Below are 72,089 nucleotides of genomic sequence, written 5' to 3'. Positions count from 1 at the left end.
GTCAATCCTCAAGTTTTCTCACTTTTGCTCTTCCATTCTCTCCCCCATCCTAGTGGAGGGTGAGTGAACGAGCTTAGTTGCCAGCTGATATTAAACCATAACAGTTGCACTCCTGTGTACATAAATTTTCTTAACACACTTTCAACCCCATTGTGGATTTTGCTGCTCATCCCTTAGGTTTCACACCCCTTTATTCCTGCAGTTCCAAAAGTGTCTTGTCAATGACAAGGTATTTGCAAGCTTAAACGTCTACAGATTTACTTGCTCCCGCAAAATGTATTTGTGTTTGGCTTTCCTAGGGTTACCTGCAATCCATGAAGTTGATACGGAAGTAATTGTTACCAGTTTCTCTGTATGGGCTAACTCTGTAAGCTACAAAATCACCCCTTTCAGTGCACACATAAAATATATGGACAGATAGGCATATTGCTATCACACCCTGCTCTAAAAACAGCAGCAAAATTCTACAAGCTAGGGCATATTAATAATTGCAGATATGAACAACGGAAGTAGAGATCTACAGGAAGGCTACAAGAGAGATTGTGACTGTTTGTTCATCTGATTAATCAGCAGGTATAACCTGCTAGTGAACATTACGTGAAGAATAAGGTTGCTCTGATACTATTTGGGAACAAACACTGCGTTCTGAATGAGTTGAGGTATAAGCAAGCATACAGTATTTAAAAAACAAGTTGTTCATGTCTTCAGATGCTGATTTTATTTAATGCAGCAGCAACGCCAACAAACAACAGATCATAGAACAATTTTGTACTCTTTATGGTAGTTTTGTGAAGGAAATCGTTTGAACTGCACACAAAGAAACATGGAAAATATGCAAGGAATGGAACATATGATCCATGAATACACATCCTACGTCAGAAGCAGAAGGATTTCATCCAGCATGTAACTCTATAAAGATTTAGTAAGACACTATATAAAAGAATGTGAAACTCCTGCTTACAGTAAACAAGAACAACCTTTAGTTCAGCTTACATTATGTGTCTACAAAAAACAAGCTGAAGAAACACTACATACATAGCAAATTCTGGGGGAAGCAAATAAATAAAAAGTGAAAGTATACATATATTCATTTAGGAACCCAGGTATTTATCTGTGCTGATGTTTCAGATGCTTATGAAAGAGCTCAGCCAGTGCTAAATTTGCTATTAGATGCACAGTTAACTGGCAAATTCAATATGAAAAGAATATAAGCAATTTTGATTTCTGCATAAAGGAAGAACAGTTTGGCTGTATTACCTGCACACCTGAGGCCTGTGTAAAATACGCTGTCTTACAAAGAACTTCTAAACCAACTTTATATTTAGTAAATATACTTATTTCAGTAGTTGACTAACAAGTTATTGCTGATTTTGACAGAACAGTTACATTAAGTCAGACTGACTAATTCAGCCCGGTGTCCCAGGTTTGAAAGTGAGCTATATGGGATACTTAGTGGAAGACATGACCACTATCTCCAAGAAATAGAAAAGAAAGAATAAAAAAGAAAGAAAGTAAGTTTTATTAAAACATCCTTTTCCTTTTAATAAAGCCTAGATAAAGAACTCATTTCACATACAAAGAATGGAAACACACACACCTACTAAAAAATATAAGAGTGTAGAATTCCTCTCAGTTTAACATACGTTGAGAAAGAAACAGTTTCAAGCAACTTTTCCCATGATCACTGACTCTGGAATGGAATTCCATCTTCTGACTCTCACTCCAGAATTTAAGCCACAAATACCCACCTCCCTCACTATGTACTGCAGCAAGTTACAGTTTAAAAACCACCTATGGGGCTGTGAGGTTGTATAAACTGCTTCTGTAGGACCGAGCATCCTGCATGTGTAGGATCAGCTTAATGTTTTCAAAGTTGTATTACCTATATCCCAGAGCAGCAATGATGAAAGACTGTTAAATCTCATTTGTCTGCTGACATTCAGACTAAGGAGAGGCTGGAGGGAAGGGAAATCTGTTCACCCACAAAGACTGGTACATGAAGGGAGAAAAGTAATAAAATTATTCCAGAAAGAGCAGAAGATATGGGGACAACATTAGAAGTCTCATTAGCTAGAGAACTACAGACTCGTACAGATACACAAGAAACTCAAGGGACAGGCTCACAGGAGACAGATGTATATTAAAAAAACCTGTTTTCTCTTAGACATATTCTTTCTCCCACAGAGGCAAGAAATAAAATAAAGAGATGGAAGAGAAACTCCATAATCCAGAGAACTAATTTTTTCCATAGTAACTAGTAACATCTGGTTAGGAATGAAGAAACTGTCTCCAAGAGACTAAAAGAGCATGTCTTTAAAAGAATGATAGACCTTATGCTCAGACATATGCCAGATAAGCTAAGAAAGCAGCTAACTGAAGTTCAGCACCTACCAGACCTGATATGTTTGCCACCCTGTTTATGAACCTTGTAAATATCCAGGTGGGGAAGCCCGTAAATATCCAGGTGGGGAAGCCCTACAAAGCTTCTATTTTCTTACTCCCAGAAAAATCTGATTGTACTAGAACTCATTTGTGTTGAGAACCAATCTAGGCACCAGAAAGTTTAAAAATGACAGCTGTACAGTTACACACAAAATTGATGCATTCAAGTCCCAGAAGTAAGGAAGTTTGTAGTCCTTTGAGAAGGGATTGCAACTGTGTTAGAAACTAGCTATGAAACTGTAAAACCTGGCCTTTCCAACTTCTGAGACTAGATTTCAGAAACTGAAGTATTTTGTACAGTATTTTCAGAGGAGGCTTTTCTTGCTAGGAGGAAAGTGATCAGTATGTAGCTTCTTAAGTTTATACTCAGAAAAAAACACTGTGCATTACATCTGCCACTCTAAAACATCAGTGACGGTTAGGGAGAACTGATAGTTGCTGGCCTACACCAGCAGAGAAAGCACTGAAGCACAGCTAACATTTAAAGATATCACCGACGAGCCCAGGAACTTGGTTGCCTGTTGGCATGGATGGATCACTGAGGCCAAGCACTGGCTCTCAAGGAGTGAGAATGAATAGAGAATGAACCCCTGCCATTACCTCTCTCCCTGTCTTAAGCTGGGAACATCAGGCTTTTCCTTCATTGCTTCCAGTTGGGTAAAGAAAAAATATTCAAAGTATTTGTTGTATGTTGATCTCCTATAAATAGAACCAGGTACAAAAGAGTGGAGAAGATTAAACCAGCATGTTTTCTGCCTAGTGCAGTTCCCAGAGGCGGCATGAGTCAGAATACCCATGCAGAGTGATATTAACAGCAGAGGGAAAAAAAAGGTATTTTCTGAGACCCCCACGAAGTCACTGGGAGAGAGAAGGGAGAAGTGCAAGGCTGTCAGGAAGAAAGTAAAGTTTAAAGTCAAGGGAGAAGAGGAGGGGAATAAAAAACAGCCTGCACTTTACCTTTTTTGGGAGTCCCACAAGTTCAACAGCAGTGACAAATCTGTAAGGGGCTGGACTCTTGCCCCAGTCTTTCTTCTCGCCCCCTCTGGCAGTCTCAGATACTCTCAGTGTAGCAGCAGCTGTCCCTCTGGCAGCAGCAGTGTGAACCCAGCTGACTGAGTTCATATGTGCAGTTATTTTAGCACATTGCCTTTTTCTTTTTTCTCAAAAAAAAAAATCTGGCAATTAAATACTTTGGATAGCTCAGCTAGATCTGGATAATATTTGAGTGAGTAGAGAAAAAAAGCCCCAAACAAAACATTTCTCTCAGTCCTGGTATTCTTTTTCTCAAACAAGTGTTGTGAACAAGGATGTAAGAGATTTAAGAGGAAGAGTCTTCTCTCTGGGGAAATATTAGGCAATCAAGTTGTAAGCAGAGCAGGTCACACTGTTGGTTGCAAAACACCAACTGAAAATAATTGTCTTAAGAGCGTGAAATAGTTTTTAAGAACTACCAGTGTCATCTTTAAACCACAATCAAGCCTGTGACAGGCAAAACAATGCTGGCTCTGCCTTTCAACCTTTCTTCTCTCTTGCTCTGCTCATAAAAAGCAATAGCCTGCAAGCTGAGTTGTGGCTTAAAGCACATTCTGCCCAATTCATCCCTCTTTAAAGCCATCACTGTACATTCCCTGTCTAGACATAGATCATACACAGCCTATTCTGTTCAGAGAACATAGAGTTCAACTCCTAGAGTTGAAAAGTTTGGAGAGAACACTTGAACATCCTGTGTCCTCTTACTCTTATCCCAAAGAAAGGCAAAGTCTTTCTGTCTTCGTAAGTTTCAATAAATTTGTAAATATCCTCACCTTGAGTACTGTGTGTGGTTCTGGGCCCCACAATTTAGGGACATTAAAGGATTCAAATGGATCCAGAGGAGAGCAAGAAGACTGGTGCGAGGGCTGGTAAGAATGTCCTACAAGGAGAAGCTGAGGACTTTGGGCTTGTCTAGTTTAGAGACAAGGAGGCTGAGTGATGACCTCATTGCTGTCTACCCTTCCTGAGGTGAGGAACCTGAGACACAGGCGCTGATCTCTTCTCCCTGGTGCCCATAAATACTGTGGAGTCTCCCTCTTTGGAGATATTCAAAAACATCTGAATACACTCCTAAGTAGCGTGCTCTGGGGGACCCTGCTTGAGAAGGGAGGGTGGACTAGTTGATCTCCAGTGATCCCTTTGAACCTTACCCATTCTGTGATTCTGTAATGTGTGAAAAAGCTTCAAAGTTGAGCCAGGACAGGTTTAGACTGTACATTATCAAGCATTTCATTAGCAAGAGATTGATCATATCCTGCAATAGGCTTATTGGAGAGCTAGTTGATGCCCCCAGACTGTCAGTGTTTAAGAGGCATTTGGATAAAGCTGCAGCTTTTGGTCAACCCTGAAGTGGTCAGACAGTTGGACTGGGTGACTGTTCATAGAATGACTCATCTATACTGCAAAAGAGCTCTGCGATCATCAACTCCCACCAAACACCACCACGTTGTCAAGTAGGCCATGGCATTAAGGGCCACATCCAGTCTTTCCTTAAACATCTCCAGGGACAGTGTCTCCACCACCTATCTGGGCAGCCCATTCCAATGCTTAATCACCCTTTTTGTGAAGAAATTCTTCCTTATGTCCAACCTGAACATCCCCTGGCACAGCTTCAGGGGATGTTCTCTCTTCCTGTCACTTGCTACCTGGGAGAAGAGATTACAACCTGACTACGGCCTCCTTTCAAGCAGGTGATGAGGTCTCATCTGAGCCCCCTTTTCTCCAGGATAAAAAATCCCAGCTCCCTCAGCCACTCCCCAAAGGACTCACTCTCCAGACCCTTCTACAGCTGCATTGCCCTTCTCTAGACTCACTCCAGTGTCTCAATGTCCTTCCTGAATTGAGGGGCCCAGAACTGGATTCAAGGTGTGGCTTGACCAGCGTCAAGTATAGCAGGAAAATTACTTCCCTAATCCTGCTGGCCACACTATTGCTGATCCAGGCCAGGAAGCCATTGGCCTTCTTGGCCACTTGGGCACACACTGGCTCATGTTCAGGCACTGTTAGTGAGGACCTCCAGGTAATTTTCTGCTGGGCAGCTTTCCAGCCACTCTTCTCCCTGCCAGTAGTGCTGCCTGGCATTGTTGTGGCCAAAGTATTGGACTTGTCACTTTGTCTTGTTGAACCACACACTGTACATCTTGCCCTATCTCACTTCTCCAACCCCCTTTTGCAGAGCCTTCCTACTCTTCAGCAGATTGACACTCCCACCCTACTTGGTGCTGTCCATGAAGTTACTAATTTACTCAATCCTTTCACCACCCAGATCATCAATAAAGATATTGAACAGGACTTGGCACAGCGCTAAGCCCTAGGGGGCACCACTGGTTACACTAGAGTTGTAGGTTCTTTCCAACTGAAACAGTCTGGTCTATAATATTCTACAGAAGATAAAGGCTCTGAAATTGCTTTAGACTGAAACCTTACTAATTCCATAGCAGCGGACAGCTATGTGGTAAGAATGGCCACACACATCAAACCTAAGTTCCAAAGAGTGTGGGATCCTCTCTCATATGAGCAAGCGGAAAATGCCAATAAAACAGTGAACATGTGATAAACTACTCTCCAGAATGCATTCGAGTATTTCAGCAAGTGGTGGATCAGCAATACGCCAAGACAAAACATCATGGATTATAGTAACTCCCAATTAAATATTTTCTTCCATTATCTTATTGTCCCATTTTAAATCCACATAAGCCTTCAGCACCTACAGGAACTTGCCAGAAAGAAGTCCACAGCTTAACTAGAGCCTATTAAAACCCACATTTTTAAGTTCCATATGTGATACCTCACCCAAAGGTCAGTTGATGATTCCCAGTTTTTCTATTTGAAGATGAAACGAGTAATTGTTCCTTATTCTCTCTCATTATATGGTAGACATCAATTCTACTCCTCCACCATCTCTTCTCCTGACGACTGCTGGTCTCTTTATTCATTTCTCATGTGGAAGCCCTCCCAATATTCTCTATATGGCTACACTGCCAACTCCTATATTAGCATAACACTATTCTTTTCATAGTAAATTGCTATATATCCTATACTGAACAAAAAAATGTCCTACCCATGAAATAATTCTCTACTTGTACTCTTTGTAGAACTGAAAGATGTTCTCATCCATCCTCATTCTCTTCTCCCTTATATCAGAGTGGGATGGCCAAAACCAGGACATACCTTCTTTTATAGATATAAAATAAGAGAAAACCTCTTGGTGCACTGTATGTCAGAATTTTTTGATTTACACTAAAGGACCAGCAATTTGAACCACAGACAGAAGGACTTTTATTTCTAACTGAAGGTCACTTTCAGAAATTCCATGTATTTCTCTTATTAAGCTTGGAATAAGTAATTTACAAGCTACATCATTGCTGTTACATTTTTGCTGAGTCTGATGTTTTTGGTAGATCTTTTTGGCACTTTTATTATTTTTCCCTGTTAGTGTAAGTTGCTTTGGCAGGCAAGAAGCAGTCTTAATAGTTGTCTTCCTTGTGCTATCAGTTACTCAACCATCCTTGTGATAAACTTCTTTTTTAAAGGTTATTAAATTCATTGAAGTTATTAAGTTCCTGGATTCAGTGTTGTTCATTTTTAGAGACAGTGTACTAGCTAAAGTCTTGAGAAAGTATTATATTCTCTGAGATTGTCACTGTTGGAACTGAAATCTGTTCATCCCACTTGAGAGACAGAATAATGACTAGTTTTGTTTTATTGTAGAATAATGACTAGTTTTGTTTTATTGTCACATACAATAAGAACTTGACCTTTGCACCTGAGCACAGGTTGAGTGGGAAAAATTAGTCTTCAGGGCATCTGTGTAATCAGCCCCTAAATGAAATCTGAAGCTTTAGTAGTAAGGAAGACCATTGGTTAACTCTGGTACCAAACCTTTAACACTGTTTCATGTCCAAAAGCATGACAATGTATTTGGCAGGAGACACTGAAAGTGCGGGCACTAGTCTAACCTTTATAGAGCTGGATGAGTGCAAGTAGAAGTACTAGTTCAGACTGTTATTGGAAGTGCAAAAAAGTTGAGAAATGTGATGAAAACCCTTTCAATTTCACATAAATAACACAAGGCATTAAACTCAATTTAAGGACATAAATTAATACATATTAATTTAAAAATTCTAAGCTATTTTTTAAGAATCAACTGCTACTTAAAATAGTTCTTTGGCCTTTAAGACCGTATATCTGGCTGACCTGTTTATCTCTCCATTGTATGTCTCTCTCCTTGGTAAATATATGTAAATAGTTTATCTTCCTTAAAAAAATTTTGACACATTTGGAATAACAACCATTTCCTTTTGTACATCTTTTAGCTTCATGTGATAAAAGTGCTTAAAAAAAATTCCCATGAAATTGTCACTCATTATGTTCTACCAGATCTCTGAAGCAAAGATCAAACATTGTAGAAGAAAAAGTGTACATTCCAATTTAAAGTTTCCCTGCAGTATGGTTACTTGGAGCTGGAGAATAGGAAGAAATCTCAATTTTCATAAGTTATCACACTACCAGTCATAGTCTGAACTTTTTTTTCATTTTCCATTCTGAGACAATTCCTCTCAACACACTACTCATCTAAAGATTTGAGAACAATGTAAATGATAATTTTTATGTTTGCAAAGTAAAATGAGTTGACTTCCAGGCTGAAAACATATTTCAGGGCCAATATTTAAAACCAGTTCATCAGTGTCCTGCATCTGTCATTCACATACATTTAGTCAGTGAACAGGGAAGAACAATAGATTAAACCCTGTGTAAAGCTGGAAAAAAGCTTTAAGGTGGTATTTTAGGTGATCTAAAATTTCTAGATGTACTGGTTTGCAGGAACAGGTTTTAGTAGTGAAGGGCTACAGGGGTGGCTTCCATAAGAAGATGATGGAAGTGTTCCCTGTGTTCCACAAATCCAATGCCCACCAGCTCCAAGACAGAACCGCCACCAGCCAATGCTGAGTACATGAGCAGTGGTGGCAGTGCCTCTGGGATAACGTAATTAAGAAGGAGGGAAAAAGCCTGCACAACAGTGGCTGGGAGAGAGGAGCAAGATATGAGGGAGGAACAGCCTGCAGACATCAAGTTCAGTGGAGAAGGAGGGGAAGGAGGTGCTCCAGGTGCCAGAGTGAGGATTCCACCACAATCCATGAAGATCCATGGTGAAGCTGAAATCCACCTGCAGCCAATGGAGGGCCCCACATGGCCAGAGGAGGCTGTGACTCCATGGAACACCCATTCTGGAACAGGCTCCTGGTAGGATCTCTGACCCTGTGGAGAGAGGAGCCCACGCTGCAGTAGGTTTGCTGGCAGGACTCGTGATTCTTCAGGGAAACCACATTGGAGCAGGCTGTTAATGATTGACTGCACCTAGTTGGAGGAACACATACTGGAACAGGTCATGAAGAACTGCAGCCACATAGGAGGGATGCACATTGGAGCAGGGGGGGAGAGTGTGAGGATGAAGGAGCAGCAGACCTCCTGACCGTAGCTCTTATTGTCCATTCCTGGTGCATTGCTGTGAAGAACAAGATAGAGAATTCTGGAGTGAAGTCAAACCCAGGAAGAATGGAACAGTGGGGGGAAGGTATTTTAAAGTTTGTTTTTGTTTCTCATTACACTACTTTAGTAATAAATTAAATTCATTTCCTCAAGTCCAGTCTCCTTTGTCTGTGATGGTAATTGCTGAGCTCTCCCTCCCTGATCTTATCTCAGCCCCTGGAACTTTAGTTATATTTCCTCTCCCTTATACAGTTGAGGAGGGGTGTGACAGAGAGGCTTTGATGGGCATCTGGCATCCAACCAGGATCAACCCACTACACTACACTGGAGACCTATATAAAGCAACAGAAAATAACTTATTCTGAAGATTACGCACATAACATGAGCAGCAACCATATAGTCTTCACTGGTTCCTTATCTTTCCTCCTAACAGAGGAAACATTTTACTACATACACACAGACACAGAAATAATATAAGATACTGTAATTTCTAGTCAATATGAGGACAAATTTTCATACTATTCCATGAATGTTAATTATCTTGTACTACAAAACACCAATCTCTGTAATCACTGAAAATTTCAACCATCTTTCTGTGGCCTGTTTTTTATAATAGCAAGGGAAAACAGAAGACTGTTGCTATAGACTCCTTCAAAATAAATTGATACAGTATGCAGAATGCTACTCAATTACCCTTAGGCTGTGCCTTAAGTACCTCAGCTACAATACCCAGGGTCAGGAAGAAGGGTCAGGATATATAAAAAAAAAAAAAAACCAAACACATACAAAACCAGAAATCTATAACAAAAAAGCTATAGAAATCACACAAAAAACCTGTATGACCTTGATATTTAAACAGATTCATGTTACAGTGGGGATTACTGTAACAGGCATATATTAAACCAGGAGTCCCATGGAAAGGAAATATATATGGACAGATTCGTGGTAGATGTTTCAGAGATGTTTATTTCTCCAGCCACATGGCCGGGGCTGTGCTCAAGAACTCTGCAGTCACGGGACCCGAGGGTCCTTGGCCACACCGGGGAACACAAACCAACCCATGGGAAATGAGACTGACCAGGGGCAGGGAAACCCCGTGTCTCCCCCCCAGGGCCCCTCTCCCAGGGCTCCATGGCAGGGGAGGAGACCCCAACATCTCACCCGTTTTATTTTAATAAAAGGAGAATGAAAACAACTGGATAAACATAACAAGAACAGTTTCAAGACAAAACAAGCCACCCTTCTGAGTCTTTAAATGTCCAAACAGATTCTGTGGAACATCTTAGGGCTGACAGAAGGGAGACAGAACTCTCTGAGCATGCTTTATGGGAAAACTGAGGCAGGAGAGGGTCTAATTTCTTCCCTCCCTCTTTTCATCCCCCCCTCGGCATCGGAGAGGAATTGTAGGGAAATGGAATTGTATAGGGAAGCCATAGGGTGAAAAACAGATTAGGAATAAACTGGGGATAGGGTAAACTTAGGAAAGGGTTCATATTGGGTATAGGGTAAAAGGGGAAAGTAGGCTGTGGGTAGGGAAGTTGCTGGGATGGATATTGTTTATAATTCTGTGCATAACGGCTGCCTTTGACGGGAATACCTCCAGGCCCAGTAACATTGGCTGCTTGTAAACCCTTCTTTCCTTGCACTATATCAAATTGTACAACTTCCCCATCTCCTACACTTTGCAGGTAATTTTTAGGGTTATTCCTTTTAATGGTAGTTCTATGGATGAATAGATCTCTCCCTGTATCGTCTCGTGTTATAAATCCATAGTTGTTTTTCACATTGTACCATTTCACAGTTCCTGTGACTTTCGTGGCTACAACTCCTCCTATCACGTGTTTGCGTGTTTGTCGTGGCTGCTGATCCCCCATGGCCGCCGCCTCGCCGACTCCGACGTCTCGGCCGGGCCCCCGCGTTGCGGCTGCTCCGCGCTCTCCGAGCGGCGCTGCTCCGGCGTGTCTGGGCTCTGCGCGGCCCCGCGTTGCCATCGCCGCTGGCTCCGTGCCCTGTGAGTGGTTCCGCTCGGCCAACTCCACGCTGCTTTGGGTGCAGCCCCGTTCCGGCTCGGCGCTGCGCGGCTTCTCGTGTCGCTGTGGAAACTGCCACTTCTCTCCCCACAGGGCTCTGAGCCAGTCTCTCAGAGCGGGCTGCCACGCCGATGCCGGTTCCTGGCTGCTCGTGGCCCACGGCACCCGCGGCGCCTGCGGCGTCGCTCCCTCACTCGCGGTCACGTGGCCGGGGACCCCGAGACAGGGATGGGGTCCGTGATAAGGAGCGCGCTCCCGAGGGGGCCGGGCGCATCCAGCGCAGGCACCTCCGCTGGCACAGCTGCAGTCATGTGCTCCCAGGATGGCGGCCGCGCGGCCTCGGCCACGGGATTAGTATGATCCTCTGCTTTAGGGGTAATGGGACCATACAAATGCTCCTCAAGAGCTTCCCTGATTATAAGGTATGCACGGAAAGCTTCTCTTTGATCCCATACTTTATCCCATATCTCGTCCCAGAAACACCCCTCACAAGATTCAGGAGGTTCGATATCAAAAAGTAAGTCTTGAAAAATACAGGAGAACCTTTTGAAAAGCCAGATGAAAAAATGTTCTAGATCTCCCGGTTGCATTACTTTTTTGTTTTGTTCAAGGATTCCTTTTACTTCTAGATACATTTTTTTCTGTGGCTCAGAGAGCCCCATTTCCCACGATTCTTCCATAGTCCAGAGAGAATATCTAAACAACGATGAGAAGAGAGAGGTCCAGAGTGGTTACTTTACTCACGAATTTTCCTCAGGGATTGGTGTCTTGCCTGCATTCCTCCACCAGTTTGTTGCAGCGGGGATTACTGTAACCCACTGTATACATCAAACCAGGAGTCCCATGGAAAGGAAATATATATGGACAGATTTGTGGTAGATGTTTCAGAGATGTTTATTTCCCCAGCCGCATGGCCGGGGCTCTGCCCAGGAACTGCTCAGTCACGGGACCCGAGGGTCCTTCTGCCCGCGCAGGGAACACAAACCAACCCATGGGAACGAGGCTGAGCAGGGGCAGGGAAACCCCGTGTCTCCCCCCCAGGGCCCCTCTCCCAGGGTTCCATGGCAGGGGAGGAGACCCCAACAGATTCACACAGATTTGTCTGACAAGGCAAGAAGTGACAAGTGGGTAGTCTTAGACAGCCATTGTCCATCCTCTGAGCTACAAGAAAAAAAGTCATATTTTTAAAAACCAAAATAATATGGCGACTTCTGAAATATACAGACATCAAAAAAAGACATTTAATTAACTGTCATATGTTTCTAAGAAAGCTATATTTACTGAGTAAACTCTGATAAATACTGCTGAACCAGATTAAGTTTTATGATAATTTGAGAAAAATATACAAGTTGATAACAATGATGAGTTTCGTATTAGAGTTCAAAGAGGTTGGTGGTTCATTGGCAATCACATTGCCCATAAAGTACATTGTAAGCCACAAGTAAGGGCTTGCAAAGCATCCAAGACCTCTTTGCATATTCACCCAGCAAAAAAAACAAATTTTCTTATTCAAATGGAGAGCAGTATGTTGTTGTGCCAACTGCATTCTATAGGCTCAGCCAGTCATGAGTCAAAACCAGTTTGTGGTCACGTCTGTGTATCCTAAAAAGCTAGCAATGTGACAACATAATGAAACAACTGGCACAAAATGTACAAGCTGCCAAATGTCAGAGAGAACATTAAATTGCTTTTGGGAAAGAACAGAGTAAGAACTGAGAATTCAGTGCCTCTTTATTTTCTCATATCTTCAGTTCTGGCCACTCAGTAATCAAGAAGATACAGCATAAATGGGAAATGGGAAAGGGCTACCATAGAGGTGCTGAGAACCCTATATACAAAAAGCGATTTAGGAAAACCATGATATTAGCTGCCTTTGGATAACAGAAAACATATTTTCCCCAAAAAAAACCCCAGAACTGGTGGACATGCACTAAAATTAAAAGGCAAAAAACTCAAAAAGTTGGTTTGTGATAACATGTTCAAAGTGCTTAGAATCACAGAAGTTGGAAGGGACTCATCCTGATTTGGAAGGGACCCAGAGGATCATTAAGTCCAAATATTGGCACTACACAGGATGTAGTACCATGTACCTGAGAGCGTTGTCCAAACGCTTTTTGAACTCTGTCAGGCTTGGTGCTGTGACCACTGCTCTGGGGAGTGTGTACCAATGTCCAGTCACCCTCTGGGTGAAGAAACTTTTCATGATATTCAACCTAAACCTCCTCTGACACAACTGCAGGCCATTCCCTTGGGTCTTGTCACTGGTAATCAGAGAAGATATCAGTGTCTGTCCTTCCTTTCAACTGTCTCTAATAGTTTCATGTCTTTCTTATACTGTGGCACCCAAAGCTGCCCCAGCACTCGAGGTGAGGCTGCCCCAGTGCAGAGCAGAGCAGGACAATCCCCTCCCTTGCCTGGCTGGCGATGCTGTGCCTGATGCCCCCCAGGATGTGGGTGGCCCTCCTGGCTGCCAGGGCACTGCTGGCTCATGTTCAGCCACCAGGTCCCTTTCCTCAGCTCTTCTTTCCAGCATCTTGTTCCCCAATCCAAACATACTTAAAGATATATAAATGTCAATAAAGTTATTGTATGTCCAATGTAAAAGTTTAAATAACTTTCGATTTCACATATTCAAGAAAATTGCCTTCAAGAAATAGCCCAGGAAGGAAAAGATTTCTTTTACAGATAAAGCACAATGTAATAAATAGCATTGTGAGCACCTTTAGAAATATCTTTCATATCTGGTACAGAATATGAGTTATTTTCACTGGTATTACTTGTTCTTTAAGGAAATGAGGCAAAATTATCAGTGTTGAAATGCGTCTGGGTGTTTATATGCAATTTATACTATAACCTTTTTAGGTGTCACAACGGAAGAGCACTGTATCTTTTCCACTTTTTAAAAAATATTGTTCAAGTAACTTAGCAATAAAAATGTTAGACAGTGTATTCTAGCCAACTGACCTTTAAAGTGTATTTACTTGACTATCGGGCACTTTTCAGTATGTATGGATTTGGCACTAGACACATTCTTGCATAATTCCTCCATAATACAAATGATGAAGTTCAGGAGCTATAAAAGACAAAAAAAACCACCAAACCCTCCCCCCCAAAAAAAAAAACAAACCAAAACCCAAACAAACAAACAAAAAAACCCCACAATGCCAAACCACAACCTTACAAAGCAGCCTTTGTCAATGGCTGAACCAAGCTTTCCATTTACTGAGTTTCCTGCGTCTCACCTTAATGCCAGCAAACATTAGCACAAAGAAGTGCTAACAATGAACTGGAGAAGGTACCACTTTTTTGAATTTACTGTCTTTTTCCTCAAAACAACAGCTGGAACTTGTCTTGCCCTGATAAGCCAGTGTAAGAATGCATTTGCAATAGGGTTTGTTTGATCGATAACATATATGTGAGTAACATTGTAGGGGGTCTGAATAAAGAGATACTTATTCATATTTAATTTTATTTATAAATAAATATTATTCTATGAAAATTACCTACAAACTGTAGGGACAAACTTTTAAATGCTTTTACTGAGTGTATTTGTCAATACCTTAATTGCTGAAGAATTTACCCAATGTGAGAGACATTTGAAATTGAATCTTACTCATAGCCAGGCAATAGGAGAGGGGAAAGACTCATGTTTCATTAAACCAGGGGACCTAGGTAGTCCCATATAGAAGGCAACACCTAACCTAGGTAAAAGAATTCTTGTTTTAATTAAGAATAGTGGCTGACTCAGAATAGGAAAAATATGAGCTTTGGGAAAAAAGACTACAACTTTATAAACTTTTCAAGTACTACTTCATACTGATTTAAATATTCTGACTGACAAGTCCACTACAATGCCTTTGTAAGCATTTTTAACAGTTATCTTTTTCCACTAGTATAAAAAATAATTGGCTCCTAAACTCTAATCCAGATTTGTCTGGGTTGGATTTCTAATTGATTTCATTTTCTACACTTCATCTCTTAGACAAGGAGTTCCTATTACTAAAATTCCTCTCTGCATAATGATGTAGTTGTCTCTTGAAATACTCTGAATGTGATGCAGAGCTTTTGTTAGGAACATCATTACAAGCTATACAATAAATTCAAAGGACACATCCAGAAGGAAATAGTGACATTTAAGCATACTAGATGAATATTCTCAACTTTTATGTAATACAGGAGACAAGCCTTTTTTTCAAAACTTCAATACAAAGAATACACACTTAAATCTTTTGGACAAGCTATGCAGATTGAAGTCAAAGAATTTGTAACTGTGTAAACATGACAGCCCTTACCCAGGAGTGTTTGTTAGGATTCCTAAATCTGCTTGCCAAGAAAGCAGTTAACCAAGGTAACAATTAGGAAACAGTTATAAAGAAATACAGTCACTAAAAACAGAAATGTTCACAAGAAAGAGGAAGAGTGAAATAATTAAAGAGGCTGTAGTCAGAGAAGCAGTCAGTTTAGGTTTTTAAGATGGGGGAGGCAAAGAATCTGTGGGATGGCAGGGGAACAGCAGACTTGTTGCAAGGAGAGAGACGTAGCACACTGGAGTTGATGCTGAACGGCTGTAGCTGATGTAAGTTTGATGCTTGGACAACAGCCTGGAAGAAGTATGAATCTTACTGGTGTGAGGCTCTGGATAAAAGCTTACCCATTAACTGAAAGAAATGCATTTGGATACGGAACTTGGAAATATGTTCTTGTGCTTTTCAAAGGCGTGGCACAAGCTTGGCACATAGTGGAGGGCTGGCAGCCCTGCAAAGGCAATTGCATGGTGCCAGTTCAGTCAGATTCACAGGCAACTGCTCCAAGCAAAGGAAAACCCATGTCTCAGTAAAAACCCAAAGGATGATTAATGCAAAGCATTTCAAGCACTACTAGCAGTGTGTGTGTGTGTAAGATTGAAAAAAAAAAAACATTTTGCTTCTTTACCATCTAGGGCAATGCCTCAGAAGAACTTTCTGCAAAGTCAGGACAGCCTGCAGCAAAATTATTGTTCTCCCAGCACCATAGTGCCATTGCCTGGATGCCAAAGATACAGTGACCGTCTAGAAGAGGCACAGTGTCTTCAAAACTCCACTGGAAAAAGAAGATGAAACAGAACAAAATTGCAAACATAAAGCGTTTCAGCAGCATTGAAAAGACTAGAATTGCACTAAATATCAGAAGCTTTCTAAGGTCCTCCCAAAGTGCAGGCAATTAAATAGGTTAATTGAAAGAAGCATCACTAAGGTCTGAGAGAGAAAGAAAAGGTGGAATGAGGTGCATAAAAAGGAAAAGAAAATCCAAAATACTAACAGATTGCATGAGCTTTAGTAATAATACAGTAGTTTAAAGAACTAAAACATATGAACAAATCCTGTGCAGTTTGTTACTCATATACAGATATCCTAGTGATTCTTCTTTCATAAAAAATGAAACAAAAATTGTTGTTATTGTCATATAGTTTGAACACCCACCTCAATAAAACATCATTTTCATACATTCCCTGCAAAAGAATGGCAATTAGAACCTGGACTGATTTTTGGTTTTTTACAAGAATTGTAACCATCAGTTACAATTACGAGTGTCAACATACTTAGATCTTTTGAACAAAGAAGATAATGCCCTGATCAAGGCTCCAGGAACACGAAACATGCCACGTATTACCTACAAGACAGCATATCTGTTCTCCATAAATTTTTGAGGCAGCTGTAGAGTGACAGCAAAATGTTCCCCACAGACACCAATAGACAACTATGAAAAACAAGAGGTGAAAAAGTTCCTAATTTAACCCACCAGTTTGTATCTCCCAAAAAAGATTTCACAAAAACAAGATAAGAATTAGCACCTGTTATGCTTTTAAGGCAATCTGAAGAAATAACAGTCCTACTACTTTGAAGAGTTCTAAAATGGGATCCAAAATAGAAAGGTATCTCTGCTCATGGAGGCATTGCACATGCAGACTACCCATCTGTCTCTTTCTTGAAACCCACAGCAGTTACACACAATTTAAATTACAGCACAGTATTGCAAAGCAAGCGTCCTTGCAGAAAACATTTTCTGCAATATCTAGAAAGACAAATACTTACAAGACTAAAAAGCACTCTTGGTGGCCAATCATTTCAACTTCCTTCATATTCTTTAGATAGGCAAATGCATGTGATACAGGTAAGGCGGATATATGCCTCTAATCCTAACAGGTAACACAGAATCATTCATAGCTTCAGCTTAGTTCCTGAAAATACTTAGTAGTTTTTCTATTTCTCTCTTCAAGCAAGCTTGCAAGGGTTTTTCTGGTAACAGAACACCACATGGTTCTATTATTATTTATTGTAAATTAACAATCCTTTAAAAAGTTGCATGAAAGATGCCCCCTAAACACATGTTAGCTTTCAGCAGTTCTTCACAAAGAACTGTTGGACACCTTTTCCCTCCCACAGTTTTATATTTCATTTTGGCAAAGACAGAAACATATTCCCAGTAGAAAACAACCCAGCTAACTGCTGGCCTTCAAAGAGATCTATGAAAAGAAGAGACAACGGGCTTTCTTCTTCCCTGATAAATCCCTAGCTACCCACAGGTATACATCTCTGCTTTGCAGGTTTTCTTAGTTTATTAGTTTAATATTCATTAAGAGAATATCAAGCTCAGCTAGTCTCACTACTGAATGTTTTTGATCTTTTTGATGCGTATTATTTTAATTTCTGTTGTTAATAGGTTCATGTATAAAGCTGAATGAAACCATACTAAATACTAACAGTGCCACAGAATTCCCACATAACTATAGCAGACATCTGGACAGCTAGAAAAGGCTCAGCTCCTTCCGTTTAATATAACTCCACTGATTTGTTCTAAACAATATCTACTCTTATGCCTCACCTTTCCACATGCACCTGTTTTTCCCCCATCCCCTCTTTGCATTCCCCTCAACAATTTCATTTATTCTTCCAAACTTGCATAACAACAGAATTATTAATGATGGAAAAGACCTCCAAAATCATTGAGTGCAACCTTTGGCCAAACACCACATTGTCAACTAGAACATAGCACTAAGTGCCATGTCCGGTCATTTCTTGAACACTTTCAGGGATGGTGATTCCATCACCTCCCTGGGCAGCCTATTCCAATTCTTGACAACCCTTCCACAGAAGAAGTTCTTCCTTATGTCCAGTCTAAACATCTCCTGGCACACCTTGAGGCTGTGCTCTCTTGTTCTGGCCCTTGTTGCCTGAGAAATGAGGCTGACCTTTCACCTGGCCACACCCTCCTTTCAGGCAGTTGTAGAGTGATAAGGTCTCCCCTGGGCCTCCTTTTCTCCCAGCTAAACACCCCCAGCTCCCTCAGCTGCTCCTCACAGGACTCACTCTCTAGACCCTTCTCCAGCTCTGTTGACCTACGGTCTTGTGTAGTGTTTCAAGCTAACACTCACAAGGTCTTGCTACTCTTGTAGGCAATCAAATGCAATCACAGAATCATACTTGGAGAACTTGATTCATGAGAAACAAGTTAGAAGCTGGAATTATAGAGGTCATACACACAGAGTCTGGTCCTTATTCTGATAACAGAACGTGCCTAAATATTCGATAGATTAGCATCATTAAAAAATGTGAATGTTATGCAATTAAACTCTGCAACACTATGGTTAGGCAACTTCCAATTCCTTAATCCTTGCAGTGGCAGAAGTTATTTGGCAGAAGTTTGTGGTTACAGTGACTTTGTTCCCCAAGCGAAGACAGTTAGATATATTGAAAAATCTTCCCCACCAAAAGTATACATCTTAGAGGACATATGGTCAAAAAAATCATCCAAAGCTCTTCCTAAAGTTCATAAAAAGGGATGATTCACAGTTTGTATCATTGTCCTCAATCTGGAACACGTGGATACCATTCAGCCTCCTTTGTTCAACGCTAGTCTCAAGAAAGCTTCTGCTCTGTGCAAGCCTTTAGATTGGCATCAGTAGTGCTGGTTAAACCCACTTCTGTCTTGCCGCTAAGACAACCTATCAGTCCTAAGGGGGTGGCCACTGCATCCTGAGGTACCCATGGCATGCTGCAGCACGATTTTCAAGACGAAAGTACACAATGCACACAAGCATTAGGGTAATTCCTTTGTCCAGGCTGAATGGCAGCCGACAATAGCCTTCTTTACTTTCAAAACAAAAATAAAAACAGAGTGGTGAAATTTGTCAACACAACAGAGACAATGCAAAACAGAGACATCCACATGCTCTCTATGTATAGTAACCAATGACATCACAAACCTGTCCCTCCTCTGTGAACACTGGAGGCCCTTCAAGTAGCATCACACTACTTTTGGCTGCTCTTACATGTCAATAAAGTACTCCAAGAAACAAGGCTTCACAGAAAAAATTTAATTGTCTGTATGCTTTGAACCACCATCTATATAGTTTTCATTTTCTAATTGACTCATTTCCACACAGGGCAAAAATATTTAAATTCTTACTATGTCACTGTCCACTCAGGGTAATTACCCTTGTCTCTGCTTTGACCTTCAGTTTGCCAGAAATAATAAGCAAAGTAAAAACAAAATTTTCTGCTGCATGTTAGAAAGCAATCAAAACTTGTGAGGCCAATGTCTCTTCTGCTTCCATGTCTTCTACTTAAAGAGTTTGAATTTTTATATAAATATTTATCCAAAGTTTGTTTGGGTTTTGGTGTTGTTTTTTTTTTTTTTAACTTCCCTTTCAGTTATTTAATGGTTGGGTACCTCTCTTATGATTTCTGTGTCAGGTTGATTTTTCCCTAACTGGAACAAAATCTTTTTCTGCACATATGTCACAGCACTGCTTGAATAGATAAATACTGAGAATGAGAGAGAATTTCAGAATAAAAATTAATTTTCAGGCCTTTCATTTTGCCTAGGTAGATTTCTAAGTTTGCAACTCAACACTCTTTCAGAGATGGAAGAATCTTTATTTATCTCGTAAGTCATGTACAATTACTACTTCCTTTTCTTAAATGTGTGTTTACATGTAATTTTTGCTAAGCTTTTTGCAAGTTAAATATACAAGTAAGTTCATCCTAATTATATTCAAGACAATAATCTGCAAATTTATATTTGAATTACAGTGTGCATCAAAAATTTCTGGTCAGACGCCCTCTGAAATTTCCTGTCTCCTAAACACATATTTCGTGTACTCATGATGAGGAGACAGTCCCACACTTGCATATTGTGATTCCCAACTTCAATAAGAATAATTAGCCTGCCAAGCTTTCTCAAAAATTCCAACTCATATATTTCATTTTAATGGTTTTAGACAATAGTTTTCCCATTAACAGGAATCTGGAAAAAATTAACGAAGTCAGGTAAAAGTACAAAAAAGGATTGCAATACTTGGTAGTGAATTGCCCTGACAGCGCAAGCTTGACTTCCAACTGAATTTAAAGGTAGCAAGGGGAAAAAAATAGTATTTTACACCAATATTACAAAACTGATGTTATATGCAAGAATATTTTATGCCAACATAGAATCAAGTGTCTAAACAAAGATATTTTCTTAATGGAAGCCAGGTAATGATAGTCTTTCAAAAATGTTTTTCAAAACAAAATTGGAATAAATTTGAATTTGGTTAAATAAAGCTTTATAGAAAGAAAACTTCTGATGTTACAAATCAAATCTGGTTTTGTCTTTCCTTACACATTTGACATTGAAATACACTCAAAGACTTTTTTTTCTTTGCTTCAATTCCTGACATGAAAGGAGCTAAAACCTGCCAAAATCTTTATTTATGCTCTTATATACATGTAAAATCAGCATACAGGTAGCCTAGAATAAATCATTAGTTATTTTATATCAGTTAATATTTTGCAAATATTATGAGTATAATCAAACACAATATCAAGCAAGTATGCAGAATTGTTTGGCAAATCAGGCAGTAAAACAGGACACCTGGCTCAAAGCTTGACTCCTTCCTTTTTCTTGCCTAACTGTAAGAAAGTGAGCACTATCATGGTAAGCAGGTGGACATCATCACAAATTAGCTGGCTACAGAAAAAACACCACCCAATATGCACCTGCAGCTCCTGGAAGACACCACTCCACAGCAGGTAGATGCCAAAAGGAGGACGTGAATGGGAAACCTACAATGGAGCAGGCTACTGGCAGGACTTGTGGCCCTATGGAGAGAGGAGCCCACTCTGCAGCAGGTCTGCTGGCAGGACTTGTGGAGGACCCATGCTGGAGCAGTCTGTTCCAGAAGAACTGGACCCTGTGGGAGGGACACACACTAAAGCAGTTTGTGCAGTGCTGTTATCCCCATAGGAGAAACCCACACTGGAGAAGTTCATGGAGGATTGTTTTCCATGCGTGGGACTCTAGGATGGAGCAGGAGAAGAGTGAGAAGAGGAAGGAGTGGCAGAGATAATGTGATGAGCTGAGTGCAACCCCCATTGCCCATCCCCTTGCACCACTGAGAAAGAGGGGTTAGAAAATCTACGAGCAAAGTTAAGCCTGGAAAAACGGAAGGGGTGGGGGCAAGGTGTTGTTTTGCGATTTGGTCTTTATTTTTCTCATTATCCTACTTTGATTGGATTGGTAATAAATTAAATTAATTTTCTTGAGTCAAGACTATTTTGCCCATGGCAGTAATTTATGAGTTATCTGCCCCAACCTAGTCTTGATCCACAAGCCTTTTGTTATTCGTTCTTTGCCATGCCCAGTAGAGAAGACAGAGAGCAGCTTTGGTGGGCACCTGGCAACCAGGCAAGGTAAACCAAGCGCACCCTCTCCTTGTCCCAAAGTGGGAAACGAGAAACTGGATTTTGCCAGAAAAATAGCCATTTTGTTTATCTGCCTTACAATCTACCATGCTCTGTGGCTAAGAACAATAATGGGCTGATGTTTTCACTGTTTAATTCTATGTGTGGAAATTCAGGAAACATACTGGGTAAAAGCATTTAGGTCTTTTGAACATTTAGGACGTGGTTGGTTGACAGCATCCCAAAAGAACCTAAGAATAGGTTCCATTCACACAAATTACTTATTTAAAGTAAGTGTATGGATGAGGTAAGTTTGTGCACCCTTTCTGAATGCAGATTGAAGAGGTTGCTAGCTGAGGCTTACACACCTGGTGTGACACCTTGAGAAGCAGGCCTCTCACTCAAAAACATACCAGGCATTTCTGCATTGTGTTCTGCAAAGGTGTGGAGGGCAGCACTGTGCAAATCTCTCAGTGCTTTTCTGCTTAGAGAGTCTAAGTTCAGTTGTGTTTATTTTAGTTCACCTGGACCCAAGATAAGTCAATTCAGAGCACCTGCTCCTGTACCTACTTTCATGTCTTTTTGCTAAAGGAAGGCTTATTAAATTGGAGAGTTTCGCACAAACATGAGGGTTCTATATGACAACGAAAGTACTGGGCAACAGCCACTGTGCTATGGACAAAACACAACCTATTAAGCCACCAGAGCCATGAGCTAGGAAGCACACAAAATGATAGCTATTCATGCGACACTATTTCACAATATCTTTTCTTTTGCATACGCATTAGGGTAGGGCTTAATTACATAAGCACATACTGCTAAGTGCACAGGCTGCTCAAAGCATTCAACACTATTTTCATTTCAATAGAGTGGACAGGCACAAGAACAACAGCACTGTTGCTGATTGACATTAAATAGGATTCTTTATCTTAATACTTTCGGTTTTCTAATCTCCAGCAAATAACATATTCAAAAAGAATGTGTTCCAGTATTCTGGTCACAGAAGATTCATAAAGTCTTTTATTTGAAAATTCTTGTTTCCTCTCTCTAATTGGAGAAGTATTCTGACTGACAGTTTTAGGGTAGTTTGTAAGCAGCTTTTGCAGAAGATAAACATAGTAGCTGCTCTTGTTCCAAGCTGACCTTGACTCCCTGACGGCAAATTTAAAAAAAAATTGAAAAAAGAGAAGAGGAAAAGAGGTTTTTAAAGAAAAGCAAGCATTAAAAAGCAGAGTGTTTATTCCTGAGACTGATTTTAACATGCAGCCTAGCTGCTGCAACATAGGATATGTTTTTATCAACCACTCCAAAGCCTCACAGTATTGTTCTCATTGCAATGTTTTTAATGTCTGAAAACCAGCTCCAGAGTACACAAAAAATATAGTAACAATAAAGGAGTAAAACATCTTTGAGCAGTTCAGAAAGCAAACTGGCTAAACAAAAGGCAACAACATGTTTTCCCAGTTCCCAATGTCACACTCCAGTCATTTAATCATCTTCTATTGCAGAAGACTCAGCTCCAGCCTTGACAATGGTGTTATTGCACATTTGGTTCTACTGTCTACCTGGGTAAAACTACTTTGGTGTTAGTTCAAGGTACAGAGATTATGCTCAAGCAGAGCAAAGAGCAATTAAATCAGGCAGTCCTGAGATTGTCAGCTGAAACCAAACTTACAAACCAGATTGTAATCCAATTTAAGACAGGACAGACACTGTTCTTGAGGAGGATTATGATCTGAGCCATCAACTTTATATAAAATGAGACCCTTATTAGTATCAAAGAAACCACCACTGATCACTGAGATACAAAATGGGAATAGCATTTTACAATGCAAACAAATGGTGCTTTTGAGCTGCTGTAGGGTATGAACATTGATTTCTCTCACCTCCTTAACTTTCATTTACTTAAGCATCACAAAATAAAAACATTGTGTTCGTAGGTATTTCAGGATACCAAAAAGGCTAACATTTGAAACTATTTGTAAGAATTTTGTAAAACTATTAACATTCTTATTACATAAATAGAAGTTTCACTGAGATATTTAAGTCATACATCTAGCTGCAACAGAGGAATATCACATCAACTCTAATTTGAAGGAATGTATTTTATAAAACAAAATTCCAAAGACTTATTATAATAAGAACTTTGGCTCGGCTTCTTTTCTTTGAGCATATATTTTGAAAAATGCCACAAGGCTGACCTCTGCTGGGTCATAAATTATCAAGCATCTGGAGTGGCACACAAATATTAAAATGCATCAAGCATGAGAAAAAGCAGGAATTTTTTAGAATCCCAAAATATTTTTCATACATCTCAAAAAAGGACATTATTCTTCACAGTCTCTCACAGGAAGAAAGTGAATATGCCGCAAATCATTATAATAAATAAGAAACTACTGATCCCACTACTTATTCACTTGCCAGTACTTGAATATAAAATTAGCTTAAGGACTCAGAACTACTGCTTTTTATGAAATTAAGTTTAAAATTTATCACTGCAAATATCCTTTGAAGTCACACAACAAGTCTTAGTCATTCACAAGACCAGATCCTCACATGAAAAAGTGCTCAGGTAAAAAAAAAAAAAAAAAAAAAAAAAAAAAAAAAAAAAAAAAGTCCTGCAAAAATATAAATACTTTACATCCTGCCTTTTATTCACCTTTGGAGTCTGCCTAGAAGTATCAAGGTCAGTTCTTCCTCTATTCAGCAGGAAAGCTCACGAATGATTGCCAGAAACTTCTCTCTCAGTCACCACTAAATTTTCAGAGAACCTTGAAGTGATTTCAAATCACTACTATAAAGTGTAAAAAATTCATGGAAAGAATTAGCAGTAGACAGCCTTAAATTAGCATCTATGTAACTATAATTCGTAACAGCCACTAGATCACGCTTCTATGTATCTTACTCTCTGCCTCAACCCCAGGCAAAGAAACTGCAGCATACCAGAGACATACCTTACCCTCCTTGTCCAGACTACAAGGCAGAGCAGAGATGATTTCCATTATCCCCAAAAGCAGTCGTGCCATAATAACACAAAATGTGACCCCTGTTTGCCATAAACACTGGGGTTTGAGTGAAGAACAAAAATAACTAATGCTGTTTCCTTTAGTTGCCAAAAAAATCAACAGAGGAATGAAAAATTAAGTGTTTCTCATCACCCCCTAAATATCAAGGCACTGACTGAAGCTGGTGAACTTAAACAGATGTGTGACTCACATGTGAAAATCCACAGCATGCAGACTGAGGAACTGTGAGATTTTGTCCGGTTTTCTACACATGATGAGTCATTATACTTACACTTTACTCACTATGCCTTGAGCTCATGGCTTGGGTTTCAGTAAATAGCTACAAGAAAGGTCTTCTGAAAACACCAGGAAGAATTAAAATTCACCATTTTCCATCATTCAGTAGCCTGAACGTAAAAAAAAAAACCACAAAACACATCCAGCTCCATCTTCTACCCAAAGAGTATTACACTCCCTTCCCAACTCAAATCTGCTGCTTATCAAGTACTTCTTTACTTTGATGTACCCCACAAGATAATCAACTGAGCTCCTGAACAAGCTTGACAGAGTTCAAGAAATGTTCTGTGATTCTGTTCTTTTTTCTGGTAAATGGGAAAGACTGACGTAATGCAAATTCTCAGTTGAAGGAAATAATTCCAAATACCTTGCATAGTCTATGGTTTTATAAAAGCTGCAAAAAATGCAATTCTCTAATGTCAGTCAGTACTAAGTAGAGGTCACATGAGATGAGTCATCTGATTTTATGTAACAATCTCCAATTTAGACTATCAAAAACCACATTAGCCCCTTTGCCTCAGCATTATGTCAGGAAGCCTTATTCACTATAAAAGAAACTTTTTACAGACTTGTGATTTCCCAGAACACAGTCTTTCCTTCCTTTTTTTTTTTTTCTTTCTTACATGACCTATATATCTTTTTGTCAGACATTTGAGTTAGAAGTGAGCCTGTTTGAATTTATTTTCAACTTGCACTGTTCCATATTAATGCCTCTGTTATTACTGAACAGTCTGAAAACACCGATAAGATTAGCTAATGATGCCAACAGATTTTTATTTTCACATCCTCAAAGAAAACCAACAGATAGGAAAATCAATTGATTTGATGAAAAAAACCCATAGAGCATCTCTCCATGAGATCCCTTATCCCTTATCTGTACATTTAGGTCATTCTTAATCACTTAAACACTTACTGACATTACCCAGGAATAATTTTATCAGATGCTACTAACTTAAATACTATTATGAGCCTATTGTATCCACAATATTTGGCCATATCCTTGGCACCATCAGTACTTCCAAGGAATCCATAAAAAACAAGAGCTAAGTCTATTGTTAGTTTACCTAAATCTTCTATATAAATAACCCACCTTCATTAAATTTTCAGTAAAACCTGACAAACATTATAGGATAATCGTGTAAGCTCCACCACTAAGGAAAGCAAGTTTGTCATACAAGCGTACATTCTCTATGAAGAATTAAAACAATGTATTTAATAGACTTTAGCTCTACTACTGTGCTTTAGGTTTTCTCACTAGAATTCTAAATCAGATTTTCCCATTTTGCCCAGCTTTGCCATCAGTCTCATTTACTATTGGCTATTTGGGTCATTCTCAATTATCCTTCTGAAAATGGTGTATTTGAAACTGTTCTGCTATTACTCTCCCTTAGTCAGGACAATCAAGAGATTTTTTCAGCTTTAAATACCAAAAGTTCAAAAAAAGGCAATGAAATTGAAATTACTATCTGGAACCAACACTGTTTAAATATCCTGCCTCTTTCAATTACTTTTAAAAAGGATTTCACAAACATATATTAGCTTCCTTCCTTTTAAACATGCACTGAATCTTCTCCTCTTTGTTATTTAATTATCTTGGCAATATTAAAGGCAAATTAAGCATACAAACAAGAACTCATGAAAAGGAACTTATGTCACATAATTTTACATCATTATACTTAGTAAATTAGTCAATTCCTTTTAGTCAGTAGAATGCAGCATTCACTTCTAAAATGTGATTTATACAGAAAGAGAAGATGTCCTAGATGCACAACTATTCTAAAATCTGAGATTCTGGAGAAAAAAAAATCAAACCCCAAAATTGACCTCTACCAAAATTGACCTCTAACACAGGAGGAGATTTTGATTAAAAAACATCATATAGTAAATACTTGGAAACAGAGCTGAAAAACCCATTTTATAGGCTTTCTTTTTCTGAAAAGCTTCTCTCCTCACACTTCTGTTTCAAGACTAATGAATTTATGAAAATAGTAATGTTAATGCGTAACAGCTATTATAAAGTACACTGAAAGTTCCAAAGTAGTAATATACCTACAGTGTTGTGTCTGTGAGCCTATGGATTTTAAATCTAAGACATATGAGTTTATCTAGAGCTAGAATCCTAGGCTCTCAGGCAATAGGAAACTTTAAAAATTGTGATCAAGAAATAAAGCAGGTTATTTAAGTTCACACAGTCTCTGTGAAAGAAAGAGATGCTCTTACAATGTAAAACATCTTAGAAAAGAGGGTAAAAAAAGCTATGGCATATCACCACAATAAATTTAAAAGTGTGTTATATTAACATATCACCTTCTTCACTTTAATTCCTGTTTCCATTTAGTAGAATACGAAGGCATGATCACACAGATTTTGCCTAAGCTTCCTCTGATATGAAGTGAAGTAACATCTGAAAATAATTTCAGACAGTAACATTAGTCGTCAACCATTCTCTGTAGTCCTGAGTGTAAACAGCTGATACCACAATCCTGGCAAATCAATCAGGATTTAAAGAGACCTCTCACAAAAAATGAGCAATTAAATAATCCTTACATACTAGCAATTAAGAATGGCAGCTATTTCTCAATTAACAGCACCGGACTAGACCAAAGGGTTTTTCAGACGACTGAATATTAATTTATGAGCTGGAACAAGCTGTGTTTGTGTAAGGAAAAAGAGCAATGTTAAGCAAAGACTCAGCTCTCCCCTCAAGAAAGGAAGAGAAATACCATTACTTCCTCTTCAAGGAAGTGCTGAAGCAAAAGTGTCACTGATGTGTCACTAATAACCAGTAGGTCAGGAGAGATGTTATGCTCAAGGTGGAGTAGAGGGTGAGGGAAAATAAATTGCTCTGCAGGGGGCAAAAACATAGCAAGAAAAAACCAAAACCAACAGCAACACCACCAAAAAAAAAAAAAACACAAAAAAAAAAAAAAACCCACCCTAAACAAACAAACCAACCAACTAAAAAAAACCAAAAAACAAACCAAAAAAACCCAACCCTAAAACAAAACACACACAGAGAAACCCCTCCCACACAATATGCTTCTGCTCAAACATCTTGCACAAAATCTAATACTACCATGACAACTAATGGCGTTACACTGGAAGTTTCAGTACTATGAAGTTAAATATTATTGAAATTTAAAAAGAATTAGATCCTACTTACATGCGAGATTACACCAGACGCTCCACTTAGATGACAAACAGAGCTTTACGCAGACCAAAAAAGCAGCAACATCTTCTGCCTTTATTGAGTCTTCCACCTGATGTGCTTTAAAAGAATGTCAGCTAGTCTTCCATTTAGTAAGGCTCCTCATAAGAGTCACTAGGATACACAAAACAAAGTTTGGCTTGTGGGCCTCATGGTTCAACAGAAATAAATCCAGGGGAGGCCAAGATGTTCAGTCTTGGCAATATCAAGACACCGCAGGGGTTTAACACAGAAGTAAATGTTAAATTCCTGAGAAAGTTAATATCAAGCCCGAAGTTTCTATTGCCTGCAGTTTAGGATTAGAAAACCTGTTTTTTCTGAGATACTTTATCAAGTTTACAGTCTTGTCTGAACTAGCTCTCAAGCTTACTTTTTCTAACCTCCACCCCAAAAAGAATAGGCAAATTTACCTAGCTACCCTTATTTTTGTGTTCCTACCATATTAATCTTGCGTATTTGCGCTTGGTTCAGCTCTAAGAAGGAGCCATACTCACATACCTCCTATTATTGAGATAAGCTTTTCTAAGTATCTCCCAAGACAGAAACATGGTTAAAATTCAGTCTGTGAGATTATGGTCTCAAATAAAATTCCCTCCCTATAGTCCCTCCAAGGTATTTTTCACAGCTTTGGGAACTAAGAGCAAATGGACTTTTTTGGCTTGTTTTTACCACAATCACAGAACTAAATCTTTGAAAAAAAAGAACGATTGATTCATAGAAACATATAGCATATCTTCAACATCTCATCCTGAAAACTAATTAGTAAACTCTAATTGTTGTTTAAAATAGACTCAGGAAGGCTACCTATTTTTTAAAAGTAACAATAGGCAAAAATTCAACAGGACAGTAGAAGCCTTATTGGCAGACAGGTAAGATTATTTCAAAAGGTAGATAGATTGCCTTCAACTTCTCTGCAATTTAGGAAGTGATGGCAGATCACTTAGGATGGGCTTCCACTTTTATGCAAGACTTGCTTCCCACCAGCCTTACTCCTTATTATACTTCATGGATTAGTGAAGTAGCAAAATATATGTAAGTAGTCTAGTTATAGTCAAAGTCTGACAGCATGCAAACATACACAAAATACTATGGCACATCCAAAATATTTTCTCACCCTTGAAGACCTAGCACAAAAGGTTAGAAATGGCCTCAGACCATTTTTAAAAGTAATTTTAATATTTCCGTAATATTTGAAAAGTGTACCTTTCTGTATCAAATTTGCTTAAGAAAAAGATTATTGATATGAAGTCCAAGTATCTTTTGTGATTGTTCTTGTGAGAACAATAATGAAAACATGTACTGCTCAATGTCACACTGCCCAAGAAATAACCTAAACAACTACCTTGTAACATACATCGTGAAACTTACTGACTGGTTAAGAAGCTAGCAAGGGAAAAATGCTGTCAATATTGCACTACATTTTCTACTAAAATCTCAGAAATTTGTTGAGATGTCAGCTGTCTTCTCTCTGGCATAGACTACTCTGACATTCAATATAATATGAAATGCTGTTTCTTCAAATCTCCAACGGATAGCATGAAATCACAACTCTAGGTACATACAGGAAAATGGCAATGCTTTAATAGCTAAAAAACTGCTCTCAGAATCAACTATGTAATATGTACAGTCAGGTTATAAGTACACTAGATTTCACAATGCAAAACTAATCAATAAAAGAATGTACGCTACAATGTCACTTCAACAACTGAATTCCATTTTTAGAGGAAGCTCAAGACTTTAAATTTTTCTGATAAAGTATATTGTATTGTCAAGCACCCACCTTTGTACAGCAATATGCAGTAAGAGCATAGGGGAAAAAGGCTGGGTTGCCTATCAGAATGGGTCAGGACTACATAAAGTTAATGGAATTTCAACAGAAGTTCACTCAAGCTATAATGCACCATATGCATCAGAAAATTGAGAATTAGTTTTCAAAAATAACTCTGCTATGTCAGGGTCAGCAATGTTACAACCTGCCCCTGAGGCAGGTTAACTGAAGTTCTTGTTAATAGATCCCTCAGGGCAGACTAGCATGAAACAACACTGAATGAATGGTGGGGTTTTTATAAACAGAAAGATAGATAGATAGATAGATAGACAGACAGATGGACAACAGGTTGATTTTGGAATAATTTGATTAAAATGGAAAGGAAGAACATAGCAGATTTGGTTATTATCTATAGAAATATAGCAATATAAAAGTATAATTATTACACTTGTGAAAATATATGATGAAAAGAAAGGATAAGAGCAGATAGTGAAGAGGAAAGATAGCACCACCATATGAGATCTGATCATTGCAATTTAGATGTCCCATGGTCGAAGTGATGGTTACAGTTTTGATCCCTCAGGGGTAAGGGAAGTCCCTGAAATCCAAAGTTCAATGGGTTCAATATTTTCAGGTGGGAATGCCCAGGTAGTTCTCCTCATAACACTGTGGATCATGTGCAGGTCTCTGGCAGAAGGCCCAAGAAATGAGTCTGGGGGCAAAGACATGACCCCTGTTGGTCATGCCAGCATAATTGAGCCAGTTCTGCCTTAACAGAATGGATGAATACCCTCAGGCCTTGGTGTGAATGTCCCTGTATCTCAGGATAGGGGAGAGTTTTACACCTGAGCCAGTCGTGTAAGGGAGGAAATTGGCATGATAAAAAGCAGTATCCCATATTGCAGGATCTGCTTCTTATCTGTTTTCCCTTATCTGTTCCAAACCCCAGCTTGTTGCTACACAAAGGTGGGTTTGTCACTGTCATCCTCTGGTGATGGATGCTCATCCCCTCTGCACCTGGGCTGTTCGTTATGCAGATCAGAGGTTTCATAACCACACACCCAAAAACTCTCCCCTTCTACTGTGGTTGAGGGGTGCAAACCTGGCCTCAGCAAAGCACCTGCATCTTTTGCAAACAGCCTATTGGTTGCATCATTAACCTTTAATATTGCAGCCTCTCACAAAAAGCAAAGCAAAAGCCAGTGTTTCATACTTAGTCAAGCATGTACAGCAAGTTAATTCCTCACACTGTATGTGCACAAATACAGCCTAGTTTATGCAAGACACTCATTTTCGGGGAGGGAAAAAAAAAAAGCTGTTGACTAGTTGCAAAGAATACATTACATACAAATACATTTAGACCTTAAAATGATAGTCAAACCAAACCATAGCAAGTGTACCTTATCACCCACATACAGAATAATCCCCTTGAGTGTATGGTGGGTTTGTTTGTTTAGAGTTTTTTTGTTACCATTTTTTGTTGCTTGTTTTAAAGTAACAGACATTTAAAAAAATAATGCTTTACAAAAATACTGATAACAGTTCACATTTCTACCACCTCAATACTCTCCTCTTCTTTCAACATTTTCTATGATCTTAGCAGTATCCCCAGTAATTTTTTTGAGTAACCACGTGGTGCTCAGGCTCCTTTTGCATGAGATCATTGACAAGATGCAGTCACAGTTCGTTTGTTGATCTATTTCAAACCATTTACATCCGAAAGCTTCTGGTTCTGTGAAATGGTTGAAAAGGCTTTTTTAAGGCCCACATCAGTATTGGTGGTTTCTGTTTAGTTTTTTCAGGAAATAGCATTGCTTCAGTTTCAGGGGTAGGAAATCGTACTCTGTAGACTTCAGGGTAAGATTTCTGAAACTAGAAAAGTACGTTAATTCAAATTAAGAATTTGTTCAAAAGTGTACAATAACTATTAAAGTGTAGTTTTCACTTGTGGAGCAGGGAAGTTTCTCTGACGGACTTTCTATACTTCTATATACAAGATAAGACAATATTTCTGATTTGGGTTGATTCACCCTTACTCTAAATTACAAATCTTGAAATCCCCAATTGTAGCCACTATTTTAAATTCCAGTATTTCTCTAGAATACATGTCTAAGACTTGATAAATCTTTTAAAGTTGAAATTAGAAACTGTGGAGAAATTTTTATTTACTTGCTTGAGCTTCTTCTTTTTATCTTTCACAGATATTTCTTTATTCATTACTATTTCTTCCAACAAAGCTGCCAGTGGTTCTTGAGAGCCAGTTGCCCTTTGGTATTCAAATTCATCTGTACTGATTTGGTGACAAAATGATGGAGGAGGAAGTGTTGCATCACTATCAGCCCCTGCGTATTTTATCTGAAGAAATAGGTAAAAAAAAGAGCAGCTATGTTTTCTGCAAAAAACTTGCATGAACTGGCTTAATCAATTGACCACCCTAAGACATTAAGCAGACGAAATATTGACTAGAGACCCTAAACTGTACTTTCTATCATCTCCAGCTCTAATTGAGTGAGTTACAGTAAGTGAAAAAACATGACACAAAGGAAGCCTGTTCAGCTCTTGAAATAAAGTTACTTTTCCAGTAGAAAATAAAGACAAAAGAACTAAAAATCAGCTTTGAACAAAACCAAAATTTGGTATCAGGGAACAGAAATATGAAAAAACTGAGCAGGTAAGGATGGTTCTAAAGAAAAAAAAAAAAACTCAGAATGTCGCTGTTGTCCGCAGGGACGGAGCGAAGAATGACACAGAATTCAAGTCCAGGATAAATAGAATGGAATTATTTAATTAATTACCACCTCATTTATATAACTTGATTCGCAAGAGTGGCATAACATAATTGGGTGCTTGACGATCCACCTCCCAGAGTGATTGGCTGAACAGTGTAACACCTATTTCAAAATATTTTCTTCAGTGTACAATAACAAAGCTGTGCATAACTAGTCTGCACCTGTGAGATAAAGTCTTGGTTTACTCAATAGCAAACCATTTCTCAGCTAGTTTGCATGAGAATGAAGACTTTCACAAGAGCCAAGCAGGAAAATTTCTCTGCTAGCTTTTTTAGCATCCATATCAGAACATTAATGGAAACACTTTATAATCATTCAGTTTTCTTCACTACCTTAAACATAGTTTGCCCATTCCATGGGAAGATAGTGCTGACAAACAGGAAAACATATTTTAGAGTTCTTGTCTCTAAATAAATTCAAGATCTGTTTAGTTTCATTTCAACATAGAGTTATGGTTGAATATCAGTAGTCAAAATTAATTCACTCTTCAAAAGCTAAAAACAGAACAAAGTCTTTCTTGACTTTGAATTGTTGATCTTCAGAGAAAAAAGATAAATTCAATCTAGAAACATACAAATAAAAGAGGCTTTTTCACTTCATACTTACTTGGACTCTCTGAAGATGTACAACATGATCCTCTATGGAAGACTTTAAAGCAGAAGGAACACTTAAGATCTCCTGATAATTGTCCATGAGAAAAGATACTAGTTTAGCAGCAAGAAGTTCATCCAAGTCTATTTCATCCTTTGAGCAGAGAATACAATGGGAAAATGCCTGAACTATCTGAGAAAAAAAAAAAAAACATCATTATCATGTAATCTTTCTGTTTGGGAGTGATGGGTAGAGAATCGGGCTGCATTTAAAAAGTGATCTTTTAGAACAAATATTTTAACATCACAATACTTATTGTACTTCAAACATATCAATATTTTTTAAAAATACATTATGTACAGTGACATTATGTGAGTGCACTGAAGATTGCTCCTGCCTTATACAGATAATCTAATCCTGACTTTAGATATAGAATGGATGAATTCCATTTTATTCTCAAGACTTTGTCAAAAAGCCACTTCACAAGGCTATTTAAAGAGGGCATATATGTATTTAGAGATTTTTAAAATAACACGGAAATATAATAGAAATTAAGCACCAGAGGGAAAACTTAATTCACTATTCTAAAGTCATCAAATCAAGTTTCAGGTCCAGTTCACTTCATGTAGTCCTGTGCTCAAGCACTCAGTTACACGAGTTTCTGTCTGTGCACCAGTCACTTGTAACATTAAAAGCAATAAAGGTTTCTGTCACATACCATAGACTACATTGCTGAATTAAAACTTAGTACAAAATACTCGGACTGTAAGTATTCACTTCTGAAAACAACATTTCAATTACAACAATTATTTTAACAAAAGACCATTTACAGTTAATTAAATTATAAACTGTGAAGTAAAAAATTTAATTATTTTAATCAAATGCTATTCAGAGTTAACTAAAAAGTTAATTGCTGTGGAGCAAATTTAGATTTGTGCATGCTACTATACGGTTTTTACAGAATGGCTCTGCAGCTTAGTTTCCCATTGCACTTAATTTTCAAAGACTAAAATTAACCAAAAAAAAACAAAACAAAAACAAACAAACAAACAAAAAAAAAAAAACCCATGTTCTTAGCTAGTTGGAATTGTTAGGTTATGCCTAATAACTCTGTAATAAGGTGGTGTTGCAAGCATCAGTGATATATCTACATATGGTCCTACAGAAAAACTACAGCTTATTTGAAGAGACCTCTGTGTGTGATGAGAAAAAATAACTACTTAAGTAAACGGTTGGGATTTTAATTTTTTTGAATGGCTGAAAACAGGTAAATCAGAACATGCAGCTCTGTATTTCTAGCTATGACTGAAACAGGCAGTCTTTTTCATTCACACTGTCTGCAGTGATAAAGAACACCAGAGACCTCATCTACTTTTTGTTGTTGTTGATTTTGCTGTTTGGGGGGGGGTTGCTTGTTTATGGTTTTTTCCTAATCAATAGTGAAATCAGTGGTGATTTAACTTTGAAAGATAAGGAAACCTCTAAATTCTGGCAAGTTCTTTGTGTGCTCACAAATTACCATGAAATCACACTTTATTCAAATTCAGATTAGGTTTCCACATAGCTGGGATAGACAAACCAGTTCCTTAAATAAGCAAACTGCATTTTGTTCATACTCTCCAGTAAGAATTGTTAACCTGTGCTACTCCAAAAGCCTGTCTGGACCTTTTACCTTACACTTACACGTACCAAAGTTCTGGTCCTTGCTGATTCAGAAAGAGGTGGCAAATCCTGGTTCAGGCTAATTCTTGTCATCATTCTCACCAACAGCTGTAGTCTTTTCCTATTTTCTGGTGGCAGCAGGAGACAAGATATCTGAAGAGCTTCTACAGCCTTGCTGGGTTTTTGCAGCAGTCCTGGTTTATATGAGATCAGAAGGTTGGGCAACACTTCTCAATTATATATTTCCATAACATTTAACATAATATTTCTAAATCTAAGTCCCAAAATTCCCTTCTTACTCACTCAAGATTGCCTTAGAACTCTACTCCCCAAAGAGACTAGAAAGATATCCCTAGAACTGGACTACTAGGTCTGGGTGGCTTGTTTAAGTTTTTAGAAGATTTTCTTCTGATGCACTGGAAGATATTGATAGCCATAACCAACAACTCTAGATATTAGAGTACACGAAAAATTACAACATTTTGTTTTATCCTTTGCTCTTTTATTATCTCAGCACTAAACACAACTGAATGGTATGCACAGATATAGCAAACATATTAAATAAAATGTTCAGTCTGTGGCAACAATCAGAAGGAAAGAAAGTGTACTTATGCATCAGTGGTGGCTATGACGATACTAACATGTCACTCACACCTACAGACATTAAATCTATGCCTAACTCTGCTTACAGGCTCTTGAGAAAACACTCCAGCAGACAGAGATATTTGAAGACTGGACAGGCACAGTAGAATGTGATAGTAGCTTAGGCACCTATAGGAAGGTCTCATCATCAAAATATCATCTTATTTTAGGCTTATAAGGCTCAGCTAAGGAAGCATCTATTACAATTTTTTCTAAACAGCTCTAGTATCAGAACAAAAGTCAGGAAACAAAATATCTGCATGACTGAAATATAGCAGTAATTTCTGTTAGAAAAGGAACAAGGAAGAAAACAGACTTTTTTTTTTTCCAGAGGACTACAGAAGTTGGAAGAGATCTCTGGAGATTATATAGACCTCTTCACAAGCTCAAAGCAGGTTCATCTACAGGAAGACGCCCAGGACTATGTCCTGTCAAGTTTTGAATAGCTCCAAAGACAGAGCTTCCACAGCCTCTCTGGTCAACTACTTCCACTGTTTGATCTACTTCCAATTAGAATGCTATTCCCCTTTACAAAATGAGGTTTCCTGTACTTCTGTTCCTGCTCATTGCCTATTGCCCTGCCATTGGGTACCAACAACAGAAGTCTGGCTCCTTCTTCTTTATTCCACCCATATCAATCATCTATACAGACTACTTCGATTCCCCCTGAGCCTTCTCCTCTCCAGTCTCTTCCCATATGACACATGTTCCAAGACTTTAGTAATTTTGATTTGTTTCACTGGACTCGCTGACTAGTGGTGAGGAAACATCTCTTGACCTACCAGCAATGCGCTTTATGCAGTTATGGATGCTGCTGTTATTCTTTGCCTCAAGGACACACTCATGGCTCGTGGTCACATTAGTGCCCACCAGGGCTTCCAAGTCCTTCTCAGCAAAGTTGCTTTCAAATCAGTCACCAGCAGCATTTACAGGTGCATGAGGTAATTCCTCCCCAGGAGAGGACTTGATATTTCCCCTTTTCTGAATTTATAAGATTCCAATTTTACCCATTTCTGCAGCCAGTCAAGGTCACTCTGCATCTTCCCTATTTTGAATTATCTGCATGTTTGTTTAGGACACTATGCCCTTGTTTAGGACAGAATGTGCCACCATCCTGGTCATTAATGAAGTATTAATCATTACTGGCCACACTACCAGCCCTGGGCTGCTCCCCACTGACTGACATCCAGCCAGACTTTGTGCCACAAATCACAAACCCCTGAGCCCAGCAACTGCACTGATTTCTGAGTTTACCTCACTACCCACTTACCCAACCTGTACTTCCTCAGGTTTCCTATAAGGATGCAATGGAAGACAGTGTCGTACTACTTGCAACATAAACAGTATCCACTGCTATCCCCTCATCCGCCATTTTGGTCAACACCACAGTGTAAAAAGTATAAACTCTTTCTTATCGAAAAAGAAGTGTGGGGTAGTAAGTAAGGCAGTCAAAAGAGACAGTATTCCAAGGAGAGGGATAAAGCACTGAAGTTAATTTTCATAGTAAAGCTTTTTCTAACTTCAAAGGAAGATTTGGCAAGCATATTTAATGCATCTGTTTAGAAGAGTAAGGACTGATTCCATATCAACATTGCATTTTTTTCAAAGACACCACAAAACTAATGCTTGACTTCTTGAAACATTGCACAATTTTCATTGATTTTCATGTGATTTCATACACGCTGGCATTAAATCTTTCTTCTGATTTTACATTTAGGAAATACTGTGAAATAAAATTAGTAAAACCTGAAAGATGTGAAAAACACTGGAAATGCAAACAGAAATAGAGTATGAAAGCAGAGGAATAAGTTTTAAATATATCAACAAGAGTTGTCTAAGAAAAAGTCAGAAAAGGAACATATTGGTTATGAAGCAAGATTGACAACACACAAAGTACAAAAATATTAAATTCCGGAAAGAGAAGTGTTATTTTGTATTCCTTTCTCATCTCAATAGTTTACTGAAAACAGTGTTGTTCACACAGAAAGAAGGTCAAAAAACTAGGATGCTACAAAAGTATGCTTACTTTTCAACTTAATCGTTCTTTTTGAAATTACGTAAAATGTAACCAAATATTTTCCTATTTACTGTCTTTCAGTAAGCCACCTATAGGGCCAAAATTGTTGATTTTAATACAGTGCGAACCTCTGAAAAGTTATAGTTAATAACTAAACCATTCCTTCTTTAAAGCACCACATTAGTTAATGTCATTTCTAAATTTAAGCAACAAAGCATTTCAATTCCCTTTAAATGTCATATTCCCAGGGTTAAAAACAGTGCTTATTCCCTAATCCTTTCTAATCTAGACTTCAGTCAAGCAATTTCTAAAAGTTTATGAGAGTTTTTAAGACATTTAAGCATTTGTAAAAAAAGAAAAATCTGTTAAAATCCATCTGTTAGATGCTGAGTAATGAAGAGAGGCCTTTAATATTATAAAGACAAGCAATGGAAGACTTTTGAACTAATGTGATCAAAAAGATACAAAAATAAAACCACTGTGTGATATGAAATAAGTTTAAATATTAAACTATTTTCTTTGTAGAATGGAAAGGACAGGTCCTAAAGAATTCAGATGTGATAGTATTTAAGTGAGGTAAAATAACTCCAGGAAATTAACTCTAAAGAATATTTTTTCATCCCATCCCAAACTACTCACCTAACACACTAACAAAAATATCAAAAAAATGAAATGGGAGAAGAGGTTCTTTCATCTGGCCAAAGTAGTCCACTATAGTTTTGAAGACATCTCTTTCAAACCCTGAGTATGTAGGCTGCTTCAGATCTGAGCAGCTGGGCCCTACAAAGAGCAAACAAAACAAAACAAAAAGGACCAAAAAAAGAGAAAGAGAACATTTATTTTCAGCCACCAAGCAGATCAGTATTTTCTAATCCAGCCCATTAAAATGGATCATTAGAGGAAAAAAAATTTTAACAAAAAGGATTCATTCTTCAAAATAAGTGAAATTTTATTAATCTACTACTGGACTGATCTATTCCCAATAGGTCTAGTGAAGATACATAGTAGAGGCAAAACATTAATAGAATAGTTAAACCTTCATATATTGCATTTAAATAAGCTGCACAGGAAGGAGAATACATGCTGACAGGTCTTTTCCAACTTTGTTTTAGAAAATCATCATAAAAACACTGAAGGTGAATATAAACAGGATTTAATAAAGTGGTGAAGACACAATCAGTTCAAATTATTTTTTCTGGGGTGAGTTGTTTGTGGGATCTTTCTTCCCCTTCTGAATTTACTTACAATTTGCTAGACATTTCATTGCAGATAATATCCAGTGAGGTAGTTCTTCTGCACAGGGTAGAAACAGAAATTAAAAGGAGAAAAAAAAAAGAAAAATATTCAACCGTTAGACAAAAGCAAAGCTAAAAACACTTTAGTGTGTTCCTCCTGCGTAGTAAATCAACTGATTCCAGAGGCAGCCTACACCTGAATGTAGTATCTAGCTTGAATTACATCTATACTTCAGTATAGATATACAGATAGTACCTTCAGTACTATCAAGCAGTTATGCATTCTGCCCTTGCAGCTCAATCAGCAAAACAGGTCACATCACAAATCTTTAACCTACTCTGAAAAAAAAAAAAATCAGACCGACCTAGTTCAAGATACACCCTTCACCAGTACTATACAGTGAAGTGTTTACTTTGTACCAAAGATGATGAAAAGTACTAATATATTCAGTTTTGTCATTTCTGCAAGAAGGAAGTTAATATTTTGAGATGATCCAACTGCCTTTAAAATGAACACAGACATGCTCTGAAGGCAGTTTCATTCACAACCAAACCAGGTTTCAGTATCATATTTAATTTCTCTACAAATCTCATGAAAAACATGGAAGCAATAACACTGTGATATATCAGAGCAGGAAAGACGCTTTATTTTCTCCCTGATGTGCAAAACAGTTTTAAATATGGTACTATCTTCAAAACACATTGACTGAAAACTCAAAACTCTTTCAATGTACATTTTTGTTCTCTCACAATTTTTAATACATTTTTTCTTCATTTAAACACTCCAGTTCAGGCAGCCAAAAGAGTAGGGCTGAGAAAGTTACCTTGAAGCGAATAATAACCCTGTATTTATAAAATGGTAAAAAGTTCCTGCTGTTTCATATTCATTTTTCAACCCTACTAAAGCCAGAATATGTTTAAGACAATAAATATGGAATAAACTCTGCCTGTTACTATTGAGATGTCAGAGGAGAACAATAGAATTTTACTTTGTAAAAACTCTGGTTTTTATAGATGTGGTCACAAAAGCATAAAGACACAACAGGTTAGTGTAGACTAGAACTAATACTTAAATCCCAGTAGATTACAATATAAGAAAAATTAAATTAAAATTTCTTAAATACTCACTTGATTTGTCTTCTAAAGTGACAATGCCTTGCTTATTGACATTGTAAACATTTTGAACTATATGTTTTGAATTCACAAGTTTTGTGTCTAACACTTCATCCAGAGAATCCAAACCCAAGACCTTCTGTAATCTGCAAAAATACATAAACACATAATTCATACATCATTTAATCTGGAAAAGGCAAACATGAAGTATTAGGACACAATTTGGAAAAAAAAAGAGACCTCCATTTCATACAGAATATCTGCAGTTGGATGGCAGCCATAAGGATCATTGAGTACAACTGCTGCTCTCTGCCTAGATTCATAGAATATCATAAACTGGAAGGGACCAACAAAGATCAAATCCTGGCCCTGCACAGCTCAACCCCAAAAATTATACCATGTGCCTGAGAGCATTGTCCAAATACTTCCTGAACTCTGTCAGTCTTAGGTGCTGTGGCCACTTCCCTGAGGAGCCTGTTCCAGTGCCCAACCTCCCTCTGGATGAGGAATCTTTTCCTGATATCCAGCCTAAACCTCTCCTGACACAACTTCAGTCTGTTCCCTCAGTCCCATCACTGGTCACCACAGAGAAAAGACCATTCTATTTTCCTTTTCCTCCACCTCCCATCACAGATTGCACTGCAATGTCCCCTTCAGCCTCCTCTTCTCCAGATTAAAGAAATCAGGAAACCTCAACCACTCCTTATGTCTTCCCCTCTAAACCCTTCATGATTTTCATAGCCCTCAAAAAGTTTCTTTTTAGTACCTAGAAAAGGTTTAGTAGTTTTAATACCTAAAACTATACCATATAATTAAAAGCACTGCCAACATGCTTCTTGAACTCTGTCAGGCTTGGTGCTGTGACCACTTCCCCAGGGAGGCTGTTCCAGTGCCCAGTCACCCTCTGAGTGAAGAACCTTTTCCTAATGTGGAGTCTAAACTTCCCCAGACACCACTTGATTCCACCTCCTTGTGTCCTGTTGCTGGTCACCAGAGATCTTCCACATCTCCCCTCGCTGCCTCTCTGGAAATGGTAGGCTTCAATGAGGCTCAGCTTCCTCAAAGCTTTTGGTGACTGTACAGCTCTTTGCTCTATCCAGATCTCACTGCAGACCGTGTCTACCCTTGTAGGAGTCCAAAGCTCCTTCTAACCTAGTATCATCGGCAAACTTAGTGTACATTCAATTCCTGCATCCAGATCATTTATAAAAACATGAAAGGGCATTGGTCCTAGAATGGAGCTCTGCAGAACTACACTGATGACTGCTCACCAGAGACAACCATATTTACTACAATCCTTTGTGCCTGACCCATGAGCCAGTTGCTCAACAGTGTTATGGACTCATCTAGCTGTATGCTGGACAGTTCACCTAAAAGGATACTGTGAGAGACAGTATCAAAAGCTTTGCTAAATCCAAAACAACCACATCAACTGGCTTCCCTTGGTCAACTAGATGGATGACCTTGCCATAAAGAAAACTGACTTGGTTAAGCAGTACTTTCCCCTTCTGAAACTATGCTGGCTATGACCAATAACTGTGTGTCTCTCAAATGTTTTTTATTAACTCCCAGAACAACCTTTTCCATAATTTTACCAGCACTGAAGTGAGACTGACAGGCCTGTAATTACCAGGGTCTTTGTTCTTTGCTTTCTTAAAACTGAGATAACTGGGGCCTCTCCAGACTCCCAAGATAAATGAAAAAAATTGAGAGAGATCCTGCAATAATATCATCCAGCTCTTCCAGTACCCTGGGATGAATTCCACTGGGCTTCATAGATTTAAGCGCATCCAGCAGGAACAGAAAGTTTCAAACAAATTCAGGGTCAGCTGTGAGTTTCCCCATTCCCACAGTCATACTCTTCCAACACAGAGCTCTGGGAGTCTCAGTGTCCATTATCAAATTTAGAGAGGCCATGGCTTTCTGCCAGATGAATACCATTGCTCCCTGATCAAGCTGGCTGGGTTTCAGCACCCTTCCATACAATCTGCTGTGCCAACTCTGTTTGCCCACCCTGGTGTTTTGGTTGATAGAGCTCTATAGGGGCCTTTATGTACGGTCCCTCTATGGGACCATTGCCCCTGGTCCCACTGCCCAGGTCCTTTCAGCTGCTACCATGTGAGCTCCAGGCTACCACCAGAGGCTCTCTCCACTCCTCTCAGGTTTCCTTGGTTCAGGAAACCCAGGAGTACACATGCACTAAAGCACTCTGCTGCCCATCATGCTGTCACCGAAGCTGCTTGCCTCAGCACTGAGTGCATTCATTACATGCAGATAATGTGCTAGGTTTACAGTAAGGTGATCATTAGTAACACCTCAGCTATGCTTGTAGTATCAGCTCATGTATATTATTTTTTTCCTCTGCAGAAATAGTCCAAAGCAATGACTTTAACTTTGCATAGGATATTCCTTTTGAATATAGTAAAGAATATCTGAATCTCAACATTTATCTCATACATACACACAACCATTTATCTCATACAAAGTATCATACTCGCCATTGAAAGGTTTCACAGCACTTCTACATAAGTGCTTCTATTTCATAGCAACAAGAAAAAGAGACAGTGAAAATAAGTGATTAAACAAGACAAAGCCCACACAACAAAGACTTGTATAAAACAGCAAGCAAAAGTCAAAAGGTACTAAGCACAGTAAAGTTTTTTTTTGCAGACTTTACCTGCTGAATTTGTTAGCCAAATAACAAGTGGTAGAGTTAGTCTAGACACCAAGCTTTGAAGGCAGGGATGAAAAGTGAGTGGGTGAAATTACAAGTATTACCAGAAAGACAGACAAGACTATTACCTAGTAGACAGTTTTACTACAGCAGCAAATGACTCACAAGTATACTCACCGTGACAAAGTCATGGATTTCCATATCTCTTCTATATTTGTTTGTGTTAGCTCTCTGTGGAACACTAGTTTGCATGCTGGTACTTCCCCGATAGCTATACTGTGTCGCTTGTACCACATCTCAGAGTTCTGAAATCAGAAAAAACTCTCCTCATTAACTGGTGACTTTTCAAGTGTTAAACAGTATAAAACACTTATAGTATAGCATTGCAAGTGTTCCTAAATTCCAGTAAAGTCTTCGGGATGCAAGTAAGTGTTTGTGTTTCAGAGAAATGAATCACTTTTCTCAGTCTTGTATATACATCTTTTCTCAGTTCCATAACTTGTCCAAAGCTGAAATAAATATTATGAGTATCAGAATAGTCATTAAAGTTCAGGTGTCAATGGCCTTTAATCCTAAATTCAAATTCAATCCATTATTAAGATCAGTTCATCTACCATTTTGAGATTAAACATCTGTTTATGGAAAAGTTATTGGACAATTTTAAGATGAGATACCAAAAAATTGGAAACAATTCATCCTTGTTCAACAGATACTGAAAATTACTAAACATTAAGTTCAATAACAAGTTCTCTACATAAAAAAAAGTAAAAGCAAGTAGCTACATCTGAGGGCACCCATCAGATCTAGTCCACCATTATAACAGTGTAAAGTAAAGCTGAGAATGCAGAAGACCACTATCATTTATGCAACCTTCACATCCAAGTTTGATGTTAGAAGATGGTCATCAAGGTATCAATGGGTGGACATACACTGCAGCTTATATCAGCAGCATTCTCAAGGCAAAACTCCTAATCATTCCAGTTCTTTGATTTACACTACAGAGCAGTGCTAAAGGACATTAAAAGTATTCCTTGTGATCACAACCAAACCACAAAATGTACTCCAGGAATGCACTTAATTTCTCCAAGCACTAATTGTCTGTCATTCCATGACAGACTAGACTAGCATTAGTTGGAAGCAAATAGCACCCTCTGAAATTAAGAGCGTGGTCTTCTACATCAGTATTTCCTGACACAGACCCATGCTCATCAGTTGACACAAAGCCAGTAAGTGCTCAGACTGATGATGAAGCAAATAAAGGTACCACCATTTTCAGCTATCCACCTACTTCAGCATTCCAGTGGAAGCAAGACCTAACTATAAAAGAGGTATCAGAAAGAAGCTAATACCTTTGCCTCAGTTTCTTCCACTTACAGTCCACTGTATTAATCCAAACTGCCAACAGAAGAGATTTTGAGCTATGACAAACTCTATGCTGTTGCATCTGAGTCAGATGCAGAGGCAGAGTTTTGCTAATTCTTATCAGGCCAGGATGCCTGGATAGAAATTTAAAACACAGTTGGAGGCTGTAACATATTACACCTTCAACAGCTACTTGCTCAGTATCCAAAATCCTTTATTCTCTTTTCTTGTCTTTGGCATCACCTCTTTTCTTCTATCTTAATCTTCTACCTACTACTGAAGTTCTAAGGACCATGTTCCTCCCCTTCAGAAGCGTGTTGTACATGAGGAGTGCACACGATTTGCACATAGTTGGATTGTTAATATGGAATAACCATTCATTCAGAACACTTAGATGTCCAGCAAACTGGTAGGAGCTACTTTTCCAAATAGACTATGGTTCATCAAGAAATCCAAGGCCAGTGTCCTGCTCTGAAGGGTAGTAATAAAAAGGCAAAAATCATCACAGAAATCCCGAGTTTCACAAATTATGAGAACACACACATATAAGATATACTGAAGGAAGGGCTTAGAATATACCTAACTCCAGAAGCCTAGTCTTTTTCTCTGTCTAGGTGACCAGAGTTGATACAATTTTGGTTTACTAATAACAGCAAGTTTTTTCAACAACTATATGAAGGCTGAATCAACCCAGATAAGTATGAAGCAGGATGATTTTCCAAGCTTACAAAGGATAACTGAAAAATCAGGACCACTTCTCCTTAGGCAAAACATATTCCTTTTGAAAAAGGAATATGAGTCACTAACAGCCTTATAGCAGCTAGGAAGGCTGTAATACTGAATATACTCTGATGCATGAAGTGTCCAAATAAAGTTACAGTGTGACTATTTTGTCTTGTAATATAATAAATGCCCTGTTGGAATTTGAGCAAACTGGAATGAAATATGGGAAAATATACCCATGCTGAACCCAGATTGCTCAGGAAATTACAATGTGTAGCAGAAAGAACACTCAAAGCCTACTTCTCCAGCAAATTTTAAGAACAACTTTACTTCACAAAAGTTTAAAATAAAAGTATTTAGCATTTAATTTTATAACCAAGTATTTTGTGACACACCATAGAGGTCATTAGTTCAGTTTTGCTTTCCAAATACGTTTTTGTCTGGGGGAATAAAAACTGGGTCCCTTACCATTGTGATGGATTTCACTGGGATATATTCTTGAGAAGTGCCAGCTTTCGGTTCATTCCAGTCTGGAAATTTAATTACTTCCTTTCCACATGAAGGTTTCTTTGGATATGACTTCAGTGGTGAGGAAGGAGGAAATCTACAATTAAAGAACATTTTTAAAATCTCTGAATGCCAACCTAATCCCTATTTACCAATGCAAAACTGTCGTCAGCCTTCACATGCAAAAATACAACAAATGCTTTGGACATTCACAGCCCAACTTATTTCCCTGTAGACTGGTGTTACATGGTATGTAAAACATCATGAAGTGTCTTGTTCGGCCTCCTTGCTGCTCCAGAACAGTCCAGGTCCTTGGTACTTCCCATGACACAGTGAATGTCTGGTATCCCAGTGCATCTCATAGAGCACCTGCTGTCTACACACAGTGACAGAGGTCTTCACTAGAAGATGCTGATTCTGCTGAAAAAGCTGCGGGTATATCTTCCCCCACATCAAGTGCATTGTTAGCATGCATTTCCTAAAGCAAAGCTACATAGTTAAGTTGCATGACTAACACTCGGATTTAGTTAAGAGTGCATGCAAGTGTCCACACAAAGTTTTGTCCACATTACCAGGCTCTTCTGTGTTTACATGCTTTCTGTGTGAAGATCATATTCTGCAGTTCTTTTCTGAAGTCCTTTTCCAGCTGGTTTTGCAGGTAACTATTTGGCTTCTTAAGGCATTTCAAGAAGTGCCTTGAAGAAATTAGCAGAAATAAGCCCTAAACCAGCCCTTGCGGAAAAGAAGGAAAACAAACTATCCAGCTTGACCAGAATCAAATTACTGCTAAGCTTTAGGTCAGAGCATGTACAAAGGAATTAATGACAGCATATCGGTAAGACAAATCAGTCAGATGGCAACACCTCTTCAGACTGGCCCAGATCCAATCTTGTCTACTTTCACTCCCAGGTTTTAGATGCTGAGATTCCTGATGTGTCAAAGAACTGCTTAAGCCTCACTCACTCTTTTAAATCAGACAGTAAAAGACAGATATGTCTGTGACTTTGCAACAAGAGCTTGTACACTGCTGGATAGCATGCATACATATCCTACCAGCAAGTTACGCTTGAGAAATCAAGTTTCTCCAAAATGTCACCCCGTCCTCTAAAGGCACTTCAAATACTTAATAAGTTTTTAATTTAAATTTATATTGCAGTTTGGTCAGTCCACTATTGTTACACTGCATGGGTTAAACACATTGATTGTTTTGACCACACAAACAGAGCACATTCCACAGTGCTATTCAACAGCACATCTGCAACACAGAGATCACTTCCATCAGACAAACTCTCAGAACTAGCAGCAAGCACCTCACACTAATCCTGCAAGATTTACTCTGTTTTTCTGAAAGTAAGCCAGATTAGATGGCAGATGTTCAGCTGTTGAGTGTTCTCCACCATTTTTCAGATATTATTTCTTAAGAGCTAAATATTAAAATAAAACATACCCACATATCTGCAGACTTTTTCCTTTGCCTTACACTACTCTCAGCAGTTTCCTGTTTCTTTTCCAGGTCTTCACAAGTTTTAGCTTTCTGTCATTTGCTGCCCTGATTTGCAACCAACCAGTAAAAGAAAAAGTTCTCACAAACAGAAAAAGGAGGTACATTCCCCTTTCTCAGGTAGTAATACAGGAACATCTAGATGGAGACAGATTAACATTACTCAAAGCAAAGAACTGAGGAGCACTCCAAGGCTGACACCTCAAGACCAGAATTGATTATAGCCAGCAATACTAGTTTGGGGAGTTTATAAAAAGAGGAAATAGAGATACCTCTGTGTGTCCAGAACAAAGGATACAGAACAAGGTCAACTAACATTTATGTCCATGATATAACAAGTATTACTGCTGAATTTCCAAAAGATTGCTATCACTGCAAGAGTACTAACCCTTTTGCTTTTAATAGAATGGCTTAGATTAAAAAAAAAAAAAGTGTAAAGCCCAACAGCTTCCAAAACTGTAACTTCTCATTCATTACTGTAGACTCAACTGAGCCAGTAAGTCAGGACACACAGTTAAGTCTTTACTATATTTAGAAGCCACATTAGATCGCATCTTCACATTTAATACTTGCCAAATACTCTCACGCAAATCAACTTTTGGCAACATTTCTTTTGCATATTCTGTGGACAAAAAGAGCAGACAGCTATACTTACATGTGAAGTTAATGAATGACACAACTGTGAACCACAGTCTATTAATACAAATTTATACAGAAGGTATGAACCATGTCAGTATTTCCAGAGTAAGCACCGTCAGTAGAACTGACTCGCACCACTACCTCCATCAGCACGATGAGGAGAAAAAACACTGTATTTTACACATAGTATTAGGAAAGTCCACCAGAGGGAGCTGCCAGGACATTGGATACATGAATAAAACAGGCTGAAAAACAAATGTTTAGCTCCTTAAATAGGAGAGAAGCATGTTTTGATACTTAAAGCCGTGAGTAACGTACATAGCTTATTTATGCACCAAGCCCAGTGAGGAAAAAGCTAGCTCCAGTTCAAGATGCATGAAAAGTATGCAGTTTTAATAGAAAAGTTTCAACTAGTAATTTAGTTATCTTTTCATTGGGAGGGGGAGAAAGAACATCACAACAAAATATATAACAAAAGAGTTCTCTTGTCCAATAGCAGATCATTACATAGACCACCTGGAAAATAAAAAGAACATAAATATTTCACCCAGCCTTTCTTCCACAGCCTGCAGCTCAGTAAAGTCATGACTGCAAATACAAAGAAATGAAAGATCAAAATAATTTGAATATATACTCATGCAAATGTAAAATAAACGAAAAACCCCACAGCCACACAAACATGGCCAAACCAATCCAAAGAAATATAGCATAACACCAGCAGTTATCAAAACCCATATTAAATCTTCTGACAAGAGTTAATGCCCAGAAAAAAAGAGCAAAAGAGCAATAAAGCAAAATGAAAAATTGACTTCATACATAGCAAGTGGGAACTCAGTAATATCTATTTTCCCAAAAAGAATATTAAGAAATCATCACCTAAAAATTAATATGTAAAATTTACATATATAATAATAGCTATAATAAGTAGAAGCATAAACTTATCGCTAACCTATTTTCCGTAATGATTTGCATGAAGAGAACTCCCATTTCCTCAAAAGAAGGCTCACCATGAAAAAAGTTACAGTTCCATACTTAAAGTAATGGTCATCTTTATAATACTTTTGCACCAAACAGGACACTATAAGACAGTACAAATTCAGAACCTGCAGACTCTGGACACCCAAATCTTAACTGAGGTCACAAGAGGTCAAAGAATCCAGTCCAGTAATACTAAGCATTTATTACAAAGAAATTTCTTCTCCCCAGTTAACAAGCCATCAGTTGAGATGCTAAACAGGGATAATTAAGCAACCATCCTTGAGGATAAGCAAATAAGCTTTGTCTCTTGTCCATCTACAAACCAAGAAGCATAAAAAAAATTACATTATAAATGTCTTAGATTCAGAGGGCCTTTCTCTTCTCTCAGAAGAAGTGGAGACAGCAACCAAAACAGTCAGGGAGTTGGGAGAGAAGGAGGACAACTGGAGCCGGATGATCAATGGCATTCTCACTTCCACCTATATGTCTTGATATGCACGTTTCCAGTACCAACAAACCTGATGCCTGCCATCAGCAACCAGAACTCGACACCTTGTGAAAGCTGCAAAAGCTTTTGTTGATATTCAAAGAATGTAACTGAATAGAAGTGACCTCCAAAGATATTTCAAAACAGACAAGAAAACTGAAGTCAAACATTAAATCATGACAGTTACCCGTTACTAAGAAAATTAAAGTCTTTAAAAGAAAGAGGGAAAAACATGTCAACACCTTTTCAGAGACATTATACAAAAATACTTGTAAGACGTGAGCAAGAGTTTTTACACCCTGTTTCCAAAAAACCAAAATTTTTCTATCACCCTATACAGGCTTACCGATATAAATGGCCATCGTCTTCAAAGTCCTCTTTGCCCCACCTTCCTTTAATATCTTCGATAACATGATTTTTCAGGAATTTTTTAAGCAGCTTAACCGTTTGATCACGAGTCACTTCTGGGCCAAAGTTTTGGTTAGAGCCAAGTAGCTCATGCAAACAGTCCACTGCCTCCGAGGCTTTGAAGCAGCGCTCGTAGCTCTTGAAACGACAGCGATGCTTCCGTAAGGGCATCCCAGCACGGAAGAGCTCGATTATCTCGTTCCACTGGGGAAGGAGAACAAAGCAAATCATTACGGGAGCACTTCTCCCATGTTTTCCTTCCGCAGCGCGATCAGAACGCAGCCAACTCCGCAAGCAGAACTACACTCTTTTTGACCGTCTGCCTTACAAGAACATCGAAACCTAAGCCCAGGATTTAAACTGTCGAGACCCGAAAACAAACACCAAGTTTAGGAGGCTGAAATATTTAGAGCCCCATACTACCTGCGGATCTACGGATACGTCTTTAGCCTCCCTTAGGTTTTACCGGGACAAAAGGCTGAACCTGCCGCTCCGCCCGGCCGGGCTCTTCGCGGCGCCAGCCCCGGGCGCCCCTGCCCCGCAGAGAGGCGGCTTGGGAGCACCGGCCGGTACCCAAGAGGCCCGACACCGAGTGGCCGCCGGCGACGGAGGCGAGGGCGGGCGACGGAGGCGAGGGCGGGCGGCGGTGCCGGCGGTACTCACCAGGCGGGTAGCGCGGTACGGCCCGGGCCCCACCAGCCGCGGCTCCATTGGGCACGGCCCCGCCGGCTCCGCGCTGCGTTTGAATCCACGCTGGGCGCCGCCGCCTTCACCCATTGGGTGGCGGACGTGGCACGTGACCGGCCCACACCGCCCTTGATTGGTGGGGCGGGGCTTGGGCCGAGGGCAGCCGCTGTGGGGCGCGCACCGGGGGCCGGGCGTGAGGGCGGCGCTGTTGGCGCTGCGTGGGCGGGCGGAGGGGGCGGATCCGCCGCGGCCTGCGGGCCGCAGTGTCCGTGCGGGTGAATCCCGACGAGACCGTGCCAGCAGGCAGGCTCTACTCCGTGGTGCGGAGCAGTGGGACAAGAGACAACGGGCAGAAAACTGCTGCACAGGAGTTCCCCCTCAACATGGGGAAGAACTTCTGTACTGTGTGGGTACTGTGCACTGGAACAGATTGCCCAGAGAGGTTGTGTAGTCTCCCTCATGGATATACTCCAGAACCATGCGGACTCAATTCTGCACTGGGATGCCTGCTTGAGAAGGGAGGTTGGACCAAATGACCCACTGTAGTCCCTTCCAGCCTGACCCATTCGGTGATTCTGTGTGTGGCAACAGGTTAAACCATGTCAGGAAAACACTGGCCAGTGAACTGCTGCCCCAATAAAGAGAATACGGCCTTGGCATTAATGAAACAAATAGAACAAAAAATCAGACTAAAAAAACCCTCCAAACCCTCAGTTTTCAATCTTTTAAATTGTTTCCAAGCAAATTTTTTGTTCAAGAGTTTTATTCTGAATTCAGGCAGCGTGTGGGATGATAATTACTTGCAATTACATTTGATCTTATCCCTACAGAAGACAGGGGTTGATGCTGGTGCCATAGAACTCATTGAGTTGTTGTATATTAGCTTTTTATGAGCATTTTAAAGAAAAGGTGATTTGGAAAGTAAATAGGAAACCTCCATTTTAAGGTAGGAGATTTTGATACAGGGTTAACTATCCTGCACTGGCAGGGATGTAACTGAAACTCCTTTGATACCCATTACAGATGAACTATCTCTGTCAATTTTTAGGCCTCTCATAGGAGAGGAGTGGCTGGTAACATCAGTGTTTCTTCTCCGCCAGGTATAAGGAAAACAAAATGTCAACCTCATTTGTCAGACAACATTCACCATAACATGGATGACTTAGCTGAGTGTTGCACCCCTCTTTCTAGCCTAACTCAAAAGTATACACATAAGTATGTGAGATGCAGAGTTTTTAGGTTCAGATAAACATTGTGTGATTCTCACATTGTGTGTAGGAGGACAGGATTTGTTTTGAGCTGATGTCATTGGCACGCTTAAACTATATGCATCCTCTTAGGCTGCATCTATACAAGCCAGGGAAACGCTGCCTTCTCTTTCTCCAAATGCTTCATAACTCACAGAAAACTAAACCACTGTGCAAGAAATTATGCAGCGGGAATCTGACACGGCACTTGCTGACAGCCCACAGAATGATTAGCATCTGTAGTTTCTGCTCCTGTTTATTAGTTCTTAATCTCAAAAAACTGACTCTGGAAGCTGTTGGCTAGTGTACAACTGCTGGAATTGGAAGTTTTCCAGGCTCCTTTCTGTTCAGCACCTGCCCACATGCAGCACTCCTTAGTTTTGACTGTGCATAGTTTCAGCTCCCACTTAAGCCCAAGTGAATTTGAAAAATCAGTTGCAGATCAAGCTCAACAACCAACAAACAAGTCCCTTCACACTCAGCTGCAGGATGCATTTCTCCATCCATATTTATGGGACTGGGAAGGAGGTATGATTGCAAAATCAGAGATCAGAACTAGGACTTCCCTTGCCAGCACAGAAATTATCTGCACAGATTAGTGCCTGCTTCCTTGCACAAGAACCAGAGGGTACTATTACCCAGTTTTCACTACAGACTAGCTATTACAGCATTCCCAAACACATTTTTGAATGTGCAGGCTCAAGAAGGCCTACAAGAACCAAATTGTCCCACTTCCTTCTTCAATACTTATGTAACAAATAATTATATATCTACATATATATATATACACACATATATATATACATACATAAAAAAAGAGAAAACATTTCAAATATAAAACTGGCAAATCCTTTCCTGCTATTCGAAAAAACATCAATAGGGTCTTTGTCCTTAAGGAAAGCCCCCCTAACACTGGAAGCTAAGGGCTTACATATGGGGCAGAGGCTGGCTGGACTTGAGAATTTGAGTCAGTGATGGACTGCATTTCCCACTGAAAAAAGGTGTGGTCCCTGAGCAACATCACAGCTGTTTAGGATCTTGTGATAAAGCACCTCTCCACATGCACTGCCAGGGAGCCGTGAACTCAGCACTGATGATTCTAGCTAGGATCAAGCATCTTAAGTTCAGCGGTTGCAATTTAGATCTCAAGTCATCCTAGTACTTTCTGAGATCTACTTTCAAGCTGCCATGAGTGCTGACATCTACAGGGATTAAATAGTGAATAGATAAAATATAAATTATTATTAATTTGCTTTATAAAGAAAACTTGATGTAATCTCAAAAGAAAACATTTGCAACTCACATCTAACCTAAAGTTTACATTCCTTTAGCATTTACAATGCACCGTAAGTGTCAGTAAAATAAAAGTGTTCAGGTAACAAAGCTTACTCTCTTGGAATTGTGCAACAGGGAGGCTACTAAAATCTGCCAAAGCTTTGGGTACTTGAAAATCCCACAGGTCAGATTAAGTAAAAAGCAAATAATGCAAGTTTCTTTTCTTTGGAGTTGTCGAAAACAGTACCTTTAATGGTAACATTAATCTAAACACTTTTAATTCCTCATTTCCAGGTCTCTTGCATGCACCAGTTCCTTAATAAATTCATGCAGTACAAATGCAAATTACAAATAGCTAGTTCCTTTGATTTCTACGCAAATGTGACCCTAACAATCTGCCTAACCTTGGAAAACAACATACTGGTTAATTCTACACAGACTGGAGCCATGCCCAGTCACCACTGCCTGCCCCACTTTCAGAAGCTCAGAGAATGTCACATATCTTTTTGCTTGGTTCCAGACAAGGTAACTGGAGTAACTTTAACCTTGAGCTGATAAAAACAAGCCATAATAATAAAAAAACCAAAATGACACAAACTCTTTCTAGGCATGTATTTCAATAGATAATGGAAATGGAAGAAAGTAGAGCATAGTACAATCATGGTAGGTTACATTTAAGCTTAACACAAAAAAAAAATTTTTCTTTACATTTTATTTGAGTACTAAGATTTTGGCTATTGAATCGAAAGATTCCATAGTCCCCCTCGCCCCCTTCACAAACAGCACAGGCTACCAATATAAAGTATATCCATAGATACATTGAATAAGTATATTTGGCTACTACAGCGAACAAATCAGTAAGATGTTTTGATCACTATGCTACAAAAAAATTCAGATAATCCCCATATTAGTAGCTTTCCAACATTTATGATAATGTTCAACTGAGTAGAACATGAAATGAATTAAGATCTTTTAGTAAAAGACAGTATATCCAAAAATCTGTGATCTTCAAATGAAGCGCTATGTCTTGACAGATTAACATACAATCCTTCCTTTAAAGTAATATAGTTTATAAACAGATGTAACAATGTTTATGTATTAACTATATTAATATGCCTTAAATTCTATAAACAGTACTTACTGAAGAGTCATTCTTAAAATAAAATGCAGCTAACAGTCTTAGCAACTTACAACATTTAAAGTGAAGTAATTGTATCCCCCTTAGTGTTCAAAGTACTCAGTACTTGTCATACACATTTTAGTTTTTCCAATTATCTTTTTTTTTGTGCTTTTTTTTTTTCTGTAACCAGAGATGCACAGTCTTTCCCCACTCCCATGTTCTGAATCCCAAATAACTTATGGTAAAAATACAAATTCTGATTTGGAAGAAAACATACAAAATATACACCATGTAGTGTGCGCACCTAAACATCTTGATTGTCAAGTAGTGCAAGTTTCCCCTTTGACATATACACTTTTTTGGTTTTAGAGACAAGAATTTGTTTCACTGATCTTTGCTGATGCCATTTCTTGCCATTTTTGGCAGTCTTTGTCCCTTCGTGTAAGCGTGGTACCAGAAGTGGAGAAACAAGACTAAAAACATAGAGCCATAAAGCCAAATAATAAACATGAAAATTGGATACTGGTACGGACAATCATCCATGATGTAGATTTGTCCTATATGGACTGTAATCATAATAAACTGGACCTGGAGGAAAAAGGTGAAGAAAATAAGTACTTTTAAAATAAATTACAAACTTACTACACAAGTTTGAAATAATTCAGCATAGCTCATATGCTGAAAAACAGATAGTGGGGGAGTGGAAGGAAAGCAGGGAGCAACAGGGACACATTTAACTTCTTAATATGACACAGATGCACCTTTATAGCCCATCTCCCCAGAATATTATTCCACTGAAGAACAGGTTTACATAATAAAGGAAGAGAGCTCTGGGACAAACTAATAAACTCGTAGTAGGAGAATGGGATTCTACCCAGGCCAGTTCAGATAAAAAGGAAGGAAGCAGACAGTGTTTGTCCAGTGACAGATAGGAAGCTCCTTTAGAAAAATTAGCCATGGAAAAAAAAAGGCAAGCAACCATTACAGGGTTGGGGAACAAGAATTCCCACCTTCCCTGCACACTAGCATGTGACAAAAAGACACTCCACATGAACTCCAAGTTAATAGTCCACTGGTAGTGCCTCCATGTCAAAAAGACTGAGTTATAAATATTCAAGCTACATTGTTCAGAGTTGCATGTGTTACATGAACTATTCTGCTAACACCAGTCCTGGTGCAAGCAGACAGGGTGCTCCTTTCCCTCCTCCATCAGCATCCTTGCTCATGATAAGCCAATTGTTTAGCCAGAAGGTGAATTTTGAAAATCCATCTATTAAAAGAGATGGGCATGAAAAAGCACCCAGAGGAGTAACCTTTTGAAAGTGACCTAAAGCTGATAAAACACTTAATATACTGCAAGAGTGGTTTTTAATGCTCTGGGTTGGAGAGAGGTAAATTTTCTAAACAGAAACATTTTCTGTGAAATAACAGACATCAAATTCTGGAGAAGTAATTTTCCTTACTACATGTTACATGTAGTTACTAATTACATGTGTATTCTGTACGTTAATTATATTTTCGTAGTGTAAATTTATATTTTAATAATTTTTATACAAGCAATGAGTTTTGCAAATATATTTTCCTAAGTACTGCATAACTGAAAAGCTTATGTGTCTAAATCTGTGATTATAGTGAATGCTGAAGTCAGGACATTTAAGTGTATCACTGTGGAGACCTCACATCTTTTGTTATCCTCAATTAAATAATGAATAAATCTTAAAATGAGCATAACTAAAAGGACATTGAATCAATGTTAGCTACAATCAGATTTTTGAGAGGCGCATATGTGAAAAGCAGTTACTCACAAGTTGTATAGTTGTCATGTATTTTTTCCACCACAAATATTTATGATAGGCTGGTCCCAAAGAACAGATTCCGTAATAAGTGTACATAACAACATGCACAATACAGTTCAGCAAAGCATGAAATGTTCCTAAACCACCTGCAGAAAAATAACACATAGTAGTAGTATTACAGCAGGTATTTTAAAAGCCACTCAGGTCCTAGCTGATTGTTTGGAGCCAGGGTAAGAAAAACACATACCACAAAACCTTACTTTGACTAACCCTCAAGGTATTTTACCTGAATTGGGTTGATACCAGTTCTGACAGATCATATCAGTTTCCTGTCTCAGAAAAGGTTTATCTAAGCATTTCCAAAACAGCAGTAAAACCCAGCTGATCTAATTACCTGTAAAAACATTTTCATGAATTTTTTTGTTCTTCGGGTTCATTTTTTTATTATTTTTTATTAAAACACATATTTGATGGAGACACAGAAAATTTAGTAGAAAGCATTCTGGGTTCTGCCTCATTTCTGGACATAATGATGAACTTCAAAAAGTTGTAGGGAATAATAACTCTCTTCTCAATAGAGATTTCCAGATTCCCAAGGAATGAAATACAGTTTCAAACAGAAAGTTTTTGTAATCATGAATTAAGCAAAGGTCTCACAAATTCATTGTCAGTCTCAAAACATACTTACAGTGAAAGGCGAACTTAAATAGGACCCACTTTGGCATAAATTTATGACTGAAACTGGTAACACATGAGCACTTCAGAGATAAGTAAGGAAACATTTCCTTTTCCATGAGATTAACCATGGAGCTACATGATCCTGCTCAGAGGAGTTTTATTTTAATGAATGCGAGAAATTAAGAGGTAAAAGGGATCCAAGATGCAGCAGATAGCAAAGTATTTTTAAAAGAAACATGAATATGAAAACAATGATCATCAGAAAGAAAACAAGATTACATAAAAGGAGACATTTAGTGAGAGAAAAGAGTGCCATTTTCCCATTTAGAATCATTCCAATTAAAAATAAAACATATTTTGTGTTTTTAGTAGTTCACACTAATCTTCCAGCTTGAGAGGGCATAACTCCTCCCGCTGTGATTGCAAACTTTCTTTGAAACTTAGCTATTTGTATTTTTAAAAATAATTTGAATGTTCTTACAGTTCAAATATACATACTTTTTTTGGCTTGCACAGTGAATATTCAGAAGAAAAAATAAATAGTAAAGCAGAGGAAAAAAGAACCTACTCAACAGTACAAAAATATGCTCCAAAAAGCAACACTGTACTAAGCACCATTTTATAATTCTCTATTTGTATCAGAGCAGGGAAAAACCAGCATCTCCATCCAAACCTGTTGGTTTTTTTACAGACAGGTTGAAAACTTGACAGATGCTTCTATTTAGAAGGAAAAGGACTGATGAAACTGAATACAAGGTAAACATCAGCAGGACCAAAATTCTTGGAAAAAAATTTAAATTTATCGAACAACAGTATTTGGAAAGATAAGTGTAAAGATAAGCAATAGAGTTTTTGGAATAAACACAGCTCTGCATAAACATGAGGGACTATTACTAGCAGAGCACAAAACAATTGTTGCACACTTTGCTGAAAGTATTTGTCAAATTATCACACGGGAAATTTGAATCTGATGCCAAATCAGAAGCCTGTAGCTGGTATACTGATCCAACGTCCAGATAAAAAGCAGAAAGTTAATCACCTATAAGTGGAAAATTTTCAAGGTTGAAGAGAAGGGACTGCTATTTGCTGCAGGTTCCCTTTTGCAGACCTATAAGCACACTGGGGTGTATGCTGAGACAACCATTCAGTTTTATTATTAATACCAGTTGCTCAGCAAGATTTGAGAAATACATAATCAATCCACCACTTTCCTAATAACAGAAGCTCAACAAATACAACAGAAGTATATCCGTTTATATACAAGGAAAAGCTGCACACTGGAAAGGCTCAAAAGAGCTACAAATTTTCTGGAGTGCTTCCAAGTCTTATTTTTGTATTCATAAAACAGACATTAACAGATCAGATTGAAAAGCAATGGAACAACTGCTTCATCAATTCATCACCAATTTTCTGGGACCAAAAAAAAAACAAAACCAAAAACAAACAAGCAAAAAAACCCCACAAAACATGTTTCCAGGAAAAGTAAATAAACGTGTACAAAACCCTGCTATTTTTCAGTAGAAACTCCTAAAAAAGCCTAAGCTGTCCCAAAAATGGATTAATAAATGACTGTGCATTTCTCTACTCTGTGCTTTTCAGACTATTCTCATGGTAAGTTGTCTTTTTTAGCGATGCACACTGATAATATAGCATAGGAAAATGCATGCATAGACACACCAAGCAGGAAAGGAGAAAGTGAAGGTAAGCTGATAGTGGTCAAAGAATTTAAATTGAAAACAATTCAAATATGTTTCTTTAATAAAGAAGGTCCAGAAAAATATTTGTGTAGTTTTGTGAAAGCTGAAGTATTAGATGTAAATAAATCCCACACATGCTACCTAAAGCCAGTAAAAATAACTGCAACAAAGGCTGAATAATTCTCAAACAGGAAAAAAAAAATGAATGCAGTCCTCCCCTCCAACTCAGTTCTAACATTTCAGGGAGATAAATGGTTTTGAAGTAGTTTCAACAGAGTTATTTGCTTCATCTATCTCCCCTAGCAGTTATGATTTTGCCATCACTTCTCTTTTTCATCTAATAATGTTTTTTGCTTGTACACAACTCTCTTCTCTGCACCTCTTTCCCCCATAAGAAATCAACACTGCACAAAATGCTGTCAAATAGGAAAAATGAGTAATCCCCACCCATTTAAATAATTATGGTGATCTCAGTTGTTCCATAAAATACTGCAGAAATCTAAATTTAAAACCACTGATGTTTCCAAGGTTTTAAATTCTGTTTCTTCTTCTTTTTTTTGTCTACCATGGGTAAACTTTCACTACCAGAAGATACATTCAACTTAAACTCCACTCTCTATCCACTACCTGCAGCAAATTTGACTCCAAACCACCAGGTCCATGGCATGATGGAATGATGAAAGACATGCAGGAATGTAACTTGGTTGTTTTTCTTACGCAGCACAAAAAATATCTGAAACAGATTTTTAATGAACAGAATGTTACAGAAGATAATCAAGCCCAACATACTTAAAGAAAACTGTATGCATCAGTGCTGGTTGCTCACTACTATACATATAAAAGTTCTTCGCAGTTACAGTGTTGGAAGAAGAAGGAAAACTGAGTGAGTGTCTGGCTATGCAAACTAGTTTTCAAAAAAACTTAAAACCAGTATGTAAAATCCACCTGTGAAATCTCAAAAGCCAAGGCAAGTTCTGAAACCAAATATCAAAGGTTAAGCCATCACCTACATGTGCAGTAGTAGGTGTAACAGTGTAAGATGGACTTGCTTGGATTAAGAAGTCTCTACAAGCACCAGATTTTAAGTCCCCTGAACTATTAAGGAAAGGCCCTTTAAGAAAATTAACTGAGGGACTAACAGTAGAAAATACTATGTTAGAGAAATAGCACTATATTATGAACTCTGACTTAGCTACCATTGGAAAACATCAAAATTGTACAGCATATAGGTAGGTATTCTTAATTGATATTGACAGGCCACATTTTAAAGGACAGGCATCAAGGGAAGTGTTAAGGGAAGACAGCAAGAAAACTGTAAGGAGAAGTCAGGTCATGGAAAGGGTAGTATCAGATGGCAAGCAAACAAACACAGAAGAAGAGAAGTCTGGTATGCCAGAGAAAACATTTGGAATCAGCTGATTTAAATACAGCTAAGAAGTTACTTCTGCAATGAAACAAAAAAGCTGATGAGAAACAGGTACCTAATTGTCTGTATTCAAACAAAACAAATTTAAAAAAAAAATCAGGCTCAGGACTAATTTAAAGGGAGCACTGTAACCTGTAGGGAATAAAGGCAAATAGAGGAATAAACTCGTCAGGATTTTCCAGCTTTAGCATTCCTGACACTTCCATTACCATTCAATTTGGTTTAGTAAGTAAGATCTTCCAGTGTTGAATCATGAACATCTGCAGATGAAAGTCAGATGGCCGGCTTTGCTCAGAGGATGTAGAACATCCTCAATGCTCATGAGTCAGCTCCTGAACTAACACTGTTGTGCCCCAAACAATAGGGCAAATAGAACTGCTGATTCCAACACCCAGAAGCTGGTTTGAAAATATCTCAGTCAATCCTATTTTGTGCCAGTCTTGCTAAGAGAGAAAGGTACACGGCGGCTGCTGGTGAGCGAGGTCTGCATTCTGCTTCAATGCATTGCTGCTCAGACTTTCTTTGAAACAGGTTAGACAGCCAGCCTGACATCAGACATCTCTATAGTCATGACACTTAAGGCAATCTCATGAATTTAGAGCAAGTAGTTATGGCAATTTTGTCTTGCATTCAGAGCTGCTGCTGATACGAATGGGGAAGATAAAATCTGAAGATGATGTGAAAAAAATATTCAGAATAATCAACTGATTTTTATCTGCAGTGTTGAGACAAGCATTGCCATAGCATAACAGATTAGTGTACTCAGCTGTTAAACAGACAAGTTATCCAGACTTCCTAAATATTTAAAGATGTCTTCCCTCATTAACATTTTTCCTGATAATGAAGGAAGAACAGTGTAACAAGACAATAAGATACAAAGAGATAATAGGGGTAAACACCCTGATGGCATTCTAATAATTGAAGCTTGAAGGACTAAATAAAAAGCAACTTATATCCTCAGCCCTGAACAGCACCAGTTCTTCTACTGTGAAAAGGAAACAGAACCACCTCTTTTATTAGGCTACAAATACTTACAGTGTCTAATAATTCAATGAACTTGGAAAAGAAGTAAAGCCAACAAGTTCGCACCATCTGCAAGAGTAAAATTCAAATTGTCAAATCATAAAAGTCATAAACAAAACTGAGCAGGACAAATAAGTATCTATATAAAGAAAATTACTGGGGCAAGTGATATTCCAAGGTTGACAGAAATATTTAAATGTACAGTTTGTTTTTTCTTTAAAAACACAAAACAATTTTTAAACTTGAAGGAATTTTTAAACCAACAAGAACAAGCCAATGAATTCCTTGCCTCTTTCTTTATCCCAACCAATGAATCAACCCATCCCTCCAGTTAACTCACATGCTCTACATTATGCAAGAGGGCATTTCCGTGTAGTGCACTCCACTCTACAACAGTGCATTCAAAAAGCAGGCTGTTCAAAATGCATTTCTAAAAATAAAGTAAATGTATAACACACTACTTTAAACGACCTGGTCTAGTGGAAGGTGTCCTTGCTCATATCAGGGATGTTGGAACTAGGTGATCTCCAAGGTCACTTCCAACCCAAACCATTCTATGGTTCTATGATAACAATTCGTCTTTGTCAACTTACTCTTAGAGCTGTCGGTGACCTCGAGTAGTCAACGATATCACACCGGAATGAGTATCCTGTGGCCCAGCCTGACATAAGAAACTGGAGGAAAGAAAAAGGAAAGGGCAAAGATTAACTTTACATCTTTTGAAAAATTCGTTAATTTTGGATTACTTTTGCAATCACTAAGCAGGAGGGGAAAAACAATATTAAAAACACCTTAAATCAGTTAACGTTGTCAATCATCTACCTCTGTGCAGGATAGCTACCACAAAATCCTTTGCTGTTGCAGATTAATGAATTTGTAATTCCAGCACCCCACCCATAGACAAGAGTTTTTTCCTACACCCATTATTTCAGCATTAGTAACTGAAGAGAAGAAACAAATGCATCTTAAAACCAGTGTTAAAAACAACTTACTGTGTAAATCAGACCACAAAACCAAATATAATTCTTTTGAAAATTGCTATCACAGCTATCTTAATACTAAAAAGAATACAACACACCATCTTAATACTCTAGCAAAACCAGCACAACAGAAAGCCATTGCTAATTATCATTAAAGACAAGGTACAGATCAATATGCACAATATATATTTAGTACCATAATTTCTAAAATTCTGCTTACTTAAACTGCATGGTTCGATAAGTTTTCCACTCATACGAGTGATGAGAAGCTACAACTGAGAGCACACATATGACCAAAGGATTATATGTACCAAATATAATTTAATCTTTTCTCTTGGAATATATTAAAGTTTGGACAGGAGCAACAGTATTAGTATTATGCTTGGCTTATTCTACTGCCAGCCACTATGACATCTGTATTTTGTATCTTTACAAAGTGCTTCTCATCATCACTGTCCACTCATGCATGGTAAGAGCTTCACCTCTCCTAACAGAAGCAGGGCTTTAGTCCTTTTAACTTCCTAAAGGAACTGATTGCTTAAAAAAAAGATGGTTTTTTTGGAACACCAGCAAGACTGTACAGTACTAAAATACCCACCAAGTGACTTGGTTCCAAAAAAGGAAAGAATCATCTTCTTGCTTACCACCAGATAATAGCAGAAATTCAATCATTTACACTCTGTCCATGCACTCTTTCATGAAATTGTAACATGGAAGTCTTGACAGCAGACTTATTGAATACTGTGGTAGTGTCAGACACTAACAGAAGTTTAATTTTTTTCTTTGATTGTTTCTTTGTGGGTTTTTTGGTGGGGCTTGTTTGTTTGTTTGTTTCTGAGGTCTATAACCAAAACCAAACCTGGAACCAAATTCCAAAAAGAAGTTTGGCAATTTAAAAAAAAATTGACTAAATAGCAAAAGCATTCATCTTGCCCACCAATTTCTGAACAGCAGTCATGACACAAAGTAGCTGCTCCTGTAGTGCCTTTAGAGAGGTTAGAAGAAATGTCAGGTAGCTCACTGTAACTCATGATAGGATTAATGCAAATCAAGCTGACAGGAACATACCCTGTCAATTTGGCACAATAATCTGACAGCTTTTTATTACTAGTTTGCCAAACCTGAAATAGCCACATAGCCTGAGAGTCACACAGAGGGTCAGTACTAGAATATGGACGCTTTACCAAGCAAACGTGTAAGGCTGTCATCCACACAATACCATCAACAAATAGCTACACTTCAAAAAACCCCACCAAAGCTGACCAAGCCCCAACAAACAAGTAAAGCCCAACAGCAGCAAAATCTCAACGTTGCTTTCAGAATAAAGAGAATTTGCTATTTTGGGGCTGTGGGGAAAATCTGTGTTAAAGATATTCATAATTTGGGCTTCAGGGGGAAAGCAGGGGGCAGATGTTGGAGGTTTTTTGTTTAGAGGGTTTTTGTTTGTATGTTTAAAGGACAAAAATGCCTTGAATTAGATTTTGTTAACATCTGCCATTGATTTCTGTCATTTAAAAGGCAGATCTAACTGAGGACTATTTCACAGCAGACATACTCTATACAGCATTTGAAACATGAGCTGTTGCTCCTTAAGGGCAGGTGGTCACACTATCACCTAGTAGGACAGAAACAATTACAAAATACTAAGAAAAGCATATTGTCTGCTTTACCTGCTGCAGTACAAAGAATTCAAATTATGAAAACTTCAAACTTTTAAAATTATATATAATGACACAAAATGTTTCACATTCTCTCTTTCTAGGTAAGAGTTATTCCCTTTTTCAAAGAATAACTAATTTAGCATACAGCTTGGAAGAATGTAATTACTGCCATGACAATAATATTTTTTTGAGAATTGCAGTGTGGGAGTTACATTAATAAATTTATTAAAAGTTAGTTGTTAAAGACATGAAATACATAAATACTTTACAAACACAGTACTTACTTCATAAGTCATATATAAAGAGAGGGCTACCACACTAAAATTGTAAAACGTCATGATCTGCCTGAGTTCAAAAGGTTTTTTATTTTCCATGAGTTTGGGTCCCAAGGAAGTGACAAAATAAACATAGGTTCCAATGATAAAAGTTGTTGGAAAAGGTGAAGACATGAGTGGCCAGCCTTCCAGCCTTGGATCTAGAGGGAATAGGGGGGAGAAAAAAAAGAAATCAGATGTCTCCAGTACCTACTAAAACAGCTACAGAAAAGTATTTAATTCTTGATGGTCTAGGTTTTTCTGTCACCAGTCATGTTTCAGAGTCCATTCACCTCAAATCCATACTGACTATGTAACAAGGCTTAACCCATAGATAACAAGGTTTAACTTCTTTCTGCATCAGTTTTTTACATATAATGAAAAGGAGACACAGAATCACGAGTGACATGATTTTCTGCCTTTACAGCATGACAAAGCACACGCTTTCATACAACAAAAAAGTTGTAATACGACAAGCAAGTGTTGTAAGTTACTCCACAGTTATCCCAGAGAGCCATATTGCAGAGGCACCTCCTTCCAAGCACACCCCACTCCTTTTCCCTGCAGATGAGGCTAGCAGGTGTTTCATCTGAGCATCACCATGATTCCACTGCATCCTTCTGTGGTTCATCAGAGTCCCAGCTCACCAAAGACTGCCATATTTCTCCATAAGCAGGTAAACTGATACAAACCTCATGTAATTTTTCTTTTAATATTTTTTTGTACTGACTTTTGGAAGATTTGGTTCAGAATGATCCCAAACTTAACTACTGACTCAGTAAACTATTGCCTTCATGGTTTGCTGCTGTATTTTAAGGGTAAAGTTATAGTACTGTTATTTTTGTCAGTGTTTAATTCATAGCCAAATGTTTCAAGTCAGCGAATTTTCAACCCACAGCATTCAAGCAACCTTTCACCCATGAGACCCTCTGATGTGGTTAACAGCCACTGGAAGGGTAAAAACAGATTGAGGAGGAGACCACATTATAATGCTGCTCACAGCTTGTAATGTGCCAGTGCTGCTGCCCACAGACCAAGGAGGACTGTGTGACCCACAGCATGAGGAATCTGCTCCTTTGTACTGCAAGAGAACCACCAGCTCTTTACAACTGACTGTTTTGTCTGCATCCAGCCTTGCCCTGCTCCCACCAAACCTTTCCTGATGTTCTTCCTGCCTGATCCTGAGAAAATCATGTTCCACCACTAACACTATGATACAAAATGCCAAATGCAAGCACTGTTGGGCATGGAGACAAAGAACTCAAGTTCTGCCGTCATGGACACTGCAGCAGAAATGCTTGCTCCACCCCAATCCACTTCACCCCCATGAGTCATACTGATTGAACTCCCTTCTCACTTGTGTGCTGTGCTTCAACAGAACAAGAAAAGTGGTGCTCAGCTATGCTGGAAAAGATAAATCAGTAATTTTATCTATCACACCTTAACCACTTTTCAATTTTTTTCCAGGAATTAGCTAATCCTTGTCACTATCTCTCTACCACAGTGAGAAACACTGCAATTGATGGGTCTTAACCCCAAAATCGAGGTCTTCTCTATCAGCTTTTGGTAAGCATACAGAATAACAGAGTGGCAACATAAAAGCAAAGTGTGATTAATATCCCTTACTAATTGCAACAAGAGATTAACATCCCTTTTCAAAATACCACTGTGACAGAGTTAACTACTGTGAGGACTAATTTCAAAATACTGAAACTTAACAGGGCTTGGGTTTTTGGGGGTTTTTTTCATTTCGCAAAAGCAAAATACAGTGACACCATGTGCCTGCATTAATTAACTGATAAAATGCAATTGTTTGGTAATGAAAAAGAGTTAAAACTATATATTCAGCACCATAGGAAAAACTCAAATGATATATTCCGGCAAGCCAGAGACACTCACAGGAGAATCACTGTCTGCACTTTATTTACTCCGAGTTTGTGTCCATAAACTGCCTGAGTTTTGTTAATTTCCTCTTTTAAAATGCAGAAACTAGACTGCCATGTTAATAAGTAACCTGACAAATCTTAAAAATATTCATAAGAAGACAAAGCTACTTTAAAGTTGATAAACAGCACACCTAGCATAGCTACACATTGCTATTCAAAATTATTGGGAGTTAGTACGTTTTAGATTTAAATGACTCACCGGCATCTTTAATCCATTCATCATACAGTAGTACAGCCTTTGATGTCAGATTGCTAAAGGCCATTTTCACTTGATAAAGATTTTATGATTCTGCCTGCAGAAAACAGACCAAAACAGAAATATGGATTTTTGTCAATAAAATAAAGACTATTGTAAAGTGTTTTGGGAAAGATTTTCAGGAAACAGAGTGGTAAAAAAAGAGAAAAGGCTAACAGAACACCATATGTGAAATACAGATCAGGGAGTATTAGCTGGCCACATCCCACTATCCTTGGGTCTAATTTATAGCTGGGCTGTTATGCACAACAATATGATTTTGCAATCTCTACATATAAACCAGGTACTTCCGTGCCATAAAGTATTATCTCAATAAACTGTGCTGTGGTTAACCATTACAGTTAAGGGGTAAATATGAATAAACAAGAGATGCTTAAATTAATTTTTATCACCATCTCCACTTAAAGTCCAAACCAATGATATGTGAAGAAGTTCAGCTTTGCAACATGTATTATTGGGGAAAAAAATTCTAACAAAGAAGTATTTCTAAGGTATGTGGGAAGAAGAAAAGGTACCAATATCTCAGCATACTCCTTTTAAATACAATAATTAGCAATGTTAGTATGCAAATCCCACTCTGATGAATCAACTGTTTCCACACCAGGATCATGGAATGTCATAGTACCAGTGGTAATATCATTAACCCACAAAAATTATCCAGCACATCCACTTTGCATGCAGTACCTCCTGCTGATGTAAAACTTTTCAAAGAAGTATGCTTATATGAATACTGATTTTTGCTCCACAATCAAGCACTCATCAGCTCTTCCCTTGCCTCATTCCCTCTAAAAAATACCTTATAAAAATCCCAGCACATTTGACAGTGTCTCTCCCATACCCACTCATTGTCTCACTTTACCATATGAATTCTCCCAATACCCCGTGCAATCTTCACACTGTAATCACCTTTATTGGTAGTATTTATTTATTTTTTCAGGCTGCAGCACACCTTAATAACCAGCTCCCTTTCTCTAGCAGCCCTCCTGCATCTCCTCCAGGCTAAGTCAGCGGCAGGCTTAGAGAGCTAGATGGTAATGCGTCTCTCTCCTCATATCCCCCTACTATCATCTTCTCATTTATCTTCACCTGAACAGTCCAGAAAAACAATTTCACCCTTATTTCCACTTCTACAAGTACATCCTATTCACTGCTATTTCACAGGAGTTTTTAGCCACAACACTCACCCTTCATTTCAAGATGCAACACAGACAAGCCTGCCTCTGTTAGAGTTCATCTGATCTACCTCGTCTCCATTCTCATTTTGCTACCCACTTGTTTTCCTAGTTGAACTTCTGTCCTGTGTCTCTGAATATCTGAAACCACCATCAATTTCATATTTGGAAAATATTCCCTCTGCAAGTCTCTTTTAAGTTCACATTTTCTAGAAATATCATCCTCCAGCATCAGCATTTCCCAATTCAATGTCACTGCCTTCATGCTGACCATTTTCACACATCCTGTATTCATGTTACAATGTTTGCTTCAGCACGCTATGCTGATAAAGGTGGTGACAAAACAAGAAGTAGGGGGCATCCTCTTTCTTTACCAATGGAAACATGAGAAGCCCTCTTGCTTTTGACACTAGCGATCACATGAGAGAAAGGATTTTATGGTTAGAGGCAAGTTATAAATGTTATTATCACCTTGCCCCATAAGCCAACTATGGATGATATCAAACACACATAAATCCAACCCTGTCCTGAACACCAGGTACTTCAGAGTGCTCAACTGTGACAGCCAAGCAATTCAGCCATAACTGGTGCTGGGGAGGAACCACTGAAAAATGTTTACTTTATAAATAACCATTGTATTAAATTGTTAGACTGATTACAATAAATTATCCTTTTAAACCAGTATTCTTTCAGTTCCAGACACATGAGAGCAGTTTGTCAAGAGAAAAAGCATGGCAAACTGAAAGTACTTCATGCAGTGGTTATAATAAAATTCTGCCAAAGCCTACAGAAACCTTTGTGCAGTGTATGGCTCAGTTTTTCAACAAGTATATTCACTATATTCATTCACTAAACACTGAATAAAAATAATCACATTACATTTAACTGGTTACTTGGTAAGAAAAGTAGTTTACTGATTTCACTGCCACTCAGTTTTCCCACCCTCGCATTACTGGAACTCAGACTGGCTAACTCAACATGCTGACCAAGACTAAAGTTAAACAAGAAATCTGCTTCAAAACAAGCTCTTAAAAATCCAGAAAATTCTGTGTAGATTCTGTCACTAAATTAATTGCCATTTAATATCTGTGTATTTGGTTTGCATAGCCAAGCTTTGGTAGTTGGGGGGCTACAGGGTGGCTTCTGTGAGAGGCTGTGAGAAGCTTCCTCAGTGTCCAGCAGAGCCAATCATTGGTAGCCCCAAAGATGGATGTGCAGCTGGCCAAGGCTAGGCCAATTAGAAATGGTGATAACAGCTCTGTGATAACAGATATAAGAAGAAGAAGAAAAAACACTCAACTTTTGTGCAGTTGTAATTGCCACCAGAGAAGAGCAGAAGGAGAATATGTGAGAGGAAGAGCCCTGCAGACACCCAGGTCAGGGGAGAAGGAGGAACAGGAGGTGTTCCAGGTGCCAGAGCTGAGGTTCCCTGCAGCCCGTGGTGCAGACCATGGCGAGGCAGCTGTGCCCCTGCAGCCCATGGAGGTCCCTGGGGATGCAGAGATCCACCTGCAGCCCGTGGAAGAGACCCATGCTGGAGCAGGTGGATGCCTGAGGAGGAGGAGGCTGTCAACCCGTGGAGAGAGAAGCCCACAGAATAGCAGGCTGTGGCTGAAGGACTGCCCCTGCGGAAGAATGACCCACAATTGCAGCAGTTCATAGAGAACTGTTGTATGGGATGGATTCACATTGGAGAAGTTCATGGAAAACTGTCTCCCATGGGGGAGACACCACACTGGAGCAGGGAAGGACGCCTCTCCCTGAGCAGCAGCAGGAATGACATGTGATGAACTGACCATACCCCCGTTCTCTGTCTCCCTGCACCACTGGGAGTGGAGGAGACAGAGCTGGGAAGGAGGGAGGGGTGGGAGGAAGGTGTTTTAAGGTCTCATTTTACTTCACACTATCGTGCTCTAATTTAGTTAGCAATAAATTCAGTTAATACCTCTAATTCGAGTCTGTTCCACCCATGATGGTATCTGGTGAGTGATCTTTCCCAATTATTATCTAAAACCATGAACCCTTTGTTGTATTTTCTCTCCCCTGTCCAGCTGTGAAGGGGAATGAGAGAGAGGCTTTGGTGGCCACCTGGCACCAAGACTGGGTCAACCCACTACAATGGGCTTGGGGGTGTTGATTGTTACACCCTCTTACAGTTGTCATTCAACAACTGCAAATTCACAAATAGACAATTCTTTACATTTACCCACTTCACTTCTCAACTTCACTTTAATTTTTGCATCAGAAGTCAGACAAACATGCTGTCAGTGTTTAAATAGTAATGCTTATACCTGCTAGGCACTGAGGCCAAAAGCAGGATTTTTATCTGGAATCAGACTATTTCCAACAGATTTCTTCTGCCTTTAGTAGAAAGGCAGATGACAGTGAAATCTGGATTCTGCCATACTGATGGCAAGGGATATGTCCCACCTCTCCTGACCCCAGCACTCAAAGCTCCCCTTCCTTTAAAATAGTCCTCAAAAGTTTAGATAGCAGAGGCTCTCAGCCTTCAAGATTTCTTTTCTGTTCATAATCAAGCAAGATACAACTCCACCACAGTTACCAAATGTCTTCTGAAAGTTTCTGGAGTTCAGTAACTATCCTTGAGAGGATTTACACAGAAAGCAGCCCCAGCCTCACCATTCAATAGTGACTGATCAATTAATATGAAGCAAAATACAGTAAGTTAAACCCAATTACTTTAAGAAATAATGTTGTCAAGATAAAGTGCTGTTCAGCACTTTAAAAGGTTTATTTAAAACCAACATCTATATATGACATTACTATTTCACTTTTCATGTGCTTTACAATTCTACCTATTTTCTTAACTAGCTACCGAGATTTCCTGCATAAATCCATTTCTGTGAACAATACTTGACATTAGTGTTAGGTTTTCAGGATAATTTTTTTGTTAACCACCTACAAAAAGGAGGGCTAATGGCAGCATGGAAATTGTTTTGTCTTACCTTGTTACACTTAGTTCACACACATATTCATACACACTGGAAAACAGTATGATCGAGGCCTGGGGTTTTTATAATAGAAGAGTGAAAAAAAAAAAAAAGGAAATCACATACTTCCACACAAGATAAACAACTAGCTTGTGCTTCATCAAGAAAAACAAACTATTTTTGAAAGACTGTTTTTTACAGTACAACTGTGTTGTTAAGAAGTAACCTGACAATGCTTTGACAATAATGCAATCTTCCAAAAGGTTTGGCAGTTTTGTAGGCTACAGAAATTATCTTCTAAATGTGTGATTGGAAAGAGTTCACCTGAAGGGTCAAAGACTTGGGGCCAGAAGGCCATTTGTTAAATACACAGTTTTAGTTCTTCATACTATAAGCTCATCAGCCCATTAAGCATTTGTTGAGCCATAGTTCAGTCAGGAAAACATACATTCAGTTTACCTACCTGCTAATGTACTTACAGAACCAGTACACCAGCACTTTTATTTCCAATCTTCCCCTTTCTGCTCTTATCAAAATTTTTAAATGCCATTAAAATGCACAATAAATTGTCCAGTTTGTAGCAAACTCTCTCAAAATTAGGTAACACTAGCAGACTCGTTTTCAAAATTGGGTTATTTTGAATGACATATCACAAACAATTTAAATAAACTCAAAAATGCAGTCATGTAAGTAATCTGCCCAGCTTGAAAAGTTCTAAATAACAGAGGCAGTCCTCTCAAAACACATGCATTTGGAAAACAACTGCCAAAATCACCTCAAAAACATGCAAGATATTCAGCTCTTCAAAAGAAATAAGTGCTACTTTTCTTTTTGTCAATGGAAATACTGTGCACCTAAGTTCAAGTCAGTGTAGCAGCATAATTTCTGAAGACATCTTTAAACAAATGTGTCTCCACCACTGTAAAAAAAGGAGCTTTAAGTGAGGCAAAGGAGGAAAAGAGCAAAGTAATCTGTGCTCTGGCTCCCTGCGGCTCAGCAGACAGCTGGAAGAGCCCACTAACTTGCAGCTGAGTTAAGGCATACAGCTTGGCAGATCCAATTCCAAGTTGGACCATTACCTTTACTGGAGAGGCAAGTGCAGATAAGATTGTTTACACCAACCAAAAATGCCACAAATACTACAGCAAACCATATGAGAATGTCTGACGATGACAAGTCACAAGGAAACAAGCTATTGGAAGTGCTCAAGTTCACTTAGCTCACAAAACTATTAGTGATTTTTGTAATGAGAATTACTGGTATGCCTCAAACATGCCTGATTTTTAAATGAGAACAAGGAGTTTCTCACATTCCTTTGTTTAACCCACATGAAAGATATTTGTCATTCTTTATGCTCATTTATTCCCCCTACATAGTTTTAAATAATAAAACAGATACCAAGATTTGCTTTTAAATAGTAATTTTATAACAATTGTTTTATGTTAATGGCTACTAAACAAACACACAAAAGAACTTCACAAAAAACCTAAAAAAAGCCCCAGGAATGAAACAATCTAATATAAGCTCTGTCACTCCAAAAAACAGTGTTCAATTCAATGTGAAAACACTTAACATTAAAAATTTACATTAGAGAACAAAGCTAATTATTAAAAAGACAGACAAGATACTTTTACAGGGATGCTTCGGAAAATGTCTGGAGATTATGACAACCCAGTGCAGACTTCAGTGGTTTAATTTCTACCCAGGATGGGTCCTAAAATCAAAGGTTCTGGAGTATCACGCCTGGCCTAGTAAGACAGTTGTGATTAGAGGATCGTCCACCCTGCAGACCCCACTGGAAGAGTGGGAGAGCCTACAGAAAGCACTGACCCATGCAGGTCTGATTGCAAAATTATAGCTTAAGAAATGGCAGTAATACTGGCTTACAGATTCAGGCACAATTATGAAACTTTCATGTTTCAGAATCACTTTGTATACTGTTGTTAATTCTGCTCTTGAAGTTCAGAAGGTAATTAAATTAGGACATCTCACTGATTTTATCTTAAGCTTTACCTGGGAAATACTGGCTCTGCCCTTCCTATTTCCCAAGGCTGTGTGTTACATAATTGCAGTTCTTTTAACTACAGTACTCCCTTATGTCACATGGCAAGCAGCTACAAACTGCCTATTATATTACACGGATTACTCACCCATATTCTGCAACAAAGTTTTAAACTTTAGCTGGGTGTCACCTGTTGTTATGGATTTTGCTGAGAGAAGTTTCTGTCACTGTTGCGGCCTGTTCTGAGTTTCCCTTCCCCCTCCCAAAGACACTTGCCTCTGCCATGTGCTCTGGACCCCTTTGTTCCAAGCGTGGGCAAACCCAAATGTAACTCAGACTCTTTAGCAGTGTCTCACTGGCCGCTCACCCCGGGTCCGCCCCCAGTCCTCCCCTTTCCCCTTCTCTGGATACAAGAGACGATCGAGGGAGGCCCCGCCGCCTCCCGGCTCTGCTACCCTTTCTGTGAACATCTTGTCGTCTGTCTCATTTGAAAGCTTCTAACTGGAGGAAATTGAGCGAGCAGGGAGCTGTATTTCTCCCTCTTTGCTTCTGCTGGTG

General features: G+C 38.7%; 2 protein-coding genes across 3 annotated transcripts; both read right to left on the bottom strand.

The window, feature by feature from the left end:
- Positions 1-31,682: 31,682 nt before the first annotated feature.
- On the bottom strand, positions 31,683-50,011 carry DEPDC1B (DEP domain containing 1B; the record flags this gene model as incomplete). 2 transcript variants are annotated; one of them, XM_082301559.1, is made up of 11 exons in its annotated part: positions 31,683-31,844; positions 32,142-32,327; positions 33,368-33,544; positions 35,042-35,208; positions 38,313-38,453; positions 38,919-38,966; positions 40,037-40,167; positions 42,873-43,000; positions 45,249-45,384; positions 49,239-49,504; positions 49,964-50,011. In XM_082301559.1, the coding sequence occupies 11 exons, from the start codon at positions 50,009-50,011 to the stop codon at positions 31,683-31,685; spliced, it is 1,590 nt and encodes a 529-aa protein (XP_082157685.1). The 2 variants fall into 2 exon arrangements, with proteins under 2 accessions (XP_082157685.1, XP_082157686.1); XM_082301560.1 differs by lacking the exon at positions 32,142-32,327.
- Positions 50,012-54,013: 4,002 nt separating this feature from the next.
- ELOVL7 (ELOVL fatty acid elongase 7) lies at positions 54,014-65,427 on the bottom strand (the record flags this gene model as incomplete). Its single annotated transcript, XM_082301522.1, has 7 exons — positions 65,350-65,427; positions 63,175-63,365; positions 60,843-60,923; positions 60,262-60,318; positions 58,428-58,533; positions 55,435-55,571; positions 54,014-54,217 (listed from the first exon to the last, which is right to left on the bottom strand). Exons 1-7 carry the CDS (start codon positions 65,411-65,413, stop codon positions 54,014-54,016), a joined length of 840 nt encoding a protein of 279 aa, XP_082157648.1. The 5' UTR covers positions 65,414-65,427.
- Between the last annotated feature and the right edge of the window lie 6,662 nt (positions 65,428-72,089).

Source organism: Coloeus monedula (assembly GCF_965178545.1).
Source record: "Coloeus monedula genome assembly, chromosome: Z".
Classification (NCBI taxonomy): domain Eukaryota; kingdom Metazoa; phylum Chordata; class Aves; order Passeriformes; family Corvidae; genus Coloeus; species Coloeus monedula.
The sequence above is the reverse complement of the archived record's forward strand: the minus strand, read 5'-3'. Positions and strand labels throughout refer to the sequence as shown.